Source organism: Dryobates pubescens, chromosome 2 (genome assembly GCF_014839835.1).
Source record: "Dryobates pubescens isolate bDryPub1 chromosome 2, bDryPub1.pri, whole genome shotgun sequence".
Taxonomy (NCBI): Eukaryota; Metazoa; Chordata; class Aves; order Piciformes; family Picidae; genus Dryobates; species Dryobates pubescens.
Window position 1 is genome coordinate 17,861,242 of NC_071613.1, and position 70,853 is coordinate 17,932,094.

Here is a 70,853-nt window from a genome sequence, read left to right on the forward strand (position 1 = left end):
GCTGGTCATGATCTGGGGCAACAAATGCTTCAAAGGCAATTATGAAATCCCATGCCCCCCAGCCTCCCAAATGCCAGGTGATACAAAGAGTGTCATCTCTGGAGCATGAGAACACCTAAATCAAACAGCCAAAGGGAAAGTCTAAGAGTAGCCTGCTCAGTGCTGGCAATCAGGAGGGAGGGGACAGGCTCTGCTCACTTGCATCCTGGGATAGGCCAAGGGGCAATGGATGGAAACTGCAGCACAGGAGGTTCCACCTCAGCATGAGGAGGAACTTCTGCACTGGGAGGGTTGCACTCGATGACCTTCAGAGGTCCCTTCCAAGCCCCAACCTGCTGTGCCCAGCTGTAAACAGCTCTCTTGCAGGTCACTTACATGTGGCCTCTTCCACTGTGAATTTCAGGGTAGCTTCTTCAGCAGCACTGCTGTTCCGATGGAGCTGATGTGAGCAGGGAAGCTATCATCTGTGAACAGGCATTTGTTCTTCAGGCAGCTTTCCAGCAAGGCCTGGTAGTTCTGCTGGGTGGCTGGGGTGTGCTTTTGGAAGATACTCTTGCCCAAAGGCACAGGTGACTTCTTTTTCTTCAGGCATGCCAGAAAAGGCATGGTGAGCCTCACGGTCCCACCAGGATAATGCTGAGCTCTGAAGGTTCTGCAGGGGTCTCACTCTGCATAGTCCTACTGGAATCACCTTCTCCCTTGGAATGAGAGTGTCTTCTCCAGAAGAATTCCTGATCATTAAAAGAAATGGAAGAGTCTATTCCATAATGGCTTTGGAATTCTATTTTTTTTCCTTTAGCTAGTGGAGGAGTGTGGAGGAGTGTGCAGGAGTGTCGAGGAGTGTGTAGGAGTGTGCAGGAGTGGTGCTCTCAGGAGATCTGGGGATCCAGTTCTCATCTCATAAGGTGGAAATGGAGCTGCTGGAGAGGGGCCAGAGGAGGCCACTAAGACAATCAGAGGGCTGGAGCAGCTCTCCTGTGGGGACAGCTGCAAGAGATGAAGCTGTTCAGCCTAGAGACCTTAGAGCAGCCTTCCACAACCTGAAGGGGGCCTGCAAGAAAGCTGGGCAGGAACTTTTAACATGGGCTTGTAGAGATAGAATGAGAGGGAATGGATTGAAGCTTGAGCAGGGCAGATTGAGACTGGAGATTGGGAATACAACGAAACAAAACAAAACACCACAAAATAATTAAAAATCAAACCAAACCAAACCACAAAACCAAGTAGCAAGATAAATCAAAGGCCAGCAAAAACCTGGAATACATTAGGTGACACAAAGCCATTGCTAACAGCCTCCCAATGGCTCTTCTGCCCTTTTTGCCTCATTTTGGAGAATGAGTCAATCACCCCCCCCAGAGATCACATTCCATCTGGGTGATTCTCACAGACTCACATATGAAATTCCATGCTGAGATTATTTCCTTGCCCTTGCAACATTCAAGACAGATGTTTCCCATCCCCTCCCACTGGAAAAGCAGAGAGTGATTTCATAGCCCCTTTTAGACATTCAGAGCTACACTAAGCACCAGCAGCCATCAGCTTTTGCCCCAAGTGGTGGGCTTCTGGCAGGAACTGTGATTCAGAATCTCAGCAAGCAAATCACAGCCCTCAGTGCTGACAAGGTGATCAGATCACAGCCTTCTCAGTACAGCGCAGCCTGAAGAAATGCATCACCGTGCACAGCTGAAGCAATGGCTCTCATGGCGTGATGGCACAGGATTTGGAAGGCTTCCTTGCAGAAGAGGCTAAGACTCACAGTTACTTCCCCAAGCACCCTAGGAAGCTTCTCCCAGGCACCCAGCACCAGAACAAGAGGACACAGTCTCAAGCTGTGCCAGGGGAGGTTCAGGCTGGAGGGGAGGAGAAAGTTCTGCCCAGCAAGAGAGATTGGCCATTGGGATGTGCTGCCCAGGGAGGTGGTGGAGTCCCCATCCCTGCAGGTGTTCAAAAAAGGCTTGGATGTGGCACTTGGAGCCATGGTTTGGTTGTCAGAAGGGGTTAGGGATTAGGTCATAGGTTGGACTTGATCTCTGAGGTCTGTTCCAGCCTGGCTGATTCTGTGATTCTAAGCTGGTCTCAGTTAGGAACCAGTTGGTTGTTACTCCCCTGGAAGCTGAAGGTCACCTGCATTCCCTGTGAGAAACTGCACAGCTGCAGATTGTGCTGTCCATCCACACACAGCTCTCATTTGTTATCAGAGCAACTGATACACTAAGCTTGATCCTCAGGGGCAACCAAGAGAAAAAAATCTTCAAAATATAACCCTGGAACCAAGAATTCAATTTTCTGTTGCACAGGAGGCATTTCAGACCTGAAAAGGGATTTAAGTGCCTAACAATTTGCCTTCTTTCTTTTTCCCTCTCCAGATGAAAAATACTGTCTGTGCCTCCAGACCTTGCCTTTTTACAGCCACTGACCTTCACAGCTCCAAAACCCTGAGCAACAGACAGAGCAATAGATTTGAGAGAGCAGCGAGAGGAAGCAAACAGCCTGGAGCCTGGCTGCACTTTATGTAGACAGCCAAAACACAGATGAAGAAGAATTCCTCACTTTGCTGCTCCCCAGGAAAGGAAGTGGTGAGCAATTGACATTCTTTGAGCTACACTGAAAAGCAAACACTTCTGACTTGATTTTGGGGTGTGCAGAGCATCCACAATGCCTGACAAAAACATTTCACTGGTCCTCACCTCAGTCTGGTGTTCCTTTGGAAAGGAACCTCACAGGCCTTGAAACCCAGTCATGCTGTGAAGAAAGCCCAATGCTTCCAATAAATGGAGGCTTACATCATAGAATCAAAGGATGGCTCAGGTTGGAAGGGGCCTCAGAGATCATCTGCTCCAACCTCCCTCCCATGGGCAGGGACACCTCTCAACTAGATTTGGTTGCCCAAGGCCTTATCCAACTTGGCCTTGAACACCCCCAGGGTGGAAGCATCCACGACCTCCCTGGGCAACCTATTCCACAGTCTCAGCTCCCTCATACTGAAGAACTTCTTCCTAAGATCCAGTCTAACCCTGCTCTCCTTCAGCTTTTAAACCATTTCCCCTTGTCCTGTTTCTAGACAGCCTTATGCAAAGCCCCTCTGCAGCTTTCCCGTAGGAACTCTTCAGGAAATTGGAAGGCAGCTCTAAGGTCCCCCTCTGGAGTCTCCTCTTCTCCAGGCTGAACACCCCCAGCCCCCTCAGCCTGTCCTCTTAGCAGAGGTGCTCCAGCCCCCGCATCATCCTTGTGGCCCTCCCCTGGACTCATTCCAGCAGTTCTGTCTTCTTGTGATGGGGACACCAGAACTGGACACAGTAATCTGAACATGAAGCCTTACTTTGAAGAAACTCAAGCAGCAGCCCCAGCTGTAGCAGTGTGTGTTGAGAGTCAACAACCCATCCCCTTTGTATGTTTTGAACACCTTCCAGGTGAAACTTGCCTGGAGGTGCATTGTTCTGAAACCTTTCCCCCATTTCCTGCCAATCTTTGAACAAAAGATGCAGTGAAGCATTTTATGTGTCCCTGCCAAGAAAGGCAGAGAGGGACCTGGGGGTACTGGTTGATAGTAAGCTGAACATGAGCCAGCAGTGTGCCCAGGTGGCCAAGAAGGCCAATGGCATCCTGGCCTGGATCAGCACAGTGTGGCCAGCAGGACCAGGGAAGTCTTTCTGCCCTGTGCTCAGCACCGGTTAGGCCACACCTTGAGTCCTGTGTCCAGTTCTGGGCTCCTCAGTTTAGGAAAGATGTTGAGCTGCTGGAAGGTGTCCAGAGAAGGGCAACAAAGCTGGGGAGGGGTCTGGAGCACAGCCCTGGGAGCAGAGGCTGAGGGAGCTGGGGTTGCTTAGCCTGCAGAAGAGGAGGCTCAGGGGAGACCTTCTTGCTCTCTGCAACTCTCTGAAGGGAGGTTGTAGCCAGGTGGGGGTTGGTCTCTTCTCCCAGGCACCCAGCACCAGAACAAGAGGACACAGTCTCAAGCTGTGCCAGGGGAGGTTCAGGCTGGATGTTAGGAAGAAATAATTCACAGCAAGAGAGATTGGCCCTTGGGATGTGCTGCCCAGGGAGGTGGTGGAATCCCCATCCCTGGAGGTGTTTAGGAAGAGCCTGGATGAGGCACTTGGTACCAGGGTTTAGTTGATCAGATGGTGCTGGGTGATAGGTTGGACTGGATGATCTCTGAGGTCTTTTCCAACCTGGTTAATTCTGTATTCTGTTCTGAACCACCCTGAAAAGACACTGAAGTGTGTTTTCTCACAAAATAAATGAGCATACAGACAGGTGGAAGATCTTGTCCTGAATTTTATCTGCATAGATAATTGTCCACAAAGTTGTTGGACATCTTCTGGTGCTGAAATTTCCCAGGCCAAGCAGTGAACCTGCCCCTGAGCCTCTCACTGTTGTTAACAAAAAGTCTCTAGCACAAATGCCTGGATGGCTTCAGAACTTCAAGCAATACCTCTCTGAGCAAAGACTCATTGTTAGGACTCTGGCTGAGAATTCAAAATGCATCTTCTTTCCTGTGCAAGTTCTCTAAACTACCTCAAAATCAGGGGAAAAACCCAAAATCCCATGTACTCAAGATCTGTCCTTTAGCACTCAAGGTTACAGCATCCCATTCATAATCACCCTAATCACAGTATCAGAGAATGGTTTGGCTTGCAAGGGGCCTCCAAAGGTCACCTAGTCCAAACCCCATGCAGTCAGCAGGGACATTCCCCCATCAGATCAGGTTGCTCACAGCCTTGTCAAGCCTGACCTTGAATTTAATCTCCAAGGATAGGGCTACAACTACCTCTCTGTTCCAGTGTTCCACCACTCTCATGGTGCAGAATTTGTGCCTAACATCCAATCTAAATCTGCTCTTCTCTAATGTCAAACCCTTGCTCCCCATCCTATCATGGCGGACCTTTGGAAACAGCCTCTGCAGCCTTCTTGTAGTCCCCTTCAGGTACTGGGAGGTTGCTCTAAGGCACCCCTGGAGCCTTCTTTCCTCCATGCTGAACAGCCCCAAATCCCTCAGCCTGTCCCCATAGGGGAGGTTCTCCAGCCCCACTGATCATCTCTGTGGCCTCCTCTGGACCCTCCTGAGTTGAGGGCTCCAGAGGTCTCGCTGGTGGTTGCTGCTCCTGTTAAAGCCAACTGAAACTTGTGATCTCTGCAGAATACTTTGGGGTCAAGCATCAGCTAAACCACCCCTAACCAGCAACACTGAGAGGGCAAGGGTGCTGAAAGTCTGGGTTAGCTGAAACACCAGCCTGTGTTTCCCAGCCATTTGGCAGGCAGAAGCTTTGGAGCTGAGACGTGCAAGGCAGCTGCTGAGGCTCATCTCCACATTTTACATCACACCATTCTTCTCATGTTTGCTGATGTGAACTTTGTGCCTTTCCCTTCAATGCTTCCAGAGCAAAGCACAGCAGCAGCTGCTGCGTTCAGCAGGGTGGTGTAATTAATACACCCAGCTGATCCTCAGAGGACAGCTTCCACTCAGCACCCCTGGCAAGCCTGAACTCCACGACAGCCACAAATGGATGCTGGATGCCAGCACCAAACCCTTCCACACAGCACTTGGTGTTTGATGTCCTACCTTCTCCAGGTGAGTCCTCACAGCAAAGGGGAATTGTTCCACTGGCAGTGATGCCTGCTGCTGCTTATCAATAACATCTTTGTTTCCTCTACCTGTGTTTTTATATGCATGCAGCTGTATTTCTGTCTTGCCTACGTAACCCTGAGGGCTACTCTCACCCTATCAAGCTCTGTGGTAGAAGCAGGAGGAGGGCAAAAACGCCTGCTGAGTAATGGCAGAAAATTTCTGAAGGGCCCAATGCAAAATGTTCCTCAGAAGACATGAAAGGACAGGTCAGGCCATCAGGCAGGCTGCTGTTTGACTCACCCTCGCAGATTCCTTGTTTAGTTAGCCACTGCATTATTCACAGCACAAAGCTCCCCATTTCTTCATCTATCACTGACAAGGTACAGCAGAAAGGTGTGCTCAGCTGTGTCTTAATACATTTGAACAGGATTTCTGCTTTCAGGTAGGAGAAAAAAAGCTCAGAAAGGAAGCACCCTCAACTCACCCCCCACATTTCCTCAGAACAGCCTCTTCACTTTGTCAGTCACAACATCCTAGCGATTGCTGAAGAAAGCCAACCCAAACCATAGAACCACAGAGCTGTCAGGGCTGGAAGGGACCTCAAGGCTCAGCCAGTCCCAACTCCCTGCCATGGCCAGGGACACCTCACACCACAGCAGGTTGCTCACAGCCACCGCCAGCCTGGCTGCAAACACCTCCAGGCAGGAGGCTTCCACCACCTCCCTGGGCAGCCTGTGCCAGGCTCTCACCACCCTCCTGGGGAACAACTTCTTCCTCACATCCAATCTGCATCTCTCCATTTTTAGTTTTGCTCCATCCCCCCAGTCCTGTCACTCCCTGACACCCTAAAGAATCCCTCCCCAGCTTTGCTGTAGCCCCATTCAGATCCTGGAAGGCCACAATTAGGTCTCCTTGGAGCCTTCTCTTCTCCAGCCTGCACAACCCCAACTCCCTCAGTCTGTCCTCATAGCAGAGCAGCTCCAGCCCTCTGTTCCTCCCCGTGGCCCTTCTCTGGACACCTTCCAGCACCTCCAGATCCTTCCTATGGTAGGGGCTGCAGAACTGGATGCAGTACTCCAGGTGTGGTCTCAGCAGTGTGGAGCAGTTCTCCCTCTCTGGTAGTACCTGTGGGTACCAGCACTGTGTTCTGCCCCAGACAACGAAGGGGGAAGAGCAGCATGGAGAGGATAGGAAAAAGGACTCTCTGTGTGTGTGTGTGTGAGTGTGTGTGTGTGTGTGAAGCCATATGAGAACAATGATAGGGGAAACACAATGGGAAACGCTTTGGAGGAGTATGCAGGAGCAGTGAGGGCTGCAGAAGAAGGCAGCAGCCTTCTGAGTTGTAAAAGCAAAGCAGTGAGTGAGGAAGCGACAGAGATGACTTTAGAGGTGACTCTATGGCAACAGCATGGGGTTGAGAAGTTTGGTGTAGCTGAAGCAGAGGAAAGTCTCCTTCCCTTCCCTTTCCTCACCAAATCAGCCTGTTTGGTTTCATTCTGGTGGCCCTGCTATGCCTTCCTTTCCCTTCATCCCCATCCCACAAACCCAGCTATGCCCAGTTGAGCCCACCACTACCTGAACTTTTGACACAGCCTGTTTGGGTTTCTTCCTTGGTAATGAACAAACAGGGATAGTATCTGTGGTGGCAGGAAGTTAATGCTACTGAACTCCACTGCTCCCACAGCCTTCTCCAAAACACTCTCAGAGTGTTACTGGACCAGCTGAGTCACCACCTCTTTTCAAACTGGGTGATGACTTGCTACTGTGCCCACCTTCAGGTGAGCATTTGGAGGAAGTAAAGCTGTCCAGCCTAAAGCAGGAGATAAGCAAAGACACACCTCACCGTGACTTGATCTCACATGAAAGGAGTTTCAGTCATATAACATTTTGTTTCACCACCACCACGTTAGGTTTCATTTTGAATGCAATACTGCAGGGCTTAGTCCAGCCCTATTTGCTTCCAGAAAAGTGGAAGTGAATCTTCCCCTGCACAGCCTCTCCTGGTTGAGACAAGAATCAAGCTAAGCGACTGCCAGTGATATTACCAACAGCAGGGACACAACTGAGAAACTACACAAGTTGTCAGCCTTTAAGAGAAGAAAGGAGGTGGGGTTGGTCTCTTCTCCCTAGTATCAGGTGATGAGAGGAAATGGCCTGAAATGGTGCCAGGGAGGGGTAGATTGGAGATTAGGGAAAACTTTCTTTGCTGCAAGAGTGGTCAGGGATTGGCACAGGCTGCCCAGGGAGGTGGTGGAGTCCCCATCCCTGGAGGTGTTCAAGACAGGTGTGGACATGACACCTGGGGATGTGGTTTAATGGCCATGGTGGTGTGAGGTCAGTGGTTGGATTCAATAAACTTAGAGGTCTTTTCCAGCTACAACAATGCTATGATTTAGAGAGGTGATTCCGCTGCTGTGCTCTGGTGAGACCTCACCTGGAGTACTGTGTCCAGCTCTAGAGCACACAACACAGGAAGGACCTGGACCTGATGCAGCAAGTCCAGAGAAGGTCACAAAAATCATCAGGGGGTTAGAACACCTCTGCTACAAGGACAGGCTGAGGGAGCTGGGGGTGTTCAGCCTGGAGAAGGCTCATGGGAGACCTAATAGCAGCCTGCCAGTACCTGAAGGGGACTTCAAGAAGACTGCAGAGGGACTGTTTCCAAAGGCCTGCAGTGACAGGAAGAGGGGCAATGGTTTGACATTAGAGGAGATTTGGATTGGATGTTAGGAACAATTTCTGCCCCATGAGGGCGGTGGAACAGTTTGCCCAGGGAGATATCTGGGGCCTCATCCCTGGAGATAATCCAGGTCAGGCTAGACAGGGCTCTAAGCAACCTTACCTAGCAGGGGGTGTCCCTGCTGACTGCAGGGGCTTTGGGCTAGATGACCTTTGGAGGTCCCTTCCAACCCAGACCATTCTGTGATTCTGTAGTAGAGGACAGCAGCAGATGCCACCAGTACCAGCGTCAGGCACTGGGCACTAGGGTAGAGTAGTTTCTGTGCAGGGCTATTAAGAGAGAGCTTTTGTATTTTAATGGCTCAGAAAGAGTCAAGGAAAGAACCATCTTTCTCCCAGCAGTGACATTTGAAGTGAAAAAAGCATTGTTTGGGGAAAAAAATAGGAAAAAGAAAGAAAAGTTGAATTGGTTTTGTTCTTCTTTTCTGCTTTCAGATTTTAAAGAGAAAAAAACCCCACAGTAAAGAGCAAAGAGGATCACTCTGTCCAGCAGAGCACCATCTGAAACTGCTCCTAAGCCACCGGAAGGAATAAACACTGGGAACAGATTAAAATTTTCAGTACAGGTTGTGGCAGAAAGAAAAACCCCTAATTGTCCTCAAAACTTCCTTCCCCAATTTTACTTCCCTTTGCTTTCCACATGTTCTCTCCTGCAAGGTGAAAAAAGAGTCCTTCAGGAAGTCAGCCTCCCAGGGAGAGATGGCTGAGAAAACAGCCTGAAAATGAAGTGAGCTGCGCGAGGTTTGTGAATCACAGCTGTCAGGGTTGGTGGTGGCCTGAGTGGTGACAAGGAGTGGAGAGGGAAGGGACTCTCTTCCAGGCAAGAAAACAGGTTTTGGGGACCTTTGGATGTCAGGCACACATACTGGTGATCAGTGCAACTCAGTGATTAAAACATCATCCTCTTGTGAACGCAGGCCAAGCGTGCCTCTGCTGTTACCTGCTGTAGACAGCTCCCACAGCCTGCACAACGGCAGCTTCGCTTTCCTCCCCCATTCACTGCATTCAGGAAGGCCATCAAGGTGGCCTGGAGAGATTTACAATCAAAGGCTTCCTGGTCTGACCTTCACTTGGCTCTGAGGATATGACAAGCAAGCACCAAAGAGACTCCATATATAGCTGCAGAAATACCAGCAAGGCACTGGAGGAGCACAGCCCTTAAATGGCAGAACTATCTAGATGAAAGCAAATGTGTTTGGTTTTTTCCCTACAAAATGAGGAGTTCTTGCCAAAATGTGTTGATTTTCACAAGAGTTTCCCTCTGAAAGGAGCCAAGTTCCCCAAGCCAAAAGTCTCTATAAAGAAATAAGGAAAAGGAGGCTTAAGGAAGTTTCAGAACACGAAACCGCGTTTCGGGCTAGCTGCAGGCACCGGCAGGAGAGCGGAGCAGCCTGACCCCCAGAAAACAGTCAGCTCGCCATTTGCTTCCAGAGACAGGACAAACTGTCCCTGGTGGCTCACACTTCATGGGCCAGACCGTGCCGCAGGGCGTGCAGGCACGTGGCATCACACACGGGGGAGAGCCAGGGAAAGGGCTGCTCAGGCAGCCAGAGGCATGGAAAGGGAGCTGGACTGTGGGCCGCATGCAGCCCTGGGCGTTAGCCCTGCCCCACCATGAACAACCGATGCTGGTGCACCGCCACTGCCGCTGCTCCTGCTGTCTGCAGGGGGCTGGGAAGGGCCAGGAGCACACCACACACCAGGGTCACTTCCCACACTGTCCCTTGCCATGCTTCTCACACAGAATCACAGAGTGGTCTGGCTTGGAAGGGACCTCCAAAGGTCATCCAGTCCAACCTTTGCAGTCAGCAGGAGCATCCTCCACTAGATCAGGCTGCCCAGAGCCCTGAGGAGCCTGACCTTGAATTACCTCCAGGGATGGGGCCCCAACCACCTCCCTGGGCAACCTGTTCCAGTGCTCCACTACCTCCATGGTGAAGAACTTGCGCCTATCATCCAACCTAAATCTCTTCTTCTCTAGTTCAAAGCCATTGTTCCTCATCCTATCACCACAACCCTTTGCAAACAGTCTCTCTCCATCCTTCCTGTAGCCCTCTTCAGGTACTGGCAGGCTGCTATTAGGTCTCCCCAGAGCCTTCTCTTCTGCAGGCTGAACACCCCCAGTTCCCTCACAGTCTCAAGCTGTGCCAGGGGAGGTTTAGGCTGGAGGGGAGGAGAAAGTTCTGCCCAGCAAGAGAGATTGGCCATGGGGATGTGCTGCCCAGGGAGGTGGTGGAGTCCCCATCCCTAGAAGTTCTCAAGAAATGCTTGGATGTGGCACTTGGAGCCATGGTTTGGTTGTCAGGAGGGGTTAGGGATTAGGTGACAGGTTGGACTTGATGATCTCTGAGGTCTGTTCCAGCCTGGTTGATTCTGTGGTTCTGTGATTCTGTGTGTGTGGGCCGCCGCGAAGGGATGGTCTGCAGCAATGCAGACGAGTCGCTGGCTGGGAGAAGGTCTGGAGACGCATCTCGGGGTATCAGCGCTCAGCCGAGTCCCCGCCACAGCCTTATCTCACGGCGAAGCGAGCAACACAAGCAAATGGCGGCAGAGCTGCAATTCCCCGCGGCGGCCTCTGGGCGGCGCTGTGACACGCTGCGCCCCACCTCGTTTTCCCTCCGCATCGCGCCCCCCCCGCGCCCCCCAACATGGCGCCGCCCGGCGCGGCTTCACCCGCCGTGTTGAACGGGCGGCGCCTGCCAGGAGCCGCCGACTTCCGTCGCCGGCCGGTTTCCGGGAGCGCCGCCCTTTAAACACCGCCCGCCGCGCTCGGAGGGCGCTGCCGCCGCCGCCCCTCCTGCCCTGCCTCCGCGGCATGCCCACGCCGGCCGCCGGCGGCGTGAATGTAGGCGTCCGCCCGTGCCGCTCGTCGGGGCCCGCGAGGGGAAACGGCTTTAGCATCCTCCCGCCGGCGCCGCTTTCTGACTGAAACCGGCGGTGCGGGCCGCGGACGGGAAGGCGTCCCTCGCCGGTGGGCGTTGGAGGGGATCGAGGCCTGCCAGGCCGTGTCCGGGGCCCCAGCGGCCGCCCGCCTGGCCTGAGGGGGCATGCGGGCTTAGCCTGGGCCGGCAGCCAGCGCTGTCTGCCCGATCCCCCGCGCCCCGCTCTGCTTGCTCGCTGCGGAGCTGGCTTCAGGTGGCCCCAAAATGTTCAGCTGGCTGGGCACCGATGACCGCCGGAGGAAGGACCCCGAGGTGTTTCAGACGGTCAGCGAGGGCCTGAAAAAGCTCTACAAAACCAAACTGCTGCCCCTGGAAGAGCACTACAAGTTCCACGAGTTCCACTCGCCGGCCTTGGAGGATGCCGACTTCGACAACAAGCCCATGGTGCTCCTCGTGGGGCAGTACTCCACCGGGAAGACCACCTTCATCAGGTAACACCCAGCTACCTGCCTTCCCCACGGGGTGCCTCCAGCCTCCGTGGCTGTGCGCCTTGCTGGGGGCAGAAGGGGTCTCAGGACCCCTCTTCTGTTTCCGGGCCCATCACCAGTTTTCAACTGAAAGCCACCTCCCCTCCAACTCTGAGTGTCCCTTTGCGGGGGCACGGTGGTGGCAGATGGCTCATGAAACACCGACGTGGCAAGAAGCAGCCCAGTGCGGGCAGGACTTTAGATGTGAGTCACTTGGGGCCCTCTTGTCCGTTCAAAGTGCAAAGGCTGCGGGAAGCCTTGCACAGGGTCGCTGCTTGGCTCAGGGTAGCCCTTGCACCAGCTACTGGATGTAGCTTTTGGGTGGTGGGGCAACCTACGGACTAGAGAGCCCTAAAGTGTGTTGGATGGATCTGTGTCATAGAGTCGTAGAATTGTCAGGGCTGGAAGGGACCTCAAGGATCAGCCAGTCCCAACCCCCTGCCATGGGTAGGGACACCTCACACTGCAGCAGGTTGCTCACAGCCACATCCAGCCTGGCTGTAAACACCTCCAGGGATGAGGCTTCCACCACCTCCCTGGGCAACCTGTGCCACATACTGTGTCCTCACATATGTGTCTTTGTGCTGCGCCCCTGTGCTCAGAGCCTGGTGTGAGCAATGTGTGTACCCAGGAGGGACCTGCCCATCCTTGGGGCTCCAAAAGGAGCAAGTCCTGCTCTGATCAGGTGCTAGGAGCAGCAGGTTCATTCCTCACTGTAAAGGAAGGGTAGGTGCCAGCACAGGTTTGATGTGATGCTGTGAAGAGAGGGTTAAACTTTTCCAGCTGGACTTGCTTCCAGGGATCTCTCCCTTCAGCCACACTCCTAGTTCAACTTGCAGCAGCCTTTCTCATGGGATCATAGCTGAAGTTGTGCTGTCTGCGTTTCCTATGTGATTCATAACCTTAGTGCTAAATTCCAGCCTTTTCTGGTGTGGCTGTGTTGAAATCTGCAGGATTACCCCAGTGTAAATCTGGACACGAGCCACGAGCAGCCAGCCCTTTGTTCCACCGGTGTTTCTTGGTGGAGGAGGGAGCTGTGGGGAGGAGAGAGGCATGAATCAAATCGCCTGTGCTGCTCCAGGAGTGACCTTGAGAAATGCGGAGGGTTTTGTGTGCGTGCTGTAGTATTCCTGCTACTTAATGCCCCAGCCAGGAGCCAAGAACAAAATGCACCTCCGCTGCCTTGTCGTGCGCCTGGCAGACCAAGTTGAAGGGCAGAAAGGTGCTTCTCTGGTGGGCAGGTCAGGTAGGTGGTGAAGGGGCATGAAGCACCTTGGAAAGCGTTTGGCACGCTGTGGGAGAGGGAGTTGCTCCTGTGGAAAATCAAGCTAGCTGAGGTGGCATAGCTGTCTGGTTCTGGTTCTTCCCCAGGTCGTTCTTCTGTGGCTTGGTATCAAGCCTATTTGAAAGGCTTGGGTTGCTGATGTTCAGAGCAGAACTTGCCCTGAACACAAGCAGGCTGCTGGTTGTGTAACTACAGCATCTCTTCCCAGCTCTTCTCGGGACTGCCAGCAGCAGCATTTCCCCTGCGGTACTCTTCACCTGCTCTTAGCAGAGGCTTCCTGCCTTTGCTGCTCTGCTTAGTACGATCTCTTTTCTGTAGGCCTGAGCTCCTTTTTCAAGAAGTTTGGGTGTCCAAAGCATGTTTCAGGCAAAAGGAGAAGACTGAGTCTTCACTCATGTGGAATGGCAGCAACCTCTCTGCTCTGCTGTCAGCAAGCCCACCTGAGCTGCTCTTTCGCCACTACATTGCGTCTGGGCTTGTGTCCTCTTCTCCCAGCTTCCTCTGCACGGGGCTGGGATGAGCTAACCAAAGGCTATGGTGAAGCTACGGTGATCAGAAGCTGCTGCTCTGCAGGAGTGCCAAATGGAGCTGAGAAGCCTTCTAGGAAGGCAGTCATCCTCGTGCAAAATGGTGCATAAGAAGGTGCAAGTTAAGGTCCTGGGGCTCTCAGAGAGTTCCCTCATAGCAGGAGTGTGAAGTTGTGTTACTCCAGTGTGTTCCCAAACAAAGGCAGGAGGTGCCAGAGAACTGAGTGCTGCTCCTGATAGGCCTCCAGTCCGAGCCTGCAGGCAGTGGTCATCAGAGAGCTGGGATAAGCAGATTAGCATCCAGAGTTATTGTGGGAAGGCAAGAGAAGGGGGGAAGTTGAACAGGGGCTGGGGGGGAAGGGAGAAGGGAGGCAACCATTATGACTTAGTGGTAGAGCAAAGTAAGAAACAGCCTCTGGACAGCTCTTCCATAATTATATCAGGATGGGAGGTAATTAGTGTTGTCCTCATGTATCCATTCCACTCTTACATTACATCCTGCTTGTACTGCCTCGCAATTTAGAGAGGTGACATAATGCCACTAAGTGCTGCTGTGGAATGAACTCAGTTCCAGGCCACCTGGATCCCAAAGGACCTTAATCACCTACCTGAGGTGGGTTTATCTCCCAGGTATTTCCTTGGGAAGTGTGAGGTGAAACAAATGCACCTAAGCTGCAGCATCTGGCAGTGGGGCTGCCTTCCTGGCAGAAGCTGGGCGGCAGGAGGAAGGCAGTCAAGGTCAGCAGCGAGACACAGAGGTGGTGGGGAGGAGGGCAGTGAGCCTGTGTGGGTTAAAGCCAGCAGTGCAGGAGAGGAGCACTGGCTTGTTTTCAGGGGAACCAGGATGTTTTCTGCCCTGCTTCCAGGGACCCAGAGAAGGGAGCCTTATTCTGCTCTCTGAAAGATGCAGTGTTGCTCACTGCAGCTTCTCCATTCCTGTTTCCTGCTGTAGCCTCTCCTCTTGCTCACTCCCATTTCTCTCCTCAGCATTCATTTGGCTGAGGCTTTTTCTGCAGGGCTGGAGTCTGGAAGGCTGTGATGGCAAGGACAAGGCAACACCTCTACCTGGGAATATCTGACAGCCATGGCAGGATGTCAGTGAAGCCTTTGTGATGTTATTGCTTTTTATGTTTCCTGTAAGAGGGTGGGAGTGCAGGGCAGAACATGACTCTGCTAATTAGCTTAGATTCCATGGCCCTTTCTAAAAATAATCCTGGCCTCTGTCCAGCCATCCTGCTAATAAAATAAACAAGCCTTGCAGAGCCCTCCTAACTGTCAACAGGCCTTGCTTTTCTGCTGCAGCCACCCTTTCCTCCTGCAGCTAATCACTTACACGTCCTGGCCTCTCCAGGCTGTTTGACACAGGCTGCATGCAGAGCTCTGGCGTGAGCTCCCTGCACGGCCCTGAACCTTTCACTTCTGCCTGCACCAGGCAGTTGTCACCATTTCCTCCTGCTCTGTCCTCCTTCCTTTCCCTCTCTGCACCACCTCTGCTGCCACACACAGCAGTATCCTGCATGGCTCCTGCATGACTCATCAGGTGCAAGCAGCCCCCTTCCCCCACATCCTGCAGAGTCCTGCCCAGAGAGCCTGCAGCCTCCTTGCCTGCCTCCTATGCTGTTTCAAACCCACCTGGGCAGGGGGGCCTCGAGCCAGGCTGGCACTAATGCAGCTTGCCTGTCCTTGTCCCTCACAGGGAGTAGGGACAGGCAACTAGCACAATGCTTCCAGCCACACACTAACGCCAGACACCGCTCCAAAAAAGCACACGGGTTATTAAAAAGAAATCCCCTCTAGCTTGCTGCTCTCTGTGGGCTTCTCCAGCCTGGATGAAGGTCACTCCCTCAAGCCCCTGAATGACAGAATCACAGAATGCTTGGGGTTGAGAGGGACCTCAAAAGTTCATCCAGTCCATCCCCCCTGCCAGAGCAGCATCACCCAGGGCAGGTCACACAGGAACACATCCAGGTGGGTTTGGAATGTCTCCAGAGAAGGAGACTCCACAGCCTCTCTGGGCAGCCTGCTCCAGGGCTCTGCCACCCTCATAGTGAAAAAGTTTTTCCTTGTGTTCACAGGGAGCCTCCTCTGCTCCAGCTTGCACCCACTGCCCCTTGGCCTGTCACTAGACATCACTGAGCAGAGCCTGGCTCCATCCTCCTGGCACTGCCCTGCACATCTTTACCAACATGAATGAGGTCTCCCCTCAGGCTCCTCTACTCCAAGCTATAGAGCCCCAGCTCCCTCAGCCTGTCCTCAGCAGGGAGATGTTCCACTCCATCTCTGTGGCTCTGTGCTGGACTCAAGCAGTTCCCTGAGATCCTTTTTGAACTGAGGGGCCCAGAACTGGACACAATATTCCAGATGAGGCCTCACTAGGGCAGAGGAGGTGGGGAGGAGAACCTCTCTGGACCTACTCACCACTCCCCTTCTAATCCACCCCAGGATGCCATTGGCCTTCTTGGCCACAAGAGCACAATGCTGGCTCATGGGCATCCTTCTGTCCACCAGGACCCCCAGGTCCATTTCCCTTACCCTGCGCTCCAGCCGGTTAGTCCCCAACCTGTCCTGCTCCATGGGGTGCAAGGCTCTCCCCTTAGCCTTCTTGGATTTCATTTGATGTCTCCCCATTCAGCAGTTCAGAGTAAGGCATGATTTGCTGGCAGGGGAAATTGCTCACTGTGGTGTTTTCCACAGCCATTGTTTGCTCTTCTCTCCCAGAAATCCCCACCCCTGTGACAACTGCCTGTGCTCTCTGGCTTGCTTCTGCTGGCAGAGGCAGCCCCTGTCAGTGCCTAGCAGAAGTCCCTTCCCCCATCACACAGTGTCAACAAATCCCCTTGTGTTTGTCCTGTGCACAATGAGACTCTTGTGCTTCAGACACCCTGCTTGCAGAGTGCTCCCAATCTCCCAGAGAAGCCTTGAAATAGATGCTGTGGCACTGGGCAGTGCAGAGCTTCATCCCTCTGGCTCCATACCACTTGTTGCACATCAGGTTGGTTAACGTTGGCTTGGAGCTGCTGCTGGAGGAGAGCTTTTGTCAGGAAGCAGCCTGGCTACAGGGGAGCTGCTGCTATGTTCAGGGCTTTTGCTTGAGATTTTTTTGGGCAATGACAAAACTCAAGAGCTGGCATGGTGCATTGACCACAGAGTCACAGAAACACTCAGGTGGGAAAAGAGCCTCAGCATCAGCAAGTCCAACACACAACCCTACTCTGCAAGGCTCTCCCCTAGACCAGAGCCCCAAGCACCACATCCAAACCACCTTCAAACACAGCCAGACTTGGGGACTCCACCACCTCCCTGGGCAGCACATTCCAGTCCCTGACCACTCTGGCTGGAGAAAATGTTTCCTGATGTCCAGTCTGAACCTCCCCAGTCCCAGCTTGAGGCCATTCCCTCTTGCTCTGTCACTAATCACCTGGGAGAAGAGACCAGCAGCAGCCTCTCCACAAGCTCCTTCCAGGTAGTTGCAGACAGCAATGAGGTCTCCCCTCAGCCTCCTCTGTTTCACACTGACCATCCCCAGCTCCTTCAGTTGCTCATCAGATCCCAGCTTCCTTGCCCTCCTCTGCCCTGGCTCCAGCACCTCCACATCTCTCTTGTATTGACCTGCCCAAAACTGGACACAGCACTGGAGCTGTGGCCTCCCCAGAGCTGAGTAGAGGGGGACAATCCCCTCCCTGCTCCTGCTGGAACCCATCTCAAACCCATAGAAAGCAGGCAGGTGGTTGTTATGGCAAGGCTGTGCCCTGGCACAGGGAGGAAGGGCTGTTTCTCAAAAGCAACTCACTTGCTGCATTTGACAGTTGTTACAGAATCAACCAGGTTGGAAAAGACCTCAGAGATCAAGTCCAACCTATGACCTAATCCCTAACCCCTCCTGACAACCAAACCATGGCTCCAAGTGCCACATCCAAGCCTTTCTTGAGCACCTCCAGCGAAGGGGACTCCACCACCTCCCTGGGCAGCACATCCCAGTGGCCAATTCCTCTTTCTGGGAAGAACTTTCTCCTCCCTCCAGCCTGAACCTCCCCTGGCACAGCTTGAGACTGTGTCCTCTTGTTCTGGTGCTGGGTGCCTGGGAGAAGAGACCAACCCCCACCTGGCTACAGCCTCCCTTCAGGGAGTTGTAGAGAGCAAGAAGGTCTCCCCTGAGCCTCCTCTTCTGCAGGCTAAGTAACCACAGCTCCCTCAGCCTCTCCTCACAGGGCTGTGCCCCAGACCTCTCAAATTATCACTGCCTGTTTCTTTTCTCTCAAGTATTTGCAAGAGGAGGACCCAAAGGCTGATTGCTAAGGATTCAGTGAGTGCCCATGCATGAGGCACTGTTAAACAGGCTGTCAGACCAAAAGCAGAGCCTGAGCAGGAGAAAGCCCATAGCAGTGAGTTGCACTGCAGCAGTGCCCATCAGGGGCTAACGTTTCTGAATTGCCCTCCAGAGGACTGAGCTTAGTTTCCAGTCTGGCTGAGTGACTTCTAACCTAGCAGATGCTTGTTGCAATGTAAAGATCTTTCCAGGGAACTGAGCCAAGAACATTCATAAGAGCCCTGGATGGGACAAAAGCAGCTCCTCCTTGTTCTCAGCTGCCTCAGGCTAGAGCAGAGTTACTGTAGCTGCCAGGGAGGTGCACTGTGATCACTAGCCAGGGAGGTGGCACACACCAGCATCACCTGCAGCCTGCCTGTGTTAGCTGATGACTGAAAGGCTCAAGGAGCCCTTGTGTAGGCTTTGGGTAGATAGGATGTACCCACCCTAGCATGGGAGGGCTGTTCCCTTCCTGAACTCCTTCCTGGAGTATTTCAGTGGTTTTGGTAACTGCCAAGCAGCTGCTCTTTCATCAGAGTTGCTTCCAGAAGGCATTTCTGATGGCATTCCTGTGAGGGCAGGACTTGGGAATCACTCTGGAGGAAAGCTGTAAGCAAATAGATGATACATACCAATAGAGAAGGTGGTCAGTTCCTGCTGGAGTCATTCTTGCTGCAGCCATTATCTCTATCAGTGTGTACCTAGGCAGAGAAGTGGCAGTGGCTTGAGCTACGTGCTGGGTGTGTTTTTGCCTTGGTTTGCCTCTAGATCCAGCTGATAGGGCCTTGGCCATTGGAATCTGAAGATCATAGACTCAATAAGGTTGGAAAAGACCTCAAAGATCATCAAGTCCAACCTGTCACCCAAGACCTCAGGACTAACTAAACCATGGCTCCAAGTGCCACATCCAAGCCTTTTTTGAACACCTTCAGGGACAGGGACTCCACCACCTCCCTGGGCAGCACAGCCCAAGGGCCAACAGTTCTTTCTGTGAAGAACTTTCTCCTCCCCTCCAGCCTAAACTCCTCCTGGCACAGCTTGAGACTGTATCCTCTTGTTCTGGTGCTGGGTGCCTGGGAGAAGAGACCAACCCCCACCTGGCTACAACCTCCCTGCAGGGAGTTGGAGATAGCAAGAAACTCTCCTCTGAGCCTCCTTTACTCCAGGCTAAGCAACCCCAGCTCCCTCAGCCTCTCCTCCCAGGGCTGTGCTCCAGACCCCTCCCCAGCTTTGTTGCCCTTCTCTGGACACCTTCCAGCAGCTCAACATCTTTCCTAACCTGAGGAGCCCAGAACTGGACACGGGACTCAAGGTGTGGATGCTGTTTGTGGTGTCAATAAACAGCTTTGTTGTTCTCAAAGCACTGGATTATTGCCTCTGTAAATATGATGGTGAAAGCAGGACCCCCCCCCAAAAAAAAAGTTAGCAAAAGCCTTCATGCCAGGGGTCCTGTAGTCCCTCATCTAGAAGCTCAGCCTCTTTGATAAGACTCATCTGAGTCAGCCATTGCTGGTCTCAAAGATGGAAACCCTCCTCCCTTCTCCCATTTTCTTTCCCCATCACCTGAGTCTACTTTTAACATCACAGCAATTCTATATTTATCTATTTCTGCTTTCTGCCTCCTAAAGTTGAGGTCAAAGCAGGGGAAGAGGAAGTGCTGGAACAGGTAGCAGCAACTCATTGCTGTCCTAACCTCTCTTAACTTGGCAGTCATTATGGCTCTTAGTTGACAATCCAGAGCTTATCATCAGGTCAGCAGGTCTGACACCACCCCATACTGAGAGCTAGACCAGTTCCAGCTACCTTCTGCAAGCCACATGGGTACAGTGGTCTTAATTTTCAGCGCAGGATCAGCAGGTGGATGTTTTCTGCACCCACACTCACAAATACAGACCTGACCGCCTTCCTGAGCCAAGGGGACCTGTTGCATGGATACCACTGACACACCCTGAATTTGGCAAGATAAGTCAGGATGTGCTGCCAGGGTCTTGTTCAAAGTCCTGCAGCCACTTGGGAGACTCTTTCCCTGCAGTGTGCCAAACTGTACCTCCAGAGGAGCTGCCAGTGGCTTAGGACATAAAAAGGGTTGCTGTGCTTAGTGTGGTCTTTATCCTGACAGCAGATATGGGGACATGCTCTGCCACCCACATGCTTCATGCTCGGTGTTCTGGAGCAGATTCTGATGCAGACCTGTAGCTGCATTGCAGAAGCACACAAGAAGGGAGGCTTGAGGCTTCCAGCAGTCAAGTAGAGGAGAAGTGGGCATTTGATTTGGGCTGGGGGCTAAGCACATCAGATGGATGAGTCTGTTGGAATGAGCAGCAGTGAAGCAATTGATATTGGCACCAAAGGCCAGTAAGGTTTGGGGATTAGCTCTGTGACTGCAGGGGAACTTTGCTGAGTGTATTCCACATGTCTTGAGGATTAAAGTATCACCTCCATTTCTTAATCCACAGGAAAGAAGAAAGCTTTAAAAGTGGACATCCAGAGTGGAAAGGCTCCTGTGACATTTGTCAGATGATTCAGTGACAAAGGCTAAAGATAGCCTCTGAAGGATCCCTGTTCTTGAGCTCCATAATTATGCTGCACACTTCTGTAGGGCTCGTTCAGGACTCAGGCAGCTCATGTCTCATACCCACATCCTGTTTATTTGCCTACAGGTACCTGCTGGAGCAGGATTTCCCAGGGATGAGGATTGGACCAGAGCCTACAACTGACTCCTTCATAGCAGTTATGCAAGGAGATGTGGAGGGAATCATTCCTGGAAATGCACTGGTGGTGGATCCCAAGAAGCCTTTCAGGAAACTCAATGCCTTTGGCAATGCCTTCTTGAACAGGTCAGTGCTCAAGAACTTTGTTGCTCTGGAGAGTAAAGCTGGAACCTAGTGGAGCTGCCTAGCCACATGGCTGGTGCAAAGCCATTCCAGTCCTCCTGGGTGCACATCAGTCACTCACTGCAGGGCAGATGAGCAAATTCAAGTGGGACAGACCTTCCTTTTACTTCAGCAAACACAGAATGTGGCACAGCCTGCCCAGCTCATCCTGCAGGAGTCCAGAGAGCAAAATACTACCCTTCACTCTGCCTTGCTGTTATATTCATAGCTGCTTCTCTTCAGCCATCAGCTCAGTTCCCTGAAATTGCATTGTCCAACCAGACATAGCCACTGAAGGCAGTAGAGACATGGGACTGGCACAACACACAGATCTTTGCTTGCTTGCACTTCCAGCTGTGACTTGAATGTCCCCTTGTAACAAATCCAGGCTCTCTCTATGCTGGTGCCTCAAACACATAACCTAAGGTGCAAATTGACAGCTGTGGCAGGGGGGTTGGACAGTGGCTCTGTGATAGGAGGAATGTGACCTTTCCAGCCCCTCAACCTGGTCCAGCCACACTGAGTTTTGGATCCAGGCCTTGCAGGAAGCCAGCAGCACACACCCATATCCTAGAGGAGCACAAGCTGTGCTGCAGTAGGCAGATGGGAACCAACTGCCTGACTGCACCCCTCAGCAGCACCTTCCCAGCTGAGAGCGTGGGGGATGCTGCAAACACGGCAGCTGCCTTGCCAAGCAATCAGGAGAGCCTGGGCTTTGGCTCCCTCTCAGCCTTTGAGCTTAGAGAATGCCTATCCAGAGAGTGCAGCACCAGCTACTAGCCCTGAGCACAGGAGTGCTGCTGTGGGCTGCAGTAAGAGTAGAAGAGGGACCTGCAGAGAAGCATGATGAGAGAAGAGGCACCTAGGTAGAGCTGCCACTCTGCAGGCAGCCTCACCGTGCCTCTGTGAGCAGTATTTGATCACTGCACAGACTCACCATTCAAATACAGCAACACAGTCCTGCATCTGTGAGACTCTGAGAGGTTTTCAATATTTTATAGGGCCCAGACCATCTGCACTGGGCCAGCAATTGGATCAGGTGGCCACCCACTCCCTACTCCAAGGGAGGAAGGTGGTTTGCCCTGAAGTGCAGAGATAGTAGACGTAGAGAATATCATTCAGAGCAGCTCTGTTGACAGCCAAGAGCTGCCACAGCAGGCAGATAGTTCACTGCAGAGGAGAAGCAACATCAGGAAATAAGCAAGCCATGCATAGAGAGCAAAAAAGCCAGCAACCCCAGACTGAACTGGTTGATGTGTCCTGAATGCAATTTGCTCCTGAGCCTGCATGGGATCTGTGTCCTGTTAACCTAGTTCCCTGTATCATGCTCCTTACTCTCCTGCTACCCTTCCTTCTCCTGTGAGAAAGCAGTCAAGTATGTTCCTGTGAGAACAGCAGGGCAGAGGGGCAGAGCAGTGACTCAGTGGCAGCAGAAGTGCAGTCTTGCCAGCAATGCAGGGAGGAGCCAGAGCAGCTAATTAACCCCTTGGCTGCTGGCAGATAAGGTGATGATTTCTAAACTGGCAGAGGGAGACAGGCTGAGGGGAACTAGCTCAGCAGTGTGAGCATCACAGTGCTGAAAATGCAGATGGCAATGCAGAACTAATTAGGCAATGAAGTGCAAGCAGGAGTTGACTCAGAGGGCCAGAAATTTACCAGAGATAAGGCAGGGTGCACCCAAGGGGCTGGGTTAAGCCTCCCACTCTTACCAGTGGTGGGCCTGGCTTGTTGGCAAGAGACACTGCAGAGCTGTCTCTGCCTTGCATGTGTCTTGCTGCTGTGTGTGTGTGTGCTGAGGCACTGACCTCAGCCAGGCAGCTGCAAGCAAGGCATTTGGAGGAAGGAGGTGATCTCCCTCACCCACACCCCTGAGATAAGAGAGTGACCATGAGCAAGGCCACTTTATCTGTGGGTGGTTAAAGACAATGCTCTGCTATGGGCACCAGTGGAGGGGAGCAGAGCAGTACAGGGCAGTAGCATTCACGCAGACCATGCTGGTCACAGCTGAAAGTGGCAGCTGACAGCACTGTGTCCTTGGGTGCAGAGCCTGCTGCTCCAGGGGAGCTAAGTGGAGGAGCAGGACTGAGCATCCAGCCAGTACTCCCTTCCCAGCAGAGACTGGGGTCTGCTGCCTGCCAGGAACAAGGGAAGAGTGGTACCATCAGGGTTTGGCTGGGAGACAGGAGCTAATTGTGCTGCTCAGAGCCTGTCTCCTCTCTCCACTGCTTCCCAGGAGTGCCTACCTTCCTGGCCAAGGGCAGAGACAGAACTGACAAGCTGCCTGGGGCCAATAGGAGGACAGCAGTTCTGCAGTGCCTTGTCACTTGTCCACCTTTCCTTGCCTCAGGTTGTTCCTGGATACTGAGGGAAGGGCTTGTTTTCCTCATTCCAGCTCTGGAAGGCTCCCAGCAGAGAGATTACAGGTTGCACCTCATTATCAGGAGGACTTGTTTGGCACCAAAGGCCTGGAGCAAACTCAGGAATCTGTCGCTATCATATCTCATTGGCTTGGTTGCAAGATTGCCCTCAGCTCCTAAGTCTGTCCTGAGTAGCTAAGGGGGAGAATCTACCCTGCTTTTGTCTTGTCAGTGGCAGGAGACATCCTGAGTGACAAGCTCCTCCTTCGTGGCCATGCTCTGCCTGCAGAGGTAGTGAAGGTCTAGGCTGGCACCATGTTCTTCCCTTCACGTGGCCCCAGGCATAACTAGGTCATGCTCACTGAAGTCCTGCAGCTCTGTTGGGACAGCAAGAAGGCAGCAGCCTTAACCTTGCCAGCAGAGCCAGAATGCACTCACTCGTGCTGGCCTCTGACCTCACATCTGAAAGCTCCTGTGGAGCACTTGCCCTGGAGAAACTGGTGGGAAATGTCCTTGCCTGAGTCATTTAACAGGACAGGAGCATAACAAACCCTCCTGAGCCTGTTGTTCTCTAGCTGTGCCTGGCATTCAACAGGAGAATCAAGCCCTCCTTCCCATCACTGGAGGTGTTTGCAGCCAGGCTGGATGTGGCTGTGAGCAACCTGCTGCAGTGTGAGGTGCCCCTGCCCATGGCAGGGGGTTGGAACTGGCTGAGCCTTGAGGTCCCTTCCAGCCCTGATGATTCTGTGAGTCTAAGTGAGCCCTTAGTTTAATACATGAAGTGTTACACATTCAGAAATGCTCCTTGTTGCCACCTGCTAAGCTGTGGATGTGGGAGAAAGAAGCTGTAATATGTGGTCTGAAATAGCTGACAGGAGAGAAGTCACTCAGCTAACCTATGAGGATTCACTTTTGTCACAAGCTTCTTGGAGTAGAAAAATTGGGGTGAGGCTGTTGCCTAGCCTGAAGGAGTTCATAGCTGCAGGGGCTTGAAGAGAACCAGACACAGCAGAGCACTGCAGGGCTCTGTCTGCAGTCCTGGTGCCATGGCTCATGCTTGCTGTGTCACTGCTCCCTCCCACAGTCACACATTTGCTGTGGCTGGGTGTCACACCACTGGTAGCATCCCTGTGCACACACAGGGCTGCCTGGAGTGCCATCACAAAAAGGCTCTCCATGGAATCCTCCCAGGAGCCACGTGAGGATGTAGGCTTTCACTGGCCTTTGCTTTTAGCAGCCACTGAAACACAGGCAGCCTGCTAAGCTTTTCTTAGGCAGTGATTTGCATAGACACAAGATGGGGAGCACCTAGCTAAAGAGCAGTTACCCAGAAATAGAGCTGCAGAGGGGGAGGAATGAATTACAAACTGAGTGTAAGTCAACAGTGTCAGTGTGCTGTGAAAAAAGCAAACATCTTGAGCTATGTAAACAGGACTGTCCCATGGGAGAGGCAAGCAGCAATCCATCTGCTGTGGTCAGCACTGGCAAGGTCACAGCTGGAATGCCACAGCAGCTTGGGGCATGGGTCCTGAAGAAATATGGTGAACAGTTTGAAAGCACCCAACAGGAAAGCTGCAGGAGCCTTCAGGGATTTGAGGCACCAGGGTGCACTTGGAGCCCAGAAAGCCAATCCCATCCTGGGCTGCATCAAGAGAAGCACAGCCAGCAGGTCAGGGAGGAGATTCTCCCCCTCTGCTCCACTCTGCTGAGACCACAACTGGAGCTCTGGATCCAGTTCTGGAGCCTCTGTGCCAGGAAGGATCTGGAGGTGCTGGAAGGTGTCCAGAGAAGGGCCACGAGGAGGAGCAGAGGGCTGGAGCTGCTCTGCTGTGAGGACAGACTGAGGGAGTTGGGGTTGTGCAGGCTGGAGAGGAGAAGGTTCCCAGGAGACCTCATTGTGGCCTTCCAGTACCTGCAGGGGGCTCCAAGAAAGCTGGGGAGGGACTTTTGAGGATGTCAGGGAGTGATAGGACTGGGGGGGATGGAGCAGAACTAGAAGTGGGGAGATGCAGATTGGATGCGAGGAAGAAGTTCTTCCCCATGAGGGTAGTGAGACACTGGCACAGGTTGCCCAGGGAGGTGGTGGAAGCCTCCTGCCTGGAGGTGTTTGCAGCCAGGCTGGATGTGGCTGTGAGCAACCTGCTGCAGTGTGAGGTGTCCCTGCCCATGGCAGGGGGTTGGGACTGGCTGATCCTTGAGCTCCCATCCAGCCCTGACAGCTCTGTGGTTCTATGATTTAGAAATTATCTGAAAAGCAGCTGGAGGGAGCTGAAAGAGGCTGGGGAGGGGGAAGAAATACCAGCAAAGTGTTTTCCTTAGAGAAAAAAGAAGGGAGACAGGATGACAAGAGTATCCATTGTGACAGGAAGGGAGAAATAACTCATTTTCCACAGCTACTGTTTGAGACTGAAAGGCAGTGTAGCATGGAAGACTTAGATTAGACATTAAGAAAGAGAGGCTTTGCTGGGAAGGATAATTAAGTAATGGAGTAGACTCCCAGCAAATGATAGAGCTGCATTGTTAGGGCTTTAAACAGCACTTCAGACAAGCACCTGATTGATCCTGCCCTGGGGCAGGAGAGGCTAAGCAAGCTCTTGAGGTCTTGCGCTCCCTGTGCCATAGAATTTCCACGGTGCAAGAACAGAATGATAGAGTGGTTTGGGTTGGAAGTGACCTCTAAAGGCCATCTAGTCCAACCCCCTCTTTCTGTTTGTTTTAAAGCCAGATTTGAAAGAGATCAAGAATCCTGCCATATTGCTGAGGGTGTTGTTCTGGCTGCTTGGGTTTTTATCTTTCTTTCTTCAACTAGTTCAGTTCACCTGAGTTCAGGACTCTTGCAGGGGAAGGCTGAAGTGCAGAGAGACAAACACCACTTGGTGCTGAACAGCAGATGAAAACATTTGGGTTTCCACAGCTTCATTAATAATTCATCATTTGGAGGGCCACATAAAAAATCCTTGTCATGGATCATGGCTGAGACCTGTGTTCCAGAAGCAGCAAAACAGCCAGAGGGCTCAGATCTGGCTTCTTCCTCATTTCTTTACATCAGCAGTAGCTCCAGACTCCAGCTGAAGAGAGATCAGAGCCTGGCTTCTTCCATGGTGCCTGTAATGTTATTTATGATCTACTGCACATCATAAATAACCTTTTGCTCTTGTTTTAAACACATTGGAGACCACACCTGGAGTACTGCATCCAGTTCTGGAGCCCCTCTTACCAGAAGGATCTGGAGGTGCTGGAAGGTGTCCAGAGAAGGGCCATGAGGATGAGCAGAGGGCTGGAGCTGCTCTGCTGTGAGGACAGACTGAGAGTTGAGGTTGTGCAGTCTGGAGAGGAGAAGGTTCCCAGGAGACCTCATTGTGGCCTTCCAGTACCAGCAGGGGGCTCCAAGAAAGCTGGGGAGGGACTTTTGAGGGTGTCAGGGAGTGATAGGACTGGGGGGGATCGAGCACAACTAGAAGTGGGGAGATTCAGATTGGATGTGAGGAAGAAGTTGTTCCCCATGAGGGTGGTGAGAGCCTGGCACAGGTTGCCCAGGGAGGTGGTGGAAGCCTCCTGCCTGGAGGTGTTTGCAGCCAGGCTGGAGGTGGCTGTGAGCAACCTGCTGCAGTGTGAGGTGTCCCTGCCCATGGCAGGGGGTTGGGACTGGCTGAGCCTTGGGGTCCCTTCCAGCCCTGACAGCTCTGTGATTCTGTGATTTACTTTTCTTCCAGGTTTGTTTGTGCCCAGCTACCTAACCCTGTACTAGAGAGCATCAGTGTCATTGATACACCGGGAATCCTGTCTGGAGAGAAACAGAGAATTAGCAGAGGTAAGTCTCAGGTTCAGTTCTCCAAATGACAGCAGTGGAAACCAAAAGGACCATGGTGGGTTGTTTGTTCACATTCTACCACTTGCTGTTCAAGATCTGTGGAAAATTTTGAAGGTCCAGCCTGAAACTATCAGAAGGACTCTGGTTGAGCTCCACCTCAAACTGTAGACAAGGCCTAAGAGGTGCCTCTCATGGCTACAGCATGACTTTGCCAGTGTCCCTTTGGACTCAATTTGCTGCTGTAGGCAATTGAAATGCTTTCAGGGAAAGTTGCTGACAAGGTCAGCAGTACCTGTGCCACACTCCAGTATTTCCCAGAGGAACAGATTCCATCAGAGAGAGTCCATTGCTGCCTACCTATCTGCTCTGCAGGAACACTTGCTTTCAGTGTCTTATTGATGAGCCATAGGCCAGGCTTCCAGGGCAATCAAGCTGGTTTCTTTCCAGCTGACCTAGCTGGTTTCTTGCACTCCCAGACTTACTAAATATAGCACAAGACTGGATGGGCTTAAGAACCACAGACACCCAATTCCATCATTGCAGTGAGTAATCTGAAGATCCTGGGGACACTAAGTGGATCTGATGTATAGCAGAGTCCCTTAGTGAACTGTGAGCATCTCAGGCTGACCCATCTGAAGTGAGCAACATCTTGATGCTTTAAATCGAACATCTGTGGTCTCTTGATTACTCTGTAACGTAGTGGTGGTATAGCTCACATTTCTTGCAGGTTACTTAGAGTTAGGAGCTATGCAGCACTTCATTGGAAGTGAGCCCAGAGTAGTAGTTGTGGCATTCAGACTTGAGAAAGAGCAGTTCTTATTCACACTGCCTATTAACTGCACAACTCCAGTTCAGCAGCACAGGCTCTTCCCAAAGTGCTGAGGCCTTTCCCATGTTCCACTCTTCTGTCTCAGAAGATTTAGACTGCATATTAGGAAAAAAATTCTTTACAGTCAGGGGGGTGAGACACTGGAACAGGTTGCCCAGGGAGGTTTTTCACCCTGGAGGTGTTCAAGGCCAGGTTGGATGAGGCCATGAGCTACCTGGTCTAGTGGAAGGCCGTCCTACTCATGGCAGGGGGGGTTGGAGCTAGATGATCTTTAAGGTCTCAGCCCAAACCATTCTATGGTTTCTGATGGATCATGCCTTTCCCACTTTCATAACACTCCTTGGCACTGAAATTGTTCTTGGGGACTTCATTTTCCCCTTTAATTGAGCAGCCACCTCCCAGAGAGCCAGGTCTGGTTTGTTCTACTGGGATCTTGCACCCCAGGGCCTTCAGCCAAAAAAGTGTTAGCAAAGCCATAGAGGGCAGCTGGAGCTAGCTGAAAACTCACACTGAGGTTATTCAGCATAGGTCTCTGCACTGCAAAGGGATCATAAATCCATAGACTCATAGAATGGTTGGGGTTGTAAGGCACCTCTAAAGTCAATTAGTCCAACTTCCTCTGCAGCCAGCAGGGACATCCTCAACTAGATCAGGTTGCCCAGAGAGAGCCCTGTTGAGCCTCACCTTGAATATCTCCAGGGATGGAGCCTCAGCTACCTCCCTGGGACAACCTCTTCCACTGTTCCACCACCCTCATGGTAAAGAACTTGCTGCTAACATCCAATCTAAATCTGCTCTGCTCTAATTTCAAACCATTGCCCCTCATCCTATCACTGCAGGCCTTTGGAAGCAGTCTCTCTCTCTTCTTGTAAGCCCCCTTCCACCTTCCAGGTGGGCTGCAAAAGGTAGCAAAGTGTGCAAGCCTTCATCAGAAGGCTGAGAAACATTCTGCTGAAGAAAGGAATGTTGCACAGCAATTCAAACCTTGATCTTACAGGCTGTGAAATTATTTTCAGTCCAAAAATGCCACTGAAAGGAGCCAGTTGTGAAGCTGTCCCTGTGAGGCAGACTTGCTGAGGAGGAAATGTATTTGTTGTTAAAAAATACAATAAAAGCTGTGTCAGTCCAAATGGACCAATTCAGCTCCTGAAAAAGATTCCATATCCCCTTTCTGGCTCCTCACCAGTTCAGATCTTGACATACGGTGCAAACCTTTCCTATTTTCCAGCTATTTGTAGTTCTAGAACTCTCCTCCTGCCAGAATGTGCTGGTGCCTCTTGCAAAGTTTCTTCCAGGCTCCCAGTGGGCCTTGGTGTCCCATTCCTCAGCTGCTCTAGCAGATGCCAGCAGTGCCAGCACACTGACTCACAGCTGTGCACTGCTGGGAAAGCCAGTGGGGCACTTTGACCCCAGACACACCTCTCCAAACAGCTGAGGGAATGTTGCTCTTAAGCAGAGAAGGGTGAAGAGGAGTCCTGATTCATAAAATGGGTTGTGTTGGAAAGGACCTTAAAGATCATCCAGTTCCAAGCTCCCTGCCCTGGGAGCCTCACACCAAACCCAGGCTGCTCGAGGCCTCATCCAGCCTGGCCTTGAACACCTCCAGGGAGGGAGCATCCACAGCCTCCCTGGGCAGCCTGTGCCGGAGTCTCCCCACCCTCACTTGAAAGGATTTCTTCCTCATCTCCAGTCTCAATCTGCCCTCTCAAGCTTCAGTCCATTCCCTCTCACCCTGGCACTACAAGCCCTTGTCAAAACTCCCTCCCCAGCTTTCTTGTAGGTCCCTTCAGGCACTGGAAGGCTGCTCTAAGGTCCCCTTGGAGCCTTCTCTCCTCCAGGCTAAACAGCCTCAGCTCTTGTAGTCTGTCTCATGGGGGAGGTTCTCCAGCCCTCTGATCATCTTTGTGGCCTCTTCTGCACCTACTCCAGCAGTTCCATGTCCTTCTTCTGCTGGGGAGCCCCAGAACTGGACACAGTGCTGCAGGTGGGTCTCAGCAGAGCAGGGGGGCAGAATCCCCTCCCTGTGCTGCTGCTTTGGATGCAGCCCAGCACACAGCTGCCTGCTGGGCTGTCAGTGACCACTGCTGGCTCTTGGGGAGTTTGTCATCATCTGACACCCCCAAGTCCTTCTCCTCCAGACTGCTCTTGAGCCACTCCTCACCCAGCCAGGATTTGTGTTTGGGATTGTCCTGACCCAGGTGCAGGACCTCACACTTGGCCTTGTTGAACTGCATGAGGTTGGCTTGGGTACACCTCTCTAGCCTGTCCAAGTCCCTCTGGATGCCATCCCTTCCCTCTAAGCTTTTGCATGCTGTACCTGCTTGTAGGACTGAGGGCCTCTCCCAGCTCATGGGACAAGTTCCTGCTGGGCAGCTTTTCTGCCCTTATTGCAGTCAGGTCTCATGCATTGGCCCTGTGACCACACTGTGTGGTAACTCCACCCTTGTGTCAGGAGGGGAGAACCCTGGATGGAGCACAGCCATCCCACCATCATCCTACCATCCCAGGAATTTGTTCTGCTGCATTTCTAACCAGACACTGGGATTGTCACAACCTGGCTGTCCAGGACAGCCTGAGCCTGCTCACGTGGCCCATGCTGGATGGCCTTTCAATAGCTGCAGGATGAGATCCTGATCTGCTTTAGATCAACAGAGCTGTGTTGAAGCCTGCAGAGCTCCAGCAGATTTTGTCTCTGGGGGATCCAGCCCAGGGAGCAGAGAGTCAAGAGAGTGATGAGCTGCTTAATGTTTAGGAAGATCTGCTGCCAGGCACTGGCTTGGGTTTATCTCAAGGAAGCTGGTGTTTGAAGGGAGTGCTCACCTCCTGGATGCCATGGAAGAGTATAAGGAAAAAGTGGTGAGGCTGCTGACTTTGCCATGAAGCTTATGAGCCAGCTGCCCTCATTAGCAAGTTGGCTTTGGAGGCAGATAGAGCAATAATGTGGTTTCTAGGCAGAAAGCAAGACATTGCTCAAAACTGCTGACACAACAGGGTGCTCCTGCCCTTCTACACCTTCCCAGCCTGCTCAGATTTCACTTGGGAGTGAAGCAAGACCTGAGGGAGTCTCAGGGAGGTTTCTCAAGAAACACTTTGAAATTTCTTAACTGCCAGGAGCTGGGGAGTTCTCACCCACTTGGTTTGCTAGTAGTAGGTTTTAAGACCCTCAGACTGAGAGACATGTGATGGAAGGTCGGGGAAGGGAGTAGATAACAGAGCAGCTTTCTGTCACGAGTTTGAGGGGAAGGGTAAAGATGCAAAAGATGTGGCAGACTTTCTCAGCCTGCCCATCCCATGAGAGCCAGCAGCACTTCTGAAAATAGCAAGTTTCTCTCACTGGGAACACCCCAGCTCTGTCTCCTTCCCCGTTAGACACCAAGAGCATTAGCTAACCTACACACTGCCATTTTAGCAGCATGCTGTTGGATCAAAGCTATCCAGCAATCTCTGTGGGCCACCTTACACCTCTGAATTTCAAGGTACTAACTGTTCCTCTTACTGCATCCATGTTTCAAGGAGCAGGTGCAAGAAAACTGGGTTTAAAGGAATGATTCAGGGCCCAAGACTGGGTTCTGAAGCTTTTCCTTTGTCTGAGCTCAGCTCTGGATTAAAGTCTCTGCCTCATTGCTGGTGGAAGGACCAACCTGACAGATAACAGCCCCTCACCAGCTCACCAGTGAGGCTGCTAGCAGCAGAGTCAGCCTCTTGTAGCCAGCAGCAGACCTTTGGGTAGCAAGCTTTCCTCCAAGGAGCGTTGTGTAATGCAGAGGAACAGAGCTCTCTGCTGGCTCTCTTCCAGGACACCCCCATGTAAGAGCCACCTTCTGCCTAGAGAGCAGCCCATGAAGTTTCCCAGTAGCAGGTTTAGGCCTGTCAAGCAGCTGAGAGTGATGCAGACTGTCAGAGCTGAAGTCTCCATCCCCTTGGCATGCAATGAGCTCACCAATGCTGCCACAGCTGCTGCTGCCCTCTGCCTCTAGTAAAAAGCGTAGCCAAGGAGCCGCCTGCAGTGATTTGTTCTGCTGAGCTCCTGTGACTCATGGTGGGCACCCAGGGTGTCCCAGCTGTCACTGGACCTCTTAGGATATAGAAGTTTCATTTACAGGCCTGATGGGAAGGGTTCCTTGGATGTGGTGGCCCAAAGCCATGGTGGTCTTCACTGCGTCTCTGTTATCCTGGCCTGCAGAGCAGGCATTTCTCATCTGATCTTTTTCACACACTGGGGCATGAGTCTGTGTCTAGGTGTAAAGAAGTAGTCCTTGCATTGCCTTCTCCCTTTCTTTTACTGCTTACAGCTGAGCATCAGGCAACAAGCAGGCTGCAGAGGTGCTCATGGAGCAGGTATTTGTAGCAGAGCAGCACAGCTTTGGCTGCTTTGACAGTTCTGTGATAATGTGGCTGCTGTCCATTATGTGACAGACCACTGTCCTGGTTCGCTCTGTCCTGCTGGGAGGGAAGATGACAAGGGGATGACTGTGCTGAAACAAATGAGAACAAAGGAGAGAATCACAGCTCAGGACACATAGTACAGCAGAGCAGGAGTTAGGATTTCCTCACAACTCATCATCTTGAGCAGTCTGCCATGCTGGCTGAGCCACCCTACAGTGTCTGCAGCTCCTGTGCTTCAGTAGCAGTGCCATCCCTTGGGGGCTGAGCCTCACATGCTCTGCCCACCCTTAGTCTCACAGAATCACACAATAAACCAGGTTGGAAAAGGCCTCTGGGATCATCCAAGTGCGACCTATCACCCAACACGATCTCATCAACTAAACCATGGCAGTAAGTGCCTCATCCAGGCTCTTTTTAAACACTTCCAGGGACAGTGACTCCACCACCTCCCTGGGCAGCACAAAACCACCCCACCCACCAGCCTTGTGCCATTGCCTGGGTAGGAAGAATTCCCAAACAGTGAGCAGCTTCAGCACCAGGGGCATTTAGTCCCTCTCCAGTCTGACAGGGTGAACGAAAGTGCTCATGGCAGCAGCCTCGGTCAGTGCAGGACTCCCAGCCCAGCTGTGCCTCTCAGTGCCATGCTTGGGAGGGAAGAGCAAACACCCAGGGGCCTGGTGCTCACCCACTGCATGCAGTGTTGTTTAGGGTGCAATGGCAACAAGAAAATGTTTTGTTTTGCTGGGTTTTGTTTCCTCAAGAGATGAGTCATGTGTGCTAGCAACAGCATGGAATACAGCTGAAAGCATCCACCCTGCAAGCTCTGAGAGGGAGGCATTTCAAGTATTTGCTGTAGTACTCCCTGCTGGTGCTGTTTGCTTATATTTGCTGTTTCACTCTGCCTGGGAGGGTGAAAGTGCACTGCTTAGCTTTGACTTCCCACTTCACCTACAGCACTGCAGTGCAGCAACTGCTCTGCCAAGCTCGCCTGATTTTTATCCCGGTCTCACAAACAATTTTTCCACTGGAAGGGTCAGCTCCTGCAGTCACAGCTCCATGCTTCCTCTAAGAGCAGCACAGAAGAAAGCAGAAGGACCTGCACAGCTCTTGTCCTTTGTATCCATAGAAACATGTGAAGCCCTGAGCCTCAGACTGCTAATACAAAACAGAGGATTGACTAGGCTGGAAAAGCCCTTGGAGATCATCCAGTCCAACCTGTCACCCAACACCATCTAATCAATAAACCATGGCACCAAGTGCCCCATCCAGTCTTATTTTCAACACCTCCAGGGATGGGGACTCCACCACCTCCCTGGGCAGCACATCCCAATGGCCAATCTCTCTTGCTGGGAAGAATTTCTTCCTCACCTTCAGCAGCTGATGCACAAGGAAGTGGTAGAGGGGACAAGTTCTGCTGTGTGCACACAGAAGCCAAACAGGCTGCTACAAGCAGCTTGACTCTGGACAATGCTCCATCAGCTTTACTCCACCTGATTTGAATACACTTAGGAAGGTTTCACTCATTTTCCACTGACATAAAGCAAGAGTCCTGTCAGATCTCCAGGCTCTTCCCAACCCTGAATCCCCTGCAGTAAGCCACATGAAAGCAAGGTCTGCCACTTGAAGTACTGCTTAATGTGAAGCTTGGTGTTTGGCATCTGACACCCACCCAGCTTTCCTAGCTAAGAGCATAGGCAGATGTGCTGTGCTTTGAGTCCTTTTGCCCTTGCTTTGGAAACCTTTAAGCCTCCAAAACATTCATGTTTCCATGAGTTGTTGGTACTGAGAGGGAGGGAATGCAGAGCACTGGCTGGAGGATGCAGCTCCTAGTGCTGTGAGTCAGCAGCTGGATGATTTGTGTGTAGGCAAAGGCAGAAGTGATCAGCAAGCTGGGGCCTGCTCCAGAAACTGTGCCATGTGACATTCACAGAAATCTTTTTCATCCTGAAGGACTTCACTCTACTTCCCAACACACCCACAGATGAACATTACAAGGATCTCTTTCTATCCCCTTGGAAAGCAGCCACTTCCAGAGAGGAGCACGACAGCTTTCCACAGGGAAGGTTTAATATGAGTTGCAGGGAGGTATAGCCAATGCTCATCTCTCACTTTTCATCTTCCCTTCTGTCCTCTCCTTGCTGGCACCACCACCTCCTCACCTTGAGAGAAACTTGCCCAAATCACTGTTTTTCCACCCAGCCTCTGCTGTTTCATCTCTCATTCTCTTCCCCCACTCTCCACTGTGCCATCCCTCCTCATGTCTCAGCAGCCACTCGCCCTGCTTCCCACTTTTTGTGTCCTCAAAGGGGTAGGTCACTTCCCCCTCTCTTCCTCCGTTTTCATATGACCATTGTGTCACCTTCTCCTTTGCTTGCAGCCATCTGTCACACTCAGGTAACACCTGCCCCTCCTGGCACGTTCTTCCCTCCGGTGCGGGCTGCCTGCTTGTTCTGCCGCTACATAGTCTCCTTCCCTGGGCTTCGAAGGACTTTCAGGCAGAACATCCCTGTGACCAGTTAGACTAAGCCTTTGGTCCACTTCGTGGCCCTCCTCTGGACCCACCCCAGCAGCTCTGTGTCCCTCTTATGCTGGGAGCCCCAGAACTGGACACAGTGCTGCAGGTGAGGGTCTCATGAGAGCAAGAACAGAGGAGGCAGTCCGAGCTCCGCAGCCCTCCCTCCTCTGTAGCTCTGGTGTAATGGCTAGGCTGCACTGGCTGCCCTCTAGGTGTTAGGGAAGACAGAAACAATAAAGAAGTGGGGTGGGGGGGAAGCCTTGGCCTAATTGTCATACATTTATTCATGAAAGCCAAGACTAAAATAGTATATTAAAGCATTTAAATGCAAATAGCATTCTCTGTCCTGATTTCTCCTAACAGAGTGTAGCACTGATAGCCCTGGATGCTGCCCAGCCTAGGAGAGCCTGGCAGCAGAGGGAGAGCACCAGTCTCCCAGTGAGGCTTTAAAGCAAGTGAAAGTCACACCACAGAGCTAAGAACAAAGGTCCTGCCATTGCTGCTGATTTAAACACAGCTACACAGACACCATTTACAATTCCCAGTGTGGCCTAGAGATGGATAGAATGATTAAGGGTGGAAGAGACCTTCAGGATTATCAAGTCCAACTGTAACCCAACTCCCATGACCACTAAACCATGTCTTGAAGCCCACATCTACAGCTTCTTGAACACCTCCAGCCATGGGGACTTCATCACCTCCCTGGGCAGCCTGTTCCAATCCCTGACCACTCTTGCAGGAAAAAAAATGTCCCTGATGTCAAGCTGAACCTCCCCTGGCACAGCTCAAACCTATTTCCTCTCATCCTTTCACTAGTTACTTGGGAGAGGAGACCAACACCAGCCTCAGGTGCATCCATCCAAGGCACGTGAAATGTGCCCCCCCTGTTTGTATGTTCCCAGTCTTTAAGCATCAAATCATAGAATCACAGAATCATCAGCATTGGAAGGAAGCTCAAGGATCATTCAGTCCCAACCCCCTGCCATGGGCAGGGACACCTCACACTGCAGCAGGTTGCTCACAGCCACATCCATCCTGGTTGCAAACACCTCCCTGGGCAGCCTGTGCCAGGCTCTCACCACCCTCAGTCCTTAGCAAAGTCAAGAGGCATCATTTTGCTTTGTGCACGAGGCAGGTGTGACAGGGTGGTGACTCAGCTGAGGCAAGGTATTTGCATCCTGGGTTTTGAATCAGATGGGAAGTCTTACACAGCTAGACGAGACCTAAGAGTTGTTAAGCAGTGGAGATGCAGATCTCAAACCAGTCTGGGTGCAAGCATCGCAGTTACCCAGCTTTCTCCAGCCTTCGTGGGTTATGCTGATGGCTGTAAGTCAGAAGGTAGACTTCTCCTGTTGCCACATGCAAGACTCCTGCAGTAACTGCTGGAATTTGGCAGTTTCCCTGTGATACATTTGAAGGAAGCCTCTGGCACAAGTTCAAGGCTTCTTTGGATGGTCTCTTACGGTGGAGAGGATGAGAGAACTATCTTCAACTGTGTGCACTTTGGGCTTTTCAGTGTGAGGGGCAGTGCCTCATTCTGCCTTCCCTGGGACAAGGAATGATGGTTTAGGTTTCCCTTACCAAGCTACCTGATCTCCTAGGGAAACTGCCTCTTTGTAAGCTTACCCTCAGGTGGCATAGTTCAGGTAGGGCAAGTAGGGTCCGGTGGGGGGCCACACAAATGATCAGGGGGTTGGAGCACCTCTGCTACAGGGACAGGCTGAGGGAGCTGGGGGTATTCAGCCTGGAGAAGAGAAGGCTCTGGGCCTTCCAGTACCTGAGGGAGACCTACAAGAAGGATGGAAGGAGACTTTTTAAAGGCCTGCAGAGACAGGACGAGAGGCAATGGCTTCAAACTAGAGAACAAGTTCTTCCCTATGGGGGTAGTGGAACAGGTTACCCAGGGAGGTGGTTGAGGCTCCTTCCCTGGAGATATTCAAGGTGAGACTCGACAGGGCTCTGGGCAGCCTGCTCCAGTTGGGGATGTCCCTCCTGACTTCGGGGAGGTGAAACTGGATGACCTTTGGAGGTCCCTTCTGGCCCCAACCATTCTGTGATTCTGTGACTTCTCTAGTCCCACAGACGCTGATCTCTGCCCTTCCTCCCCCTCCCCAGGCTACGACTTCGCTGCCGTGCTGGAGTGGTTTGCGGAGCGGGTGGACCGCATCATCCTGCTGTTCGACGCCCACAAGCTGGACATCTCCGACGAGTTCTCCGAGGTCATCAAAGCCCTGAAGAACCACGAGGACAAGATGAGAGTCGTTCTCAACAAGGCCGACCAGATAGAGACTCAGCAGCTGATGCGGGTCTATGGGGCCCTCATGTGGTCCCTGGGCAAGATCGTCAACACTCCCGAGGTCATCAGGGTCTACATTGGCTCCTTCTGGTCCCACCAGCTGCTCATCCCCGACAACCGCAAGCTGTTCGAGGCAGAGGAGCAGGACCTGTTCCGGGACATCCAGAGCCTGCCCCGCAACGCGGCCCTCAGGAAGCTGAACGACCTCATCAAGCGAGCACGGCTGGCCAAGGTGAGTGCTGCCGCCCAGCACCCAGGCACTCGGCGTGCTGCCTAGCAGAGAGTCACCCAGGTTGGGAAGGACCTCAGAGATCACCAAGGACAACCTATTCCCTAATAACTAACACCTCCTGACAACTAAACCATGGCTCAAAGTGCCATGGCCAAGCCTTTCTTGAGCACCAACCCCACCTGTCTACAGCCTCCTTTCAGGTAGTTGCAGAGAGCAAGAAGGTCTCCCCTGAGCCTCCTCTTCTGCAGGCTAAGCAGCCCCAGCTCCCTCAGCCTCTCCTCACAGGTCCAGGCAAGCTGTGGTTGCTCTTCAAGGTGGAACAAGACGGGCTTGAGTCCTAGGCACAAACACTCTCTTGCTGGGAAGAGTTTTCTGACGTGCTCTTTACCATTTGTCTTCTTCATTCCATGCTAGGTCCACGCCTACATCATCAGTTCCCTAAAGAAGGAAATGCCCTCAATGTTTGGGAAAGACAACAAAAAGAAAGAGCTTGTGAACAACTTGGGAGAGATTTATGCCCGGATCGAACGGGAGCATCAGATCTCACCTGGGGACTTCCCTAACCTAAGGAAGATGCAGGTAAGCAGTGACACCTTGGCTGGAGCACCAAGCACCCCAGGGCAGAGCATTAGAGCGACTGCAGGGAGCACAACAGAGGAGTGTGGTTCTTGGTGCTTGTGATGCTGGCACGAGCCTTGCAATGTGTGCAGGCTGTGTTTGGGCAGGAACACTTCCTGCACACAGGACTCCTGTGAGACTGCCCCTGCCTTCATTCCTCAAATCTTTGCCTGAGTAGCACTTCACAAAATTATTTCCTGTAGTTGTCCATTTGCAGATTTTTCAGGCCTAAGAGCACTGCCAGTTTATATCAGAAGGAAAACTGGGCCCTGAAAAACCTGTATTTGCCCCTCTCTCCTCAAGAGCTCCATTTTTTTCCCTTTGCCTTCTACTTCACTCTCTAGAAGGAGAGAAAGGAGGATGTGAAAACTTCAAGGCCCTTTTCTGTCCTAAGCAGAGGAGCAGGGTTTCTGCTCTGCAGAGCTGAGACCTGACCCGTTGTCAAGTCAAAGACTTGAAAGGCCCTTGGATCAGAGCCTTGTATTGTGTATGCAGACAATGCTGGACAGTGCTATGTGGCTTCACTCCAGGCAGAGACCTGTTCTGAGCTGCTGGCTGCTGAAGTCATTAGTGCCTCCCTGTGGAAAACACAACATCTGCTCTTCTTTTTGTTTGTTTTGAAAGTCTATTTTTCATAAGTTCCTGGGAATGAGATCTGTGGAGAGTGATTCCAACAGATCCCATTCACTGCTTGGTAAACTGCATTACCAAGGGTTAGTAAATGCATGTGTCAATCCAGGAAGAGTGAGCAACGTGGATTTAATGAGGGTGAAGGATAAAGCTGAGGTAGCTGAGAGCTACCTGCAGGCACTGCTCCAAGCCCTTTTGCTTAGCTGTGAAAAGATGCCATGCTTCAGTGACCTGCTCACCTCTCTACAGGCACATGGCTGTCTGTAAAGCACCTGAGAGATGCACTGAATGAGGTGGCCAGCAGTCTTTTGCCAGAGTGGCCTCTCCTTTCCAGAGTGCAGAGCGGGACTGGCTGGATGATCCAGCAAGAGCTGCACAGCCAGTTTGCCTTGAACAATTTGGTCTTCAAGGAGATAGGAAAGGAGGAGCCTTCTTCACACGGTGGCTGTCCTCTGGGCCTTTGTGTAGAGCACTTCCCCTCTCTGAAACACCTCAGCCCCCCTCTTTATAAGCCAAGAGAGTCACGTTCTGTAGGGTTTAAAGAGGGTTTCACAGAAACATTCAGGTTGGAAAAGACCCTCAGGATCACCAAGTCCAACCCACAACCCTACTCTGCAAGTCTCACCCCTAAACTATATCCCCAAGCACCACATCCAAACCTCCTTTAAACACATCCAGGCTTGGGGACTCCACCACCTCCCTGGGCAGCACATTCCAGGCCCTGACCACTCTTGATGTGAAAAACCTTTTCCTGATGTCCAGTCTAAATCTCCCCAGTCCCAGCTTGAGGCCATTCCCTCTTGTTCTGTCACTGATCACCTGTAAGAGACCAGCAGCAGCCTCTCCACAAGCTCCTTCCAGGTAGCTGTAGACAGCAATGAGGTCTCCCTTCAGCCTCCTCTGTTTCACACTAACCATCCCCAGCTCCTTCAGTCACTCCTCATCAGATTTATTCTCCAGGCCCTTCCCAGCTTCCTTGCCCTCCTCTGCACTCAGTAAGCCAGCCAGGGAAACCCCATCCCATGCTGGGGCAGAGCTATCAGAGGAGGAAAAGCTGAGCTCCCCCCAACTCCTCCTTTTTGAGCCAAGCAGCAGAGAGAGACCCCACCCCACAGTGCCCCAGCTGTGTGCAGGGCCGGTGGCTGACCTCTGGCTCTTGTCCTGTTCCAAGGATCAGCTGCAAGCCCAGGATTTCAGCAAGTTCCAGCCTCTGAAGAGCAAGCTGCTGGAGACGGTGGAAGACATGCTGGCCAACGACATCGCCCAGCTGATGGTGCTGGTGCGCCAGGAGGAGTCCCAGCGCCCCACCCAGATGGTGAAGGGGGGAGCCTTCGAGGGCACCTTGCACGGCCCCTTCGGCCACGGCTACGGCGAAGGCGCCGGCGAAGGCATCGACGACGCCCAGTGGGTGGTGGCCCGGGACAAGCCCATGTACGATGAGATCTTCTACACCCTCTCGCCTGTGGATGGCAAAATAACTGGTGCCAACGCCAAGAAGGAGATGGTAAGGTCTAAGCTGCCCAACACGGTGCTGGGCAAGATCTGGAAACTGGCTGACATCGACAAGGATGGCATGCTGGATGATGAGGAGTTCGCCTTGGCCAACCATCTCATTAAAGTCAAGCTGGAGGGGCATGAGCTGCCGAACGAGCTCCCGTCCCACCTCCTCCCTCCATCCAAGAGGAAAATAGCAGAGTGAAAGGAAGGTTGTGGTGGGGAAGAGGGAAAGGGAAGGGGGGGGGGGCGGGGAAAGAGATCTAGAAAAACATGTTTACTTAAATTATACCTTTAGATGTGAGATCACCTTTGGGTTTTTACCTGTTTTGCTGTATGAAGAAAAAACCACAAACCTAAAGCAGAAGGAAAAAGTCCAACCCTTCCTCATGGCGAACTGCAGTTAACTCTTCCAGTGTAACATCCCTGCTCTCTAATGGGTGGTCTGTAAACCTGGAGGTCAACAGCAGACGTGGAGGCTAGGAGGAGCTGATGAGTAAAAGCAAAACAAAATGGGTTTCCTTTCTTGAGTGGAGTAGGCACCCCTAGAAATCTGCTGACTGCCAGTATCACTCCTGAGCTTTGGCTGCACCTTCTGCTCTTTGCTGGGTCTCACAAACATGAGGTGTGGGTAGTGGAGAGGGAAACGACAAGGTCTGCAAGCTGTTGGCCAGCCCACAGAGTTCTCCTAAGTCACATAAGCCCACACTAAAACACGTAGATACTACCAGCCCAGAGTCCTGACTTTTGGGAGCCTCAGTTCACTCTCAGATGCAAATTTTATAAAACATTTCCTTGCTGTTAAATAAACCAAAAACACAAACCTGTGAACAAAGCCTGCGATAGCTTTGAGCTGGGCAGATGGAGTTCCTCGTTGTTTGCTGTGGGCCAAGCACTAAGAGCTCCCAATCAGCTCTACCTCCCGTTCAGTCCCTGGGGAAGATGTGTTCTGCAGGCACAGCCAGGAGAACCACCCCTTGAAGGGAAACAGAAGGAAGGGAGCACTAGAGGCAGACACCAGGTGGGCTGCAAGTGAGGAAGGCCACTTCCAGGCCCACTGAACATTTCACAGCCACTGGGTAGTGTTTTGTCCTTCCACAGTGGTGATACTTCTCCTTCCTGTGAAGTGCTGTGTTTGCTCTCATCGTGCACAGCGAGGGCTACTATGTCCCACTCTCACTGTAAAGATAAGAGCCCCACAGTGCCAGCTGGATGGTCCCTCCTAAGAGCAGACAACATGCTGAGGCATTGGGCAGAGCTTGCTCTACTTACTGCCTGTATCCCTACAAACATAACTGAGATGTTGACAGTCTTCACCCCACCCTTCCCCTCACCACACAGTACACTTGATCTCCTCCAGAACCTCTCCCCATGGCCAAGAGACCTTCTCCCTCCTCGTTCATGTTTGTGTTCAAGACCCAGTTCTGGCAGAAATCCCTCAGTTTCCTATTGGTTGTTTTTGCCCCTGCACCACACACACACAGAGGCACTGCTGGGTTTTGTTGTTGCTTTGGAGCAGCCTGTTGTTCAGTTCCTGTTGTCACTTTATATAAGCTGAGCTCCTACTGTGATGAAAAACAAACAAAACCAACCCAACAAGACAAGTATAAGTTATTTTACATCTCTGTGTCCATAATTATCTAGAGAAAATAGATTCTGTGTATGTAGGATGTGCTTCTTTGCAGTACATTTATCACTTGTCTTCAAAACATTAATGCATTAACCTTTTTTTTTTTTTTGTACCCTGGTCCTGAAACATTATTAAAAAGAAAGGCCAGATCTGTGTATTTCTTTACATGTTCAAATGTAATGCAGCTGGAAAAGGAAAACACAAACCAGACCACCCCCCAAAACTTATTCCTGCGTGAGTAAATGGGATAGAGCTGGGGAAGCACTCAAAGCAGCCTCTGCTGGTGAGGCCTCACCTGGAGTACTGTGTCCAGTTCTGGGCACCCCAGCTCAAGAAGGACAAGGAACTGCTGGAGAGAGTCCAGTGCAGATCCACTAAGAGGATGAAGAGACTGGAACATCTCTCATCCATAGATTGCATTGGGTTGGAGAGGACCATTGCCCCTTGTCCTATCGCTCCAAGCCCTCAACAGTCCCTCCCCAGCCTTCCTGTAGCTCCCCTTCGGATACTGAAATGTAGCTCTAAGGTCTCCCTGGAACCTCCTCTTCCCCAGGCTGAACAGCCCCAATTCTTTCAGGCTGTCCTCCTAGGAGAGGTGCTCCAGCCCTCTGATCCTATGAGGAAAGGCTGAGAGAGTTGGGTCTGGAGGGTTGAGGGGGATGGTGTTAATGCTGGCAAATACTGCAGGAGTGGGTGTTGGGAAGATGGGGCCAGACTCTGCAGTGGTCCCCAGTGACAGGACAAGAACTTGAACATTGGAGGTTCCATCTAAACATGAGAAGGAACTTTTTTACTTTGAGGCTGGCAGTGCACAACCAGGCTGCAAGGAGGCATTGTGGAATCTCCATCTCTGTAGCCACTCAAAACCTGCCCTAAGACCCTGCCCTGGCTGGGGGAGGTTGGATTTGATCTCCAGAGTTCTCTTCCAACCCCTACCATTCTGTGACTCTATGAGTCAAGGTTGGTGGAGTTTCCACTTAGCATTCAGACAGGATATGAGAGAGAGAGAGGGGAGAGGAAGTCATAGGGTGGAGGGCAAGAAGCAATAAATGCACATTTAGAGAGAAGTCAGCAGGCTGTATGTCACTGCAGTTCAACCACCCAGTAACCCCAGTTTAACCACCATCACAGCCTGCACATCTGCTGATGCTGTCCAGGTCTTTTCTGTGGAGTTTGCATCCCTCTGACTCCCAGATTGAGGGACAGGGTTGAGACTGAACAGAGCACCCTGGGTCAGCCCCACCTCTGTGCAGGCACTGTTTTCTCATGGCTGCTCAAACACAGCACCTTGCTTGGGCCATTTGTGTCATGATGAAAAATAACCCTTCGTTAAGGAGCAGCTTAGAACCATGGAATTGTCAGGGTTGGAAGGGACCTCAAGGATCATCCAGTCCCAACCCCCCTGCCATGGGCAGGGACACCTCACACTGCAGCAGGTTGCTCACAGCCACATCCAGCCTGGCTGCAAACACCTCGAGGCAGGAGGCTTCCACCACCTCCCTGGGCAACCTGGGCCAGGCTCTCACCACCCTCCTGGGGAACAACTTCTTCCTCACAGCCAATCTGAATCTCCCCACTTCTAGTTTTGCTCCATCCCCCCTGGACCCATCACTACCTGACATCCTACTTAATGGTTCTCTGCTGGAGCTCAGAAGAAAGTGAGGGCTGATAGTCTTCTTCCAGCACACACCACCAAGGCCAAAAAATATGTGGCAATAGATGTCAAACAGTTTAGAGGGCACAAAGCCTGGTGTGCTTGAATGCTTGGGCACATGAGCTCGCAGCCCAAAGCAGTTTGCCTGTTGAAACACCTGCAGCAGATGAGTTTTCATTGCTCTGACTGCAGTTGTGCTTCAGGTCAAAAAGAAAGGTTTGCTGTGAAACAGGAAAGAGTAGGAGGGTTTCCTGTGCCTGCGGTGGCAGCTGTGACCACACACACCCAGCCCAGCTAGGGCATGCCAGCACTACAGCACCTGCCACAGCTCCTGCCTCTGCACCGCTTTTGACCGCCCCAGGGTAGGTCAGCAGGATTCACTCAGAAGGGACAGCAGGACAGAGAGCTCTGCCAGCACAGGTCAGATGTACGAAACTACTGCAGCACCACAGAATGGGAGGTGGCTTTCAACACTCACCCAGACACCACTTGCACTGTCAAAGTGCAACTTCCCCACTCGTGCTGGAGGGGAAAGAAACACCCCCAGCGTTTTAGCTACAAACACAACAGTTACTTAACGACTGCAGCATTGAGCAGCAGGGCAGGAGACAAAGCCACCCTGTTAATAGACAGGAAAGAGAAACTACAGCGGCTGTGTTCCCAGAGAGGCAGGTTGCAAGTAGCTCTCCACATTCAGGTAGGTTTACCCAGCACAGTTCACTTTGAATCACAGAATTAACCAGGCTGGAAAAGACCTCAGAGGTCATCCAGTCCAACCTGTCACCCAGCACCATCTGATCAACTCAACCATGGATCCAAGTGCCTCATCCAGGCTCTTTTCAAACGCCTCCAGGGATGGGGACTCCACCACCTCCCTGGGCAGCACATCCCAAGGGCCAATCTCTCTTGCTGGGAAGAATTTCTTCCTAACATCCAGCCTGAACCTCCCCTGGCACAGCTTGAGACTGTGTCCTCTTGTGCTGGGCTCTTCAGCAAATTCATAAAACACAACCAGGACACCACCACCACACCTCAAGCACCCTGAGGTTCTCTATACAAAAATGCATGCAATCCTGCCTCTCCATAAGAAGATCCATAGATTTGTCCAGAGCAGGGCCATGAAGATGATCAGGGGGTTGGAGCACCTCTGCTCTGAGGACAGGCTGAGGAAGCTGGGGGTGTTCAGCCAGGAGAAGAGAAGAATCCAGGGAGACCTAATAGCAGCCTGCCAGTACCTAAAGGTACTGCAGGAAGTACCTACAGGAAGGATGGAGGGAGACTGTTAGCCAAGGCCTGCAGTGACAGGACAAGGGGCAATGGCTTCAAACTAGAGCAGAGCAGATTTAGATTGGATGTTAGGAACAGGTTCTGCACTGTGAGGGTAGTGGAACACTGGCACAGGTTGCCCAGGGAGATTTAGGCCCCATCCCTGGAGATATTCAAGGTGAGGCTCAAGGAGGCCCTGGGCAACCTGACTTAGTTGGGGATGTCCCTGCTGACTGCAGAGGGGGTTGGACTGGATGACTTCTCCATCCCCTTTCCACAGGCAGCAGCTGCACACACACAAGCACCCACACTCTTTTTCTTCCCTTCTCAGAGCTATGACTCTTTGGGCAATCCCAGCCACCTGTATTGTTTCACAGGTCTGTGGGCAAGGCCGTGATTTCCCAGGCTCTGCATGCAGCTCTCCAGCCAGCTCTTGCTGGTTCCTGGAGGAGATTATCTGTGTCTAACAGTGCTTCCTTTTTCCAAGAACAGTTCAATCACCCAGCAAGGTTTCCCTAGGAAGTTACACAGAGGAACCTATTCATTTGCTCCTCTCTGTGGGTGGGGGATTCCACCACATGAACTTATTACTATCACTTGCTTCTCTTCCTCTCATGGCCCTCACTACCCATCATCAGACAGAAGAACCTCCAGAAGGTCAGAAGAACAAAAAGGTCCTTTTTCCAACTAGGAGCTGCATGTGATCTTCTCTTTCTGCTGCTTTCTGGGAAGGATGTGGAGAGCTGTAACCAGTGGAGTCCCCCAGGGATCAGTGCTGGGTCCAGTCCTGTTCAACATCTTCATCAATGACATTGATGAGGGGACAGACAGAGTCTGCTCAGCAGGTTTGCTGATGATACCAAACTGGGAGGCTTGGCTGACAGCCTGAAGGCTGTGAGGCCATTCAGTGAGAGCTGGGCAGGCTGAGAGCTGGGCAGAGAGGAGCCTCATGGAGAAGTACAGAGCCCTGCCCCTGGGCAGGCAGAAGAAACTGCAGCAGGACAGGTTAGGAGGTGATCTGCTGGAGAGCAGCCCCAAGGAGAAGGACCTGGGAGTGCTGGGGGAGAACAAATCCTCCATGGGCCAGCAATGTGCCCTGGGGGCCAAGAAGGCCAAGGGCATCCTGGGCTGCACTCAGAGGAGTGTGCCCAGCAGAGCCAGGGAGGTTCTCCTCCCCCTCTGCTCTGCCCTGCTGAGACCTCACCTGGAATACTGCATCCAGCTCTGGGCTGCCCAGCTCAAGAGGGACAGGGATCTGCTGCAGAGAGTCCAACAGAGAGCTGCCAGGATGCTGAAGGGACTGAGCACTGCCCTGTGAGGAGAGGCTGAGAGCCCTGGGGCTGCTTAGTCTGCAGAGGAGAAGCCTGAGAGGGATCTGATCAATGTCTATCAATAGCTGAGGGCTGGGGGTCAGGAGGGAGGGGACAGGCTCTGCTCACTTGCACCCTGGCATAGGCCAAGGGGCAATGGATGGAAACTCCAGCACAGGAGGTTCCAGCTCAGCATGAGGAGGAACTTCTGCCCTGGGAGGGTCCCAGAGCCCTGGAGCAGGTTGCCCATAGAGGTTGTGGAGTCTGCTTCTCTGGAGCCTTTCCATCCCCATCTGGATGTGTTCCTGTGTGCCCTGTGCTGGAGTCTCTGCTCCTGCTCTGGCAGGGGGTTGGACTTGATGGTCTCCAGAGGTCCCTTCCAGCCCCTAACATCCTGGGGTCCTGTGAAAGGGTCTGTACCTACATGCTGTATGGGCTAACATATGGCTCTCCTGAAAGTCTCTGCTGTGGAACACAGCATGTGAATTGAATCCACAGCCCTCTGCAGCCATTTCTCTGAAGGGAAGGACAGCAATTACACCAAGTTCCCTGAACAGGATTGCGCAGGGTGTGTGCCCTTTAGCCAAAGGCAATTAACTCCTGTCAGATGGAATTTAGCCAGCCTGCTGGAATTCAGGGGGATTCTTAATCAAACAGAACAAGTTAGAATCAGTTTTTCCATCCCCTTAAGTTCCAACACAAACTTCACACAACAATGAAACTCAGATTTAGGTCTGGAAACTGTTCTTTCAACCTGCTCTCCTTGTTATGCTTTAATGCTTTTTCCATACAAGAGCAACCTGTGGCTGGGGAACACAGAGTTACAGGACACTTGACCTCACACAGAGTGACAGTGATTCTACAAGCCCAGCAACCAAGCCTCTCCAGAATTCACCTCTTGCACCACTGATAGCTTCCCCTTCTGCTGTTGTTTTATCTCAGCGTTCCTCCTCTTTCAGGGACAAGCTATGGGAAGAGGGATTAGGTGACTCGGCCTTTAGGCTTTGGGAAATCAAGGGACGTGATAGACTTACCTCTTCCCAGGCTCAGAATTCCTCAGGTTCATCCTTGCTATCAATGCAGACTGGAGGAGGAGGCGATAGAAAGCAGCCCTGAGGAGAAAGGACTTCAGGGTGCTGATGGATGAGAAGCTGGACAGGAGCAGCCAGTGTCAGCTTGCAGCCCAGAAGGTAAGTCACATCCTGGGCTCTATCCAAAGCAGTGTTGCCAGCAGATCCAGAGAGGTGATTCTGCCACTTTGCTCTGCTCTGAGGAGACCTCACCTGAAGTACTGTGTGCAGGTCTGGAGCCCTTAATACAGGAAGGACAAGGACCAGATGGAGAGGGTTCAGAGGAGGAGCATGAAAATGATCAGGGGGTTGGAGCACCTCTGCTACAAGGACAGGCTGAGGGAGCTGGGGGTGCTCAGCTTGGGGAAGAGAAGGCTCTGGGGAGACCTAATAGCAGCCTGCCAGTACCTGAAGGGGCTACAGGAAGGATGGAGAGAGACTGTTTGCCAAGGCCTGCAGGGACAGGACCAGGGGCAATGGCTTCAAACTAGAGCAGAGCAGATTGAGATTGGATGTTAGGAACAAGTTGTTTTCTATGAGGGTGGTGGAACACTGGAACAGGTTGCCCAGGGAGGTGTTTGAGACCTCCATCCCTGGAGATACTCAAGGTAAGACTCAACAAGACCCTGGGCAGCCTGATCCAGTTGGAAATGTCCCTGCTGACTGCAGGGAGGTGGACTGGATGACCTTTGGAGATCCCTTCCTGCCTGGACGATTCTATGATTCAGAGCTTGACAGATGGGCATTTGGAAACACTTACAGAGCACAGCATTGAGTTATTTCAGAGGAGCAGCTTGACTAAAGCATCCAAGTTATTTCTGTGGGGGTTTCATAATGCAATATCTACTGTTTCCTGATCTTTCCTTATGAGCCTCTCCCTCCTCTTCCCACTCTGTGCAAGGCTGAGGGGTGAAAAAAAAATACAAGGTGGCTCAGTTTAGAGATTTAACATGCTGAGAAGGTTCAAGGCTAGTGCAGGCAAGTCAATCCCTGTGGAGCTTTCTGGGTCCTTCAAGCACTGCAGATAGAGTAACAAAGCCACTATTTAAAGCAGTGGGAGCACGCTTTGAAACAGTCCCTCCCTGCCCAGAGGGGAGAGATCCCGCAGTACAGTGCACATTCTCTGTGCCTTCGCTGGCCAGGAGCACACCAAACCCTGCACAAGTTGCTAGGTTTCGAATGGGCTCTTCTCCAGCTAGCTACGTAGCACACAAACAAGTGTCTGCAAGGGCTCTGTTCATGGCTTCTGGAGACATAGAGGTATTTATAGGCCTTGGATTCTAACAGCCTCCTCCCCTGCGCCAGCAAACGGAGGGAGGGCATGCGCCTGGAATTCCTTTCCTTCCACCTCAAGGGATCACAGTGAAAGCAAATGCCAGCTAAAAACTCCCTCCAAATGGCTTTTACCCACCACTCGAGTCTGCCACCCTACACATTTATCACCAAGAGGAGAGTCTCAGAAGCTCCTTATAAGGTGATGGCAGCACAAAGGCCAGGAGGAAGCACAGCTCCCAAGGAAAGCTCTCTGGGGCACTTCCCACAGAGTCAACCAGGTTGGAAAAGATCTCAGAGATCACCAAGTCCAACCTATTACCTAATCCCTAACACCTCCTGACAACCAAACCATGGCTCCAAGTGCCACATCCAAGCCTTTCTTGAACACCTCCAGGGATGGGGACTCCACCACCTCCCTGGGCATTCCTTTCACCTCCTTCAACCATTAGCTTTCAATGCAGAGTTTCAGCAGCTCTTTTTCTGGGAGCAGTGAGAGCTCACTGCCTGCCTGCCAATTTGAAACCATTCACAAGGCAGACAAGGGAGAATTGTCTGCATACCACCACCCTTAAATCTTACACATCACAGGCATCTCCAGTAAGTGCCATAACTGCATAGCTGGAGTCCCAGTTGGCAGCTCAACAGGTATGCTGCATATTAAAAAGAGAACTGCTCCCCAACCCTTCAGTCACGAGTTCCCTCATATACCAGGCAGGAGCTTTAATTCTCCTCTCTACACAGAAAGGTTGTGAGCACACAGAGGGGGCTAGCAGCCACCAATCCAGCTCTAGAGTGGAGCAAAACACCCTTAGCAAACCAGGGAACTTGCACCATTTGCTGCAAAGGAAGATTAGTTCTCTAATTAATAGCATGATCTTTGCTGACTCACCCTGCCAAAGGGATAGAGGCAGCCCAGTAGCCATCCTCTCTGCCAAGACATCACAGCTTGCAAAGCAAACTATAAAAAGCAATAGTGATGTGCTTCCACCGGCAGTCACCACCACACACTGGCAAAGCACACCTAAACCCCTCCCTTCTGAGCTGTGCAAGGCCTAACCTTTCTGAGACCAGCCTTGAGAAGGGAAAGAAGGAAAGGAGATGATCTAGTGGCTGCCATTTAACGCTAGCCTGGACCTCTGTAGGCTGCTTGGGGACAACAGATAATCCAGCAAGTGGAAAAAAGCAATTGAGAAAGATGTGTCTTGTTGCACATAAGAGAAAGAGTCATGCCGGCAGGGACTATCAACCCCAGGTCCTGCAGGGAGCTCTAATAAAAACAAACCAAACCAAACAAACAAAACCAACCACAAAACCAAAAGTCACAGAGTCACAGAATCATTCAGGTGAGAAAAGACCCTCAGGATCACCAAGTCCAACCCACAACCCTACTCTGCAAGGCTCACCCCTAAACCAGAGCCCCAAGCTCTAGTGACAGAGCAAGCGGGAATGGCATCAAGCTGGGATTGGGGAGGTTTAGACTGGACATTAGGAAGAATTTTTCCCCAGCCAGAGTGCTCAGGGACTGGAATGTGCTGCCCAGGGAGGTGGTGGAGCCCCCAAGCCTGGATGCGTTGAAAGGTGGTTTGGATGTGGTGCTTGGGGCTCTGGTTTAAGGGTGAGCCTTGCAGAGTAGGGCTCTGGGTTGGACTTGGTGATCCCAGGGGTCTTTTCCAATCTGAATGCTTCTGTGATTCTCTGAAAGTCTAGGCTTGAACAGCTTTCCTTCTCCACTCTATCCTCTACACAGCTCAGAAGCAGCACATCACCTTGGCAGCATGCAAGACAGACCCAGGGTCAGAGTTTCACATCCAGTGTCTGAAGGGGGCTACAAGAAAGCTGGGAGGGACTTTTGAGGGTGTCAGGGAGGGATAGGACTGGGGGCGATGGAGCAAAAGTAGAAGTGGGGAGATTCAGACTGGATGTGAGGAAAAAGTTGTTCCCTATGAGGGTGGTGAGAGCCTGGCACAGGTTGCCCAGGGAGGTGGTGGAAGCCTCCTGCCTGGAGGTGTTTGCAGCCAGGCTGGAGGTGGCTGTGAGCAACCTGCTGTGGTGTGAGGTGTCCCTGCCCATGGCAGGGGGGTTGGAACTGGCTGAGCCTTGGGGTCCCTTCCAACCCTGACAATTCTATAACAACGGTGGCTTCTCAGCCCAGGCCTCAGGAGAAGCTGCCATATACACAAAAGGAGCCCCAGGGATTCAGAGATGGGACCAAGGCATAGGGGAAGCTGCTTGAAAGTTGACAGAGGTGCCACATCCATGCAACTCAGGTTAGTGTGAGTAGAGCATGCTGAAAGCGGGTTGTGCCTCTATGGAAGGTCTGGCCAGCCCTTCTGGAGCAGCTAGTCTCCACCTAACAGGAAGCATAGATGCCTCCTTCTCAGGGGGAAAGAAAGAAACCCTGCAGAACAGGAGACAGTAAACTGCTAGGATGGCAAGAGAGGACACGTTGCCCTTTCCAGCTGCCTCTCTCCCAGCCCTGCAGGGATCATGTAAGGTCACAACTATGTCTAACAATCTGCTTCCGACAGGTCTCCTCGCTCATTTCACTCCAGCTCCCAGAAATAAAGGCAGCCTGATGGCCTTTCACCACTTCCTTCCAGGAGGACAGCTACGAACAAAAGCTGCTGCAGCCCAGCAGGGAGCTGCAGCCTGCTGGTCCCAGCCTGGCAGGTACCTCCCGGCTGCAGCCCTGTCCCTTTCCCCAGGAGAGGACCTGATTAATGTATACAGATATCTGAGGGCTGGGTGTCAAGGTGAAGGTGCCAGGCTCCTTTTGGTGGTGCCCAGTGATAGGACAAGGAACAGTAGGAACAAGCTGGAACACAGGAGGCTCTGCCTCAACACAGGGAGAAACTTCTTCACAAGGAGGGTGCTGGAGCCCTGGAGCAGGCTGCCCAGAGAGGTGATAGAGTCTCCTTCTCTGGGGACATTCAAGACCCACCTGGATGTGTTCCTGTGTGACCTGCCCTTGGTGATCCTGCTCTGGCAGGGAGGTTGGACTGGATGATCTCTGGAGGTCTCTTCCAACCCCTAACATTCCATGATACTCATCACTGCAGAGCTGGGGTTTACATGGAAAGGCTGCCAAAGTCAGGATAAGATGGGGCTGGTGGGCTCAGCCATTTGGAGACCCCTGAGGATGCTCAGACCTGGCTTCCTACTCTTTTTCCTTCTCCTGTCTGAGAAAATGCCTTTCAAGGACCCCCACCACCCTGGCTGGAGGTCTACAGTTAATCCACCAGACCCATCAGTGAGCTTCAGTGTTTATGACTCCTGAGGCACCTCAAAGCATCAAATGCAACTTCATCACCTGCCCCCAAAAGTCCTTTTGCCAGAAGGGCAAAGGAGACAAACACTTCCCAGCCCTGCATGCAACTGCTGACTCCAGCAAGAGAGAGCAGGCCAAGAGGTGGTTCCCAAGCTGCTGCTATCAGCTCTCCAGAGATGAGCGTGCAAAATACCTGGCATATCATACCCCTTGGATCATTTGTATTCAGTTGTACAGCCAAGAGGGGAAGGGAGTGGGGAAAGAAAGAGACTCTTGACTTCTGCCCAGGAAGATGAGATAAAGTACAAGGAGAGGAAGAATGATTGTTACAGCCCTAGTAAATTACTATTTGCTTCCTAATGAAGTGCAAGTGCAAACACTGAACATAGTCCAAGGAGAGAAAAAGGCCACTGCTTACTGGGGTTTAGACAAATGACTTCAAATGCCCTGGCAGATAAGTGCCTATCCAGAGGAAAATGGGTTCAGACACAAGTGCAGTTGTTATGCTGTACCTCTGTGCATCAACAATGCTTGGCCAAAGGCTTCAAGCAGTCATGGAGCAGCTCCATCCCCCAGCAGCACACAACACTGGCGTGCTGGACCTGCACAGAGGGCTCCGAGTTCAAGACCATCATTTAAAAGCTAAGGGATGAAAAAAAAAAGAAGAAGTTGAACTTTGTATTTAAAGATCTGTTTCAGAGAGGGTGATTGGACCAGAAGCCAGTAAGCAGGGCCAGATTTTAAAGCACACTCAGTGTCTGTTAAGAGATGAAGGATGGAGATCTCTAAGCTCTCTCACACTGGTTTCACAGGTTGTCCTCCAGCCAAGATGGAATCACAGAGTCACAGAGCTGTCAGGGCTGGAAGGGAGCTCAAGGCTCAGAGAGCTCCAACCCCCTGCCATGGGCAGGGACACCTCACACTGCAGCAGGTTGCTCACAGCCACCTCCAGCCTGGCTGCAAACCTTCCAGCCATGAGGCTTCCACCACCTCCCTGGGCAACCTGTGCCAGGCTCTCACCACCCTCATGGGGAACAATTTCTTCCTCACATCCAATCTCAATCTTCCCATTTCTAGTTTTGCTCCATCCCCCCAGTCCTATCCCTCCCTGACACCCTCAAAAGTCCCTCCCCAGCTTTCTTGTAGCCCCCTTCAGATACCACAGAATGCTAGGGGTTGGAAGAGACCTTCAGAGATCCAGTCCAACTGTCCTGCAAAGCAGGACCACTTAGGGCAGGTCACACAGGAATGAATCCAGGTGGGTTTTGGAGATCTCTAGAGAAGGAGACTCCACAACCTCTCTGGGCAGCCTGCTCCAGGGCTCTGACACCCTCACAGTAAAGAATTTTTTCCTCATGTTGAGATAGGATTTCATGTGATTGAATTTACATCCATTTCCCCTTGCCCTGTCACTGGGTATCTCTGGAAAGAGCCTGGCTCCATCCTCCTGACAGCCACCCTGCAGATATTTGTAGACATTGGTAAGGTCCCCTTTCAGCCTTCTCTTCTCCTGGTTAAAGATCCCCAGGTCTCTTAGTTCTTCCTCATGAGAGATGCTCCACTTCCTTAACCATCCTCCTAGCTCTCCATTGATCTCTCTCCAGCAGTTCCCTGTCTCTCTTGAACCAGGGAGCCCAGAACTGAACACAATATTCCAGATGTGGTCTAACTAGATCTGAGTAGACAGAGCCCAGGAGCCCACAGATACATGCCCTGCATTGCTGGTAGCTCTCAGTTAGCTTTACCAGGACATTATGACCATCCTAGGCCCTAGGATCTCCCCAGCTCCTCTGCCCAATTGAGCGTGGATTGCACGCTCTGAAATCCCTTTTCCTTCATGGCCCACAAGCTCAGCTTTCCAGACAGAAGTGTGCTTCTCATTTTGAAACAAAAGCCATTTGCCAGCACAAATTCCAAGACAAACAAGCACTTCAGTCAGCCATCAACACAAGAAACACCATGACCTGGCAACAGCATCGGGCTTCCTTCTCATTGTGCCTGCCCAGCACGGCTTGCAGGTCACAAAATAGCTCTGCTGGAAAGATTGCCATAATGTTGGGAGACCAGAGGGGTGGCAGCAATCCACAAAGCACTTACAGATACACCAGGGCACCAAAAAAAAGAGGCAAAAATAAAAGGGAATACTGGGCAAGGAGCCAGTGCTCTTCAACACAAGTGCCTGGCAGGCTGGAGTTGTAAAGCTCTGGTCTCTACACAAAGTACACACACAGAGGGTTTCTTAGGTACATTCTGCTACATTGCATACCACTGCTTTTTAAAACCTATAAGGTGATTTGAAGAAAGGTGATTGAAAGAAACTACTTCTGGCTATGCACAAGCTCCTCTGTGCTGGAGATGGGCACAGGACCACAGGAGCTTAGGGGTTGGAAAGGACCTCTGGAGATCATCAAGTCCCCAACACTGGGCCTTGAAAAGCAGCCCAGCTCCCTGTGTCAAGTTGCAATGGTCCTTTAAATACAGCTAAATATATATGGAGGCTTGAACAGAGGCACCTGCACACCATACAGGCAGACAGAATTCCATAAGCAATAACCTCAGAATCAGAATCATGGGATTGTTTTCACAGTATCACAGTACATGAGAGGCTGGAAGGGACCTCCAGAGATCATCAAGTCCAACACCTCTGCCAGAGCAGCATCACTTAGGGTAGTCTGCACAGGAAGGCATCCAGGTGGAGTTGGAAAGTCTGCACAGAAGGAGACTCCACAACCTCTCTGGGCAGCCTGCTCCAGGGCTCTGTCACCCCCACAGTAAAGAAGTTTTTCCTCAGGTTGAAGCAAAATCTTCTATTTTGGTTGGAAAAGCCCTCTGAGATCATCAAGTCCAAACAAATCAACCCCAAAAAGCCCTCTAAGATTGTTACATCCAACCATCTCAACCCAACACCACCATGACCATTAAACCACATCCCCAAGTGCCATCTCCACAGGTTTCTTGAACACCCCCAGGGATGGTGACTCCACCACCTCCCTGGGCAAGCTCCAACGTAGAAATTCACCAGGCAGATCACCCCAAGTCTCTCCGTTTCTTCTGCTGACAGCCCCTGAAGGCTAACCCCATGCATTTTTTTGCTTTATTTTTCTTTTAAGACACAGGTTTGTTGTTTCCTGAACCCAATCCAGAACAAAAACAGGATCATAATTTACCACTGAGAGACAATGAAAATCTTATCGTTGTAAATATATGCAGTAAGATAATACAAATCCTGTTCCTTGGCATTTCCCCTCCACCCTCTGCTCCTTACCACTGCTCCCCCCTTCCAGCTTCAGGGCCTCTCCCCTGCTCTCCTGGAAGATTGACGCCCATCTCCAAGCCATAAATTACTCACAAACAGCTACTGAAAGGAGCAATGACCGTAGGGTAACACTTCCACAGAGCAATAGAGCTTCCTGGCACGCTGATAAGAGTTTCCTGTTTTGAGTTTTGGCTTGGGATTTGTGTTTTCTGATAAAAATTGACTCTCTCAAACATCTCAGAAAGGAAGGGCCAACAGATTACTCCCTCCCTTTTTTTCTCTTTTTTACCTTTTTCTTTCAGTTCTTCCTCCCCCAAACATGCTGTGTTGCAAAACAGGCTCTGTTTTGCCGAATGTGAGATGGGGAGCAGGTCCAAGAAACTCGAGCACATCAGAGAAAGGAGCATGTTGGACCTGTCTCCACTCAGGGATGATGGATCTGCTGCAGCACACACCTTTGGTCCTGCCCTGTGCTCCCTCAAGTTCTGTGCTTTGCCTCTGACCACATCACAGGATCATAGGATTGTCAGGGTTGGAAGGGACCTCAAGGCTCAGCCAGTCCCAACCCCCCTGCCATGGGCAGGGACACCTCACACTGCAGCAGGTTGCTCACAGCCACCTCCAGCCTGGCTGCAAACACCTCCAGGCAGGAGGCTTCCACCACCTCCCTGGGCAACCTGTGCCAGGCTCTCACCGCCCTCATGGGGAACAACTTCTTCTTAACATCCAAGCTGAATCTCCCCACTTCTAGTTTTGCTCCATCCCCCCCAGTCCTGTCCCTCCCTGACACCCTCAAAAGTCCCTCCCCAGCTTTCTTGGAGCCCCTTCAGATACTGGAAGGCCACAATTAGGTCTCTTTGGAATCTTCTCCAGACTGAACAGCCCCAACTCTCTGTGCTGTGTTGCTCTGGGACTTGACATGGTCTGGCTTTCTTTTGGGGGCTACAGGGCAAGGGCCATTGCTCTTCCCCAACTCAGAAGGTCTCTGAGGTGTCAGGATAAACCCTGTGATTCTCTGAGGATGCTGTGGCCCAGGAGCACCAGATGCCCACACAGCATTTTAACATTTAATCTTCAAAACCACCTGGCCTTAAAAGGGCAACAGGCAGCTGGAAATTCATTCCACTCCAGAAACTGCAGTGAAAATAACTTTAAATGCTCTGTGTGTCCTCTGCTGTGTAGTCCCTGCCCTGGGAAGTTTGAAGATGGGTCAGAGCCCCACAGCTTCTACAGCAGAGGAGCAGCCTGGGCAGGTCACAACAGTGAGTTCAAGAGGAACGAAGAGCAAAGTGATGCTTTACAAAACAAAACCTTTTGTCTGCAAGCCAGATAATTTTCCCGCATGAAGTTCAGAGTAGATTGCACTTCAGAGAGGAAGAGCAGGCCTCCAATCAGTGCTTCTACCCTCCAGCTAGGCTCTGTTTCACATCACTTCTCCTTCAAGCCCAATTGCACCACTTCATCTTACAGTAAACGACAGAAGTGAGAAGCATTTACACAACACAACAGAGGTCACAGACCTGCATTTTGTGGGCTTTCAGACCTTCACTTCAGTCACTGAGACACGAGGTTGCCCAACACAGTTGAATTTCTTTCCCACTGCTGCCTGGCAGCAGCTCTTCCCACACACCCACCTCAGCGCACAAGAAGACAAGCAAAGAAAATGATATCACAGTGTTAAGTTTTAGTACCTACAGCTGACCAGGCCAGCCACAAACAGGAATATAGAATACAGAATTAACCAGGCTGGAAAAGACCTCCAAGATCACCAAGTCCAACCTCTCACCCAGCACCATCTGATCAACTCAACCATGGCACCAAGTGCCTCATCCAGGCTCTTTTTAAACACCTCCAGGGATGGGGACTCCACCACCTCCCTGGGCAGCACATCCCAAGGGCCAAGCTCTCTGTGAAGAATTTCTTCCTAACATCCAGCCTGAACCTCCCCTGGCACAGCTTTGAGACTGTGTCCTCTTGTTCTGGTGCTGGGTGCCTGGGAGAAGAGACCAACCCCCACCTGGCTACAACCTCCCTTCAGGGAGTTGCAGAGAGCAAGAAGATCTCCCCTGAGCCTCCTCTTCTGCAGGCTAAACAACCCCAGCTCCCTCAGCCTCTCCTCCCAGGGCTGTGCTCCAGACCCCTCCCCAGCTTTGTTGCCCTTCTCTGGACACATTCCAACATCTCAACATCTTTCTTAAACTGAGTGGCCAGAACTGGACATGGGACTCAAGGAGCAGAAGGGGATGGTACAACCCTGCCATCTCCCAAAAATCAAAAAGCCACCTTCTAAAAATCACACTGTGGCTGAACCAAAAACCCAGACAGCTCCTTCCTTCCAGCCCTAGGTGCTCAAGAATCCAAAATCAGCATCAAATGCTCCCTCATCATTTACCTTCTCCATCCTTCCTTAGTCTCCAAAGACTGTTCCTCTCCCACAACCTGACTCTACAGCAGCAACCCAACACAGCCATTCTCTCTCCAGCCTTTCAAACTTGTCTAGAACTGCATTAAGTAGGAGGAGGGAAATCGAGCTCCTAAACTCCTGTTCACCTGGCAAGCCAAACTTCTGCCAAGCATCTGCAAGGATCTGCCTGACTCAAGCTACCCCAGGTGATGTTTCTGGGCTGTGGTGGTTTGGGCTGGGTGCTGGCCCGGATGCCGCTGCACAGGCCACACCTGGGAGGTCCCAAGGGGTGGGCCCAGCCCAGGGGGTGGTCACAGGAAGCCAGTTATTCCGTTCCCGTAATGCCCTGCTCCCCTATAAAATGTCCATGCGGGGTCTTCACTCTCTCTTTCATCCCCTGCTGCTGCCTAGGTAAAATGGCTGAGCTGCCTCCCTTGGGCCTGCCCAGGCCCAAGGTTGGGTTGGGGGGGAGGAAAGAGCCCTGGGGGGTTTGGGATGGGATGTTCTTGGGTATGTTCTGGGATCTCTCTCTTTTGTCAGGGTGCTTGTGGCTCTCTGTAAAACTTTCATTGGTGTTTTTATTGTTTTCCTATTTAAACTTTCCATCACCTTTGCAATCCGTTTGTCTGAGTCGTTATTTCTGCCTGTGGTGGGGAGGGGACCTGCCCCAACCCATTACATGGGCTTTGCTCTCCTGCCAGGGGCTGCAAACACTCTCAGGATCTTCTTCCTAACAAACAACCTTTCAGGGTACATTTTGCAGCCAACAGTGCAGAGCGAAGCTTTGCTGCAGACAAAGGTCACCACAGGGTTTTGCTTTATCCCCTCTCAGAATCAGCAGAGCAGAGGAGTTGTTGGGTGAAGCCTGTGTAGGATCTACCTGGGCACAACTGGTTGTGGTACTCCCCATGGGTCAAATGAGGGCTGAGATCCACTCCCAAGACTCAGCACATTTGCTCTGTTGAGCTTCCAAACATTCAAGCATTCCAGATGCAGTTTATTATCCCTGACAGCCATTTACATTCCTCCTGCCTTCTTTTGGAGCCCTGCAGCTTCTCTGGGCTGTGTCAGTGTGAACAGGTTGTGCTCCCATGCCTCACGTCCTCCAAGTCCTGCAGCAGCCAACCTTGGCCAACAAAGTGAGCTGTGGGCATCCTGCCTCCTCTGCCACCCCCAAGGAGCAAGTTATGGTCCTCCAGTGCTTTGGGCATCTCTCACCCAGATGGAGGTATTTAAACAGCACATGGACCTGGTGCTCAGGGACCTGGTGCTCAGTGGTGACCTTGCAGTGCTGGGTCAAGCACTGGAATAGATGATTCATAGATTCATAGAAGAGTTTACATTTCAAAGGACCTTAAAGATCAACCAGTTCCTTCTCCCCTGCCATGGTCAGGGACACCTTCCACCAGACCAGGTTGCTCAAGGCCTCATCCAGCCTGGCCTCACACAACCTCAAGGGAGGGGACATCCACAACCCCCCTGGGCAAACTGTTCCAGTGTCTCCCCACCCTCACTGGAAAGAATTTCTTCCTAATCTCCAGTCTTAAACTACCCTCCTCGAGCTTCACTCTATTCCTTCTTGTCCTGTCATTACAGACCCTTGTAAAAATGTCCCTCCCCAGCTTTCTTGTAGCCCCCTTCAGGTACTGGAAGGCTGCTCTAAGGTCTCCATGGAGCCTTCATTTCTCCAGGCTGAACAGCCCCAACTCTATCAGCCTGTCTGTCTAGAGGAGGTTCTCCAGCCCTCTGATTATCTCTGGACCCACTCTGGTAGTTCCACGTCCCTCTTATGCTGGGGGCATCAGAACTGGACACAGTGCTGCAGGTGGGGTCTCACCAGAGCAGGGTAGAGGGGGCAAATAACCTCCCTCATCCTGCTGATCTCGAGGGTGTCTTCCAACCAAAGATATTCTGTGGTTCTGTCATGGTGCAAAGAGCCCCCACATGAGCTCAAAAGCCCTTCCCTGCTCTCCATCGATGCCTGAAAAAGATTTTTCCAAGCAGGAGGTAGATTGTACCTGTGCACAGACACATAAACCGTGTCAGTGTGCCAGCCAGGAGCCTGCCCCTTGTGTCTTACCCAGGGACTTCTCAGGATACATTTGAATTGCTTTTTGCAAGCCAAGCAGAAAACCTTTGGGTCTAAGGTCCAACACAGATAAGCCTGAAAAGAGCTCCCTGACAGAACTGCTGACAAGGTCCCTGTGAGACTTGCCCCAGTGACACCCTGCCCACAGAGCTCTTAAAGCTGATGCAGCTCAGTTCTGATCTCCCCAGTTCAAGAAGGACAGAGAACTGTTTGAGAGGGTGTACAAAGGGCTGCAAAGATGATTAGGGGCCTAGAGCATCTGTCTTATAAAGAAAGGCTGAGGAACTTGGGGCTTTTAGCCTGGAGAAGGCTGAGAGGGGATCTTGTCAATGCTTATCTATAGAGACTTGGGGATTGTAGCTCGGTGCTTGTTCCATTGCCACAGATTCCAAAGAGCTTTGTAGGGTGATGCTCAAGATCCAGATCAGATATGCCAGTCCATTCCTCACAGGGGAGCAGATCCAAAGCTGGCAAGGGCAGGGTCACTGGGGCAAGACACCAGTACACCACATCTGACTACCTGGATGCAGAAATCTTGGTCAGAAAGGGCTCAGACTGGACATGGAATCATAGAGCCATGGAATGTTAGGGGTTGGAAGAGACCTCTGGAGATCATCCAGTCCAAATCCCTTGCCAGAGCAGGACCACCTAGGGCTGGTCACACAGGAGCACATACAGGCAGGTCTTGAACGTCTCCAGAGGAGGAGACTCCACAACCTCTCTGGGCAGCCTGCTCCAGGGCTCCAACACTCTTACAGTAAAGAAGTTTCTCCTCATGTTGAGGTGGGGCAGATGGCAGTGGAGGTGGGACACTGAGCTGTCAGAAACCAAAGCATGCCAAGGAGCCACAGGAAGAAGGTGCAAAAGAGCACCTTCACACTTGCCTGGGACACAGCTCTTAACAAGAGCAGTGTCCAGGGTGGTTCGTTCAAGCAACAGAGGCGAGGAGAAAAGCACCACAGTGGAGCAAACCCCACTGAGAGCAACTCTGACTGTGGGCTCTTTCTTGGCTGTTGGCTTCTCCAGCAGCGGGAGACAGCTATCAGGGAAGAAGCTCAGGGTTTAATTTTAGCCCATGTTCACGGTAGGCACCTTCCCCTTTTATTTTTAATCTGAACTTGGTGTAAAAATAGCATTTCCTGCTGCCTGATAAGGGATTCCTGTTTAGGAGCAGCTCTGCCTTCGGAAGCCAGTGCCTAAGAGGTTATTGATGGGAGCTTCCAAGCCCAGCAGACCAGCTGAAGGACAGGGTTTACATTTCTCCTGAGGGGAAAAAATACAGCAGCCATGTCCCCCTCCCTCCCAGCCTGCCTCCATCCCTACCTGCCTCTGTGACTTGCCACCAGATTTAGCGTTTCCAGGACACTGCTTTGGAAAGCCTCCCCTGGCCTGGATATTTTCAGTACAGAGGTTTGGGTTTGCATCCTTCCCAGGCAGACCTTTGCAAGCATGCTGGGCTCCAGGGAGGTGTATCCTGCTTTTGAGCTTCATCATCAACTGGGGGAGAAATTATGGTATGGGAGCACAGCAATTGCTCCAATCCTTCCCATTCTTCTGTGGTGTGGCAGCTGTGGCATCACAACACACAGCACCATAAAATCACAGCAGCACAGGGTCACAGACTCACAGCATCATAGAAGCACAGCGTCACAGAGTCACAGCAGCACAGCGCCACAGCGTCACACCAGCACAGCGTCACAGAGTCACAGCGTCACAGCGTCACAGCGCCACAGAGTCACAGCAGCACAGCGTCACAGCAGCACAGCATCACAGCAGCACAGCGTCACAGCAGCACAGTGTCACAGAGTCACAGCGTCACAGCGCCACAGAGTCACAGCAGCACAGCGTCACAGCAGCACAGCGTCACAGCAGCACAGCAGCACAGTGTCACAGCAGGACAGCATCACAGCAGCAGAGCGTCACAAAGTCACAGCAGCACAGCGTCACAGAGTCACAGCATCACAGCGTCACAGAGTCACAGCGGCACAGCGGCACAGCAGCACAGTGTCACAGCATCACAGCGCCACAGAGTCACAGCAGCACAGCGTCACAGCAGCACAGCAGCACAGCAGCACAGCAGCACAGCGTCTCAGCAGCACAGTATCACAGAGTCACAGTATCACAGAGTCACAGCATCACAGCAGCACAGCGTCACAGCAGCACAGTGTCACAGAGTCACAGCAGCACAGTGTCACAGCAGCACAGCGTCACAGCAGCACAGCAGCACATCAGCACAGTGTCACAGCAGCACAGCGTCACAGCAGCACAGCGTCACAGAGTCACAGTGTCACAGAGTCACAGTATCACAGAGTCACAGCATTACAGCAGCACAGCGTCACAGCACCACAGTGTCACAGAGTCACAGCAGCACAGCATCACAAAGTCACAGCAGGACATGGTCACAGCATCACAGAGTCACAGAGTCACAGCAGCAGAGCACCACAGCAGCACAGCACCACAGCAGCACAGCGTCACAGACTCACAGCATCACAGAGTCACAGCAGGACAGTGTCACAGACTCACAGCATCACAACGTCACAGAGTCACAGCGGCACAGCGCCACAGAGTCACAGGAGCACAGTGTCACAGCAGCACAGCGTCACAGAGTCACAGCAGCACAGCGTCACAGCAGCACAGCAGCACAGTGTCACAGCAGCACAGCAGCACAGCACCACAGAGTCACAGCAGCACAGTGTCACAGCAGCACAGCGTCACAGAGTCACAGCAGCACAGAGTCACAGCATCACAGCGTCACAGAGTCACAGCAGCACAGTGTCACAGCAGCACAGCGTCACAGAGTCACAGAAGCACAGCGTCACAGCAGCACAGCGTCACAGCGTCACAGCAGCACAGCGTCACAGCTGCACAGCAGCACAGCAGCACAGTGTCACAGCAGCAGAGCGTCACAGCTGCACAGCAGCAAAGCAGCACAGTGTCACAGCAGCACAGCAGCACAGAGTCACAGCAGCACAGCGTCACAGCAGCACAGCGTCACAGCAGCAGAGCGTCACAGCATCACAGCAGCACAGCAGCACAGTGTCACAGCAGCACAGCGTGTCAGAGTCACAGCAGCACAGCGTCACAGCAGCACAGCGTCACAGCAGCACAGTGTCACAGCAGCACAGCAGCACAGCGTCACAGACTCACATCACCACAGCATCACAGAGTCACAGAGTCACAGCAGCACAGCATCATAGCAGCACAGCATCACAGAGTCACAGCAGCACAGCAGCACAGCATCATAGAGTCACAGCACCACAGCATCACAGCAGCACAGCGTCACAGAGTCACAGCAGGACAGCTTCACAGCAGCAGAGCGTCACAGAGTCACAGCATCACAGCGTCACAGAGTCACAGCGGCACAGCAGCACAGCACCACAGAGTCACAGCAGCACAGTGTCACAGCAGCACAGCGTCACAGAGTCACAGCAGCACAGCGTCACAGCAGCACAGTGTCACAGCAGCACAGCGTCACAGCAGCACAGCATCACAGAGTCACAGCATCACAGAGTCACAGAGTCACAGTGTCACAGCATCACAGTCACAGAGTCACAGCGTCACAGCAGCACAGCAGCACAGCAGCACAGTGTCACAGCAGCACAGCAGCACAGTGTCACAGCAGCACAGCAGCACAGTGTCACAGACTCACAGCAGCACAGCGTCACAGCAGCAGAGCGTCACAGCAGCACAGCAGCACAGTGTCACAGCAGCACAGCAGCACAGTGTCACAGACTCACAGCATCACAGCGTCACAGAGTCACAGCAGCACAGCATCATAGCAGCACAGCATCACAGACTCACAGAGTCACAGCATCACAGCGTCACAGAGTCACAGCAGCACAGCATCATAGCAGCACAGTGTAAAAGAGACACAGCATCACAGCGGCACAGAGTCAGAGCAGCACAGTATCATAGCAGCACAGTGTCACAGAGTCACAGCACCACAGCAGCACAGCGTCACAGCGGCACAGCAGCACAGCGTAACAGAGTCACAGCAGCACAGCGTCACCGAGTCACAACAGCACAGCGTCACAGTGCCACAGAGTCACAGCACCACAGCGTCACAGCAGCACAGCGTCACAGAGTCACAGCAGCACAGCGTCACAGCAGCACAGCAGCATAGTGTCACAGCGTCACAGCAGCACAGCATCACAGCGTCACAGCAGCACAGTGTCACAGAGTCACAGTATCACAGAGTCACAGCAGCACAGCAGCACAGCGTCACAGCAGCACAGCATCACAGCAGCACAGTGTCACAGAGTCACAGCAGCACAGCGTCACAGAGTCACAGTGTCACAGAGTCACAGTATCACAGAGTCACAGCATTACAGCAGCACAGCGTCACAGCACCACAGTGTCACAGAGTCACAGCAGCACAGCATCACAAAGTCACAGCAGGACATGGTCACAGCATCACAGAGTCACAGAGTCACAGCAGCACAGCACCACAGCAGCACAGCACCACAGCAGCACAGCGTCACAGACTCACAGCATCACAGAGTCACAGCAGGACAGTGTCACAGACTCACAGCATCACAACGTCACAGTCACAGCGGCACAGCGCCACAGAGTCACAGGAGCACAGTGTCACAGCAGCACAGCGTCACAGAGTCACAGCAGCACAGCGTCACAGCAGCACAGCAGCACAGTGTCACAGCAGCACAGCAGCACAGCACCACAGAGTCACAGCAGCACAGTGTCACAGCAGCACAGCGTCACAGAGTCACAGCAGCACAGAGTCACAGCATCACAGCGTCACAGAGTCACAGCAGCACAGTGTCACAGCAGCACAGCGTCACAGAGTCACAGCAGCACAGCGTCACAGCAGCACAGCGTCACAGCGTCACAGCAGCACAGCGTCACAGCTGCACAGCAGCACAGCAGCACAGTGTCACAGCAGCAGAGCGTCACAGCTGCACAGCAGCAAAGCAGCACAGTGTCACAGCAGCACAGCAGCACAGAGTCACAGCAGCACAGCGTCACAGCAGCACAGCGTCACAGCAGCAGAGCGTCACAGCATCACAGCAGCACAGCAGCACAGTGTCACAGCAGCACAGCGTGTCAGAGTCACAGCAGCACAGCGTCACAGTAGCACAGCGTCACAGCAGCACAGTGTCACAGCAGCACAGCGTCACAGACTCACATCACCACAGCATCACAGAGTCACAGAGTCACAGCAGCACAGCATCATAGCAGCACAGCATCACAGAGTCACAGCAGCACAGCAGCACAGCGTCACAGAGTCACAGCAGGACAGCTTCACAGCAGCAGAGCGTCACAGAGTCACAGCAGCACAGCAGCACAGCGTCACAGCAGCACAGCAGCACAGTGTCACAGACTCACAGCAGCACAGCGTCACAGCAGCAGAGCGTCACAGCAGCACAGCAGCACAATGTCACAGCAGCACAGCAGCACAGTGTCACAGACTCACAGCATCACAGCGTCACAGAGTCACAGCAGCACAGCATCATAGCAGCACAGCATCACAGACTCACAGCAGCACAGCAGCACAGCGTCACAGAGTCACAGCAGCACAGCATCATAGCAGCACAGTGTAACAGAGACACAGCATCACAGCGGCACAGAGTCAGAGCAGCACAGTATCATAGCAGCACAGTGTCACAGAGTCACAGCACCACAGCAGCACAGCGTCACAGCGGCACAGCAGCACAGCGTAACAGAGTCACAGCAGCACAGCGTCACCGAGTCACAACAGCACAGCGTCACAGTGCCACAGAGTCACAGCACCACAGCACCACAGCGTCACAGCAGCACAGCGTCACAGAGTCACAGCAGCACAGCGTCACAGCAGCACAGCAGCATAGTGTCACAGTGTCACAGCAGCACAGCATCACAGCGTCACAGCAGCACAGTGTCACAGAGTCACAGTGTCACAGCATCACAGAGTCACAGCGTCAGAGCAGCACAGCATCACAGCAGCACAGTGTCACAGCAGCACAGCATCACAGCAGCACAGCGTCACAGAGTCACAGCAGCACAGCGTCACAGCATCACAGTGTCACAGAGTCACAGCAGCAGAGCAGCACAGCGTCACAGCAGCACAGCGTCACAGCAGCACAGCAGCACATCAGCACAGTGTCACAGCAGCACAGCGTCACAGAGTCACAGCAGCACAGCGTCACAGCATCACAGCATCACAGAGTCACAGCAGCACAGCGTCACAGCATCACAGCGTCACTGAGTCACAGCAGCACAACGTCACAGCAGCACAGCGTCACAGCAGCACAGCGTCACAGCAGCACAGTGTCACAGCAGCACAGCAGCACAGCAGCACAGTGTCACAGCAGCACAGCATCATAGCAACACAGCATCACAGCGTCACAGAGTCACAGCAGCAGAGCGTCACAGAGTCACAGCATCACAGCGTCACAGAGTCACAGCAGCACAGCGTCACAGCAGCACAGCGTCACAGCAGAACAGCGTCACAGAGTCACAGCGTCACAGAGTCACAGCAGCACAGTGTCACAGCAGCACAGCGTCACAGAGTCACAGCGTCACAGAGTCACAGCAGCACAGTGTCACAGCAGCACAGCATCACACAGTCACAGCATCACAGAGTCACAGAGTCACAGTGTCACAGCATCACAGTCACCGAGTCACAGCGTCACAGCAGCACAGCAGCACAGCGTCACAGAGTCACAGCATCACAGCGTCACAGAGTCACAGCAGCACAGCATCATAGCAGCACAGTGTAACAGAGACACAGCATCACAGCGGCACAGAGTCAGAGCAGCACAGTATCATAGCAGCACAGTGTCACAGAGTCACAGCACCACAGCAGCACAGCGTCACAGCGGCACAGCAGCACAGCGTCACCGAGTCACAACAGCACAGCGTCACAGTGCCACAGAGTCACAGCACCACAGCACCACAGCGTCACAGCAGCACAGCGTCACAGAGTCACAGCAGCACAGCGTCACAGCAGCACAGCAGCATAGTGTCACAGCGTCACAGCAGCACAGCATCACAGCGTCACAGCAGCACAGTGTCACAGAGTCACAGTGTCACAGCATCACAGAGTCACAGCGTCAGAGCAGCACAGCATCACAGCAGCACAGTGTCACAGCAGCACAGCATCACAGCAGCACAGCGTCACAGAGTCACAGCAGCACAGCATCACAGCATCACAGTGTCACAGAGTCACAGCAGCAGAGCAGCACAGCGTCACAGCAGCACAGCGTCACAGCAGCACAGCAGCACATCAGCACAGTGTCACAGCAGCACAGCGTCACAGAGTCACAGCAGCACAGCGTCACAGCAGCACAGCATCACAGAGTCACAGCAGCACAGCGTCACAGCATCACAGCATCACTGAGTCACAGCAGCACAACGTCACAGCAGCACAGCGTCACAGCAGCACAGCGTCACAGCAGCACAGTGTCACAGCAGCACAGCAGCACAGCAGCACAGTGTCACAGCAGCACAGCATCATAGCAACACAGCATCACAGCGTCACAGAGTCACAGCAGCAGAGCGTCACAGAGTCACAGCATCACAGCGTCACAGAGTCACAGCAGCACAGCGTCACAGCAGCACAGCGTCACAGAGTCACAGCAGCACAGTGTCACAGCAGAACAGCGTCACAGAGTCACAGCGTCACAGTGTCACAGCAGCACAGCGTCACAGCAGCACAGCGTCACAGAGTCACAGCGTCACAGAGTCACAGCAGCACAGCGTCACAGCAGCACAGCAGCACAGCGTCACAGCAGCACAGCATCACACAGTCACAGCATCACAGAGTCACAGAGTCACAGTGTCACAGCATCACAGTCACCGAGTCACAGCGTCACAGCAGCACAGCAGCACAGCGTCACAGAGTCACAGCAGCACAGCAGAACAGCAGCACAGTGTCACAGCATCACAGAGTCACAGTAGCACAGCAGCACAGTGTCAGAGCGTCACAGCAGCACAGCGTCACAGCAGCACAGCAGCACAGTGTCACAGCCTCACAGCAGCACAGCGTCACAGAGTCACAGCAGCACAGCGTCACAGCAGCACAGCATCACAGAGTCATAGTGTCACAGCATCACAAACTCACAGCGTCACAGCAGCATAGTGTCAGAGTGTCACAGCAGCACAGCGTCACAGTGTCACAGCACCACAGCGTCACAGCAGCACAGCATCACAGAGTCATAGTGTCACAGCATCACAAACTCACAGCGTCACAGCAGCATAGTGTCAGAGTGTCACAGCAGCAGCATCACAAAGTCACAGCATCACAGCAACACTGCACCACAGAGTCACAGCAGCACAGCGTGTCAGAGTCACAGCAGCACAGCGTCACAGTAGCACAGCGTCACAGCAGCACAGTGTCACAGCAGCACAGCGTCACAGACTCACATCACCACAGCATCACAGAGTCACAGAGTCACAGCAGCACAGCATCATAGCAGCACAGCATCACAGAGTCACAGCAGCACAGCAGCACAGCGTCACAGAGTCACAGCAGGACAGCTTCACAGCAGCAGAGCGTCACAGAGTCACAGCATCACAGCGTCACAGAGTCACAGCGGCACAGCAGCACAGCACCACAGAGTCACAGCAGCACAGTGTCACAGCAGCACAGCGTCACAGAGTCACAGCGTCACAGCAGCACAGTGTCACAGCAGCACAGCGTCACAGAGTCACAGCATCACAGAGTCACAGCATCACAGAGTCACAGAGTCACAGTGTCACAGCATCACAGTCACAGAGTCACAGCGTCACAGCAGCACAGCAGCACAGCAGCACAGTGTCACAGCAGCACAGCAGCACAGCGTCACAGCAGCACAGCAGCACAGTGTCACAGACTCACAGCAGCACAGCGTCACAGCAGCAGAGCGTCACAGCAGCACAGCAGCACAATGTCACAGCAGCACAGCAGCACAGTGTCACAGACTCACAGCATCACAGCGTCACAGAGTCACAGCAGCACAGCATCATAGCAGCACAGCATCACAGACTCACAGCAGCACAGCAGCACAGCGTCACAGAGTCACAGCAGCACAGCATCATAGCAGCACAGTGTAACAGAGACACAGCATCACAGCGGCACAGAGTCAGAGCAGCACAGTATCATAGCAGCACAGTGTCACAGAGTCACAGCACCACAGCAGCACAGCGTCACAGCGGCACAGCAGCACAGCGTAACAGAGTCACAGCAGCACAGCGTCACCGAGTCACAACAGCACAGCGTCACAGTGCCACAGAGTCACAGCACCACAGCACCACAGCGTCACAGCAGCACAGCGTCACAGAGTCACAGCAGCACAGCGTCACAGCAGCACAGCAGCATAGTGTCACAGTGTCACAGCAGCACAGCATCACAGCGTCACAGCAGCACAGTGTCACAGAGTCACAGTGTCACAGCATCACAGAGTCACAGCGTCAGAGCAGCACAGCATCACAGCAGCACAGTGTCACAGCAGCACAGCATCACAGCAGCACAGCGTCACAGAGTCACAGCAGCACAGCGTCACAGCATCACAGTGTCACAGAGTCACAGCAGCAGAGCAGCACAGCGTCACAGCAGCACAGCGTCACAGCAGCACAGCAGCACATCAGCACAGTGTCACAGCAGCACAGCGTCACAGAGTCACAGCAGCACAGCGTCACAGCAGCACAGCATCACAGAGTCACAGCAGCACAGCGTCACAGCATCACAGCGTCACTGAGTCACAGCAGCACAACGTCACAGCAGCACAGCGTCACAGCAGCACAGCGTCACAGCAGCACAGTGTCACAGCAGCACAGCAGCACAGCAGCACAGTGTCACAGCAGCACAGCATCATAGCAACACAGCATCACAGCGTCACAGAGTCACAGCAGCAGAGCGTCACAGAGTCACAGCATCACAGCGTCACAGAGTCACAGCAGCACAGCGTCACAGCAGCACAGCGTCACAGCAGAACAGCGTCACAGAGTCACAGCGTCACAGAGTCACAGCAGCACAGTGTCACAGCAGCACAGCGTCACAGAGTCACAGCGTCACAGAGTCACAGCAGCACAGCGTCACAGCAGCACAGCATCACACAGTCACAGCATCACAGAGTCACAGAGTCACAGTGTCACAGCATCACAGTCACCGAGTCACAGCGTCACAGCAGCACAGCAGCACAGCGTCACAGAGTCACAGCATCACAGCGTCACAGAGTCACAGCAGCACAGCATCATAGCAGCACAGTGTAACAGAGACACAGCATCACAGCGGCACAGAGTCAGAGCAGCACAGTATCATAGCAGCACAGTGTCACAGAGTCACAGCACCACAGCAGCACAGCGTCACAGCGGCACAGCAGCACAGCGTCACCGAGTCACAACAGCACAGCGTCACAGTGCCACAGAGTCACAGCACCACAGCACCACAGCGTCACAGCAGCACAGCGTCACAGAGTCACAGCAGCACAGCGTCACAGCAGCACAGCAGCATAGTGTCACAGCGTCACAGCAGCACAGCATCACAGCGTCACAGCAGCACAGTGTCACAGAGTCACAGTGTCACAGCATCACAGAGTCACAGCGTCAGAGCAGCACAGCATCACAGCAGCACAGTGTCACAGCAGCACAGCATCACAGCAGCACAGCGTCACAGAGTCACAGCAGCACAGCATCACAGCATCACAGTGTCACAGAGTCACAGCAGCAGAGCAGCACAGCGTCACAGCAGCACAGCGTCACAGCAGCACAGCAGCACATCAGCACAGTGTCACAGCAGCACAGCGTCACAGAGTCACAGCAGCACAGCGTCACAGCAGCACAGCATCACAGAGTCACAGCAGCACAGCGTCACAGCATCACAGCATCACTGAGTCACAGCAGCACAACGTCACAGCAGCACAGCGTCACAGCAGCACAGCGTCACAGCAGCACAGAGTCACAGCAGCACAGCAGCACAGCAGCACAGTGTCACAGCAGCACAGCATCATAGCAACACAGCATCACAGCGTCACAGAGTCACAGCAGCAGAGCGTCACAGAGTCACAGCATCACAGCGTCACAGAGTCACAGCAGCACAGCATCACAGCAGCACAGCGTCACAGAGTCACAGCAGCACAGTGTCACAGCAGAACAGCGTCACAGAGTCACAGCGTCACAGAGTCACAGCAGCACAGTGTCACAGCAGCACAGCGTCACAGCAGCACAGCGTCACAGAGTCACAGCGTCACAGAGTCACAGCAGCACAGCGTCACAGCAGCACAGCAGCACAGCGTCACAGCAGCACAGCATCACACAGTCACAGCATCACAGAGTCACAGAGTCACAGTGTCACAGCATCACAGTCACCGAGTCACAGCGTCACAGCAGCACAGCAGCACAGCGTCACAGAGTCACAGCAGCACAGCAGAACAGCAGCACAGTGTCACAGCATCACAGAGTCACAGTAGCACAGCAGCACAGTGTCAGAGCGTCACAGCAGCACAGCGTCACAGCAGCACAGCAGCACAGTGTCACAGCCTCACAGCAGCACAGCGTCACAGAGTCACAGCAGCACAGCGTCACAGAGACACAGCAGCATAGTGTCAGAGTGTCACAGCAGCACAGCGTCACAGTGTCACAGCACCACAGCGTCACAGCAGCACAGCATCACAGAGTCATAGTGTCACAGCATCACAAACTCACAGCGTCACAGCAGCATAGTGTCAGAGTGTCACAGCAGCAGCATCACAAAGTCACAGCATCACAGCAACACTGCACCACAGAGTCACAGCAGCACAGCGTGTCAGAGTCACAGCAGCACAGCGTCACAGTAGCACAG

The 70,853-nt window shown here is 52.6% G+C and overlaps 2 protein-coding genes across 2 annotated transcripts in view; one reads left to right on the forward strand and one right to left on the reverse strand.

Moving 5' to 3' along the window:
- CAPN14 (calpain 14) overlaps positions 1–606 on the reverse strand; it is a 20,049-nt gene extending 19,443 nt beyond the window's left edge. The window contains 1 exon segment of the mRNA XM_054169060.1: positions 376–606. Coding sequence (XP_054025035.1) covers positions 376–606 — 231 coding nt within the window.
- A 10,652-nt stretch (positions 607–11,258) lies between these two features.
- On the forward strand, positions 11,259–40,119 carry EHD3 (EH domain containing 3). The gene is made up of 6 exons (XM_009906301.2): positions 11,259–11,681; positions 20,496–20,672; positions 26,779–26,876; positions 36,722–37,134; positions 37,549–37,713; positions 39,554–40,119. Exons 1-6 carry the CDS (start codon positions 11,455–11,457, stop codon positions 40,079–40,081), a joined length of 1,608 nt encoding a protein of 535 aa, XP_009904603.2. The 5' UTR covers positions 11,259–11,454; the 3' UTR covers positions 40,082–40,119.
- The last annotated feature ends 30,734 nt before the right edge of the window (positions 40,120–70,853 follow it).

Excerpts from the sequence above, each read along its gene's own strand:
- EHD3 (XM_009906301.2), top strand. The coding sequence starts at position 11,455 with ATGTTCAGCTGGCTGGGCACCGATGACCGCCGGAGGAAGGACCCCGAG. Across the intron at positions 37,135-37,548 it reads AGCGAGCACGGCTGGCCAAG|GTCCACGCCTACATCATCAG; the intron begins GTGAGTGCTGCC and ends ATTCCATGCTAG. Across the intron at positions 37,714-39,553 it reads CTAACCTAAGGAAGATGCAG|GATCAGCTGCAAGCCCAGGA; the intron begins GTAAGCAGTGAC and ends TCCTGTTCCAAG.